The following is a 71257-nucleotide window of genomic DNA, read 5'->3' as shown; positions in this document are numbered from 1 at the left end:
AGAGGAGATGGCAGCTTTGATTACATATGTAGATGACGTGATTGTTACAAGAAATGACTAAGATGAGATTTCTAGCTTACAACAATACCTTGTATCTGAATTTGAGATGAAACAACTTGAAAACCTCAAATATATTTTGGGTATTGAAGTAGCTAGATCAAAATATGGTATTTTTCTATGTCAAAGAAAATATACTATTGACTTACTAACAGAAACTAGGCTGCTAGGGAGTAAACTAGCTAATACACCAATTGAACAAAATCATAAACTCTTTCAATGCTCAAATTCAACAAGTATAGACAGAGGAAGTTACCAAAGGCTGGTAGGAAAATTAATTTATTTGTGCCATACACGTCCAGATATCACCTATGCAGTGAATGTTGTTAGTCAATTTATGCATAACCCACGAAAGCTTCATATGGATGCTGTTGAGAGAATTTTGACATATTTGAAGTCCGCTCTTGGAAAAGGAATTTTGTTATCAAATCATGGAAACTTAAAGGTAGAAGGGTACACTAATGCAAATTGGGTAGGTTCAAAAGATGATAGAAGATCTACCTCTGGATACTTTACTTTTGTAGGAGGGAATCTTGTAACTTGGAGGAGTAAAAAACAACCTATAGTAACAAGTTCTAGTGCTGAAGTAGAATTCAGAGGCATGACATTAGGTGTATGTGAACTTTTGTGGATTAAAAATGTGCTATCAGATTTGGGCTTTAAACCAAATGAAGCTATGAGTTTGTACTATGACAATACTTCAGCTATAGCAATTGCTCACAATCTTGTGCAACATGATAGAACAAAGCATGTGAATATTGATAGACATTTCATCAAAGAAAAGCTGGAATAATTTCATTTCCTTTTGTAAGATCAGAATTGCAGTTGGTTGATGTTCTCACCAAAGGAGTGTCAAGAAGATTGTTTAATGAGTCTCTGTTCAAGTTGGGAATATGTGATATCCATCAACTTGAGTGGGAGTATTAAGATATGCCAAATATTCTATTAACGGATATTAGGAAATCAAATATCGTGTTAGTTATAATTTATATATTATTTAATTTGTGCAGATTTGTGCACCTGTCATTCCTTTAATAGATGAAGGATTATAGGATCCTTGTGTGTGTATATGGTACTCTACTCTTTGAAATAATACATCAGAATTATTCTTTAAATCTTTTAATAAGTGTTTTTATAGAATTGATAAGTGTTGAAAGTCTCACATCAACTAGAGATAAGGCCAAATTATAGTATATAAGTGGAGTGCAAACCTCATCTTACAAGCCGATTTTTTGGGGTTGAGTTAGGCTTAAAGTCCAATTCTTAACACTTAGTACCTCTATAATATTGTTACCATAATTTTCTAGATCAACAAAATATATATCCAACGGCTTTATCTTATTAACAGTACTCAATAATTTGTTTAAACACACTTCTTGATTGTTTCATATTTTTTCTTTCTTTATAATTTAAAGTTCTTAATGAAATTAAACACCATCATATTTAATGTATTATGCTTTATGATAATTTCAAATATCTTTCTTTTTGTTGATTTAAAAGTCATTATTATTGTAAGAAGGGTCAAACTAAAATACATCACTTTACTTTTAGCTTGCTTATGTTTCCATCCTATGACTTTTGATTTTAGATTATATAATAGAAATTTACAAAGTAAAAATATTTCATAATCCTCTTTTACAACCCAAATATCAAATGTCTCCTAACAAGAATTCATTTTGATTGCCATAGTTTTTGTCCATATCAATTTCATTGGAAAAGGATTATAAAATCAATATTGAAAAAAAAAGCGGGAAAATATAATATTTTAGAATCTTTTAAGTTGAAGGCAAGATCTCATCAACAATATTTACATTTATCATTATAAAAGAAAAACAAAATCTAACAAACTAATAAATATAATTACTAATAATTCACATATTTATTTCTCAAGCAAAAGTAACACTAGGTAGACTTACCATTCAATTAACTTTTATTAATATAAGCAAATATTTAACAAATATAGAAATAATCCCACCGTAGTGATTTTCACCAGTAATCCTCTTTTTTATAAAATTTAAAAAAAAAAAGGTAAAATACAACTAAAAATATATAATATTCATTGAGAAAGACGAGATTGTCTATATTGAAAAGGCGTTTTTATTGGATTCACTTTGATCTATCCGATCATAATGTGACCCACAAGTGAATGTAAAAAAGGAAATGAAATTTGACAGTTTTCAATATAAGGTAAAATTCAACAAAGGAAGAAGCATGCAAGAAACCTCTTGTCTGCCACCATCTGTGACTGCTCTGGCTGTGTTTATGCTCTGATTGAAGCTAAGTTAAAATGGCAGAGGCAAAGGAATTGTCATAAAGAAGCATTTGAATTCAAGTTGTTGAAAACATGGTGAAACACAAGCCCACTTTCTCTACCCAAAAATAGGGTTAATACCTAAAGTAGGTGCCCTTCAAGTAGACGCCAATGTTCTGATAGACTCAACTCGAGCCCTTTATCTTGTCTCTTTGGTGCTCTTCTGCTGCTAGATTCTCCGCAAGAGTTTATTTATGTGGACCACATGCTTTATAAAAAGATGTACACGAACATAATTCATCATAGAGCACTAATTCAAATCGATCAGAGACTGGTACAAACTGCTACCAAATTAAGTAATGTGCTATTTACGTGTCGAATGCCCAGGCTCGCTTTGTGCAGATATTCATTTCGATTACTATCATTTTTTCCAGTTCCACCTTAACCTAACAGCAAAACAGATCGTTTTCCGCTGACACCCCAGAATGCCATCCCATCATATCCTTCTTAATATCAATCATTGAACCCACTTCTAACTTCTTTTTATTTTCTGCATAAAAGGTTCAAAGCATTTCCATGCATGATATATAGTTTATATAATAAGTAAATATTCATCATATATATATATGCCATGCATTTCTAATTTTATTAATATTATCTGTTTAGTGCCATAAACTTGGATTTAAAGTCAGAAACACAGTGTATGGTGATCACAGCTTCAGTATGATCTTGCAGTTCAACACTACCACTTGCTATCTTTCCACATCAGCCCTTTGTCTAGTTCTTCTCATCTTTCTCTAAATTCCTCCTATCTATCATTCGGGAGTTCACTTTTGGTAACATATTTGAATTCCACAGGCTGGCTTTCGTGCCCAAATACAGCATTTTTCTTACATATTAATGTTGTTTGAAGATCACTGATATATTGAGCTGTCTACAACGATCATACAAGTTGTAAGTAGTTGCAGAAAGCACAAAGCAGTTTTTTCTTTTAGCCAGCGAATTCTGAGCGATGATAATTTTATATTTTACAGAGTAAATTACATTTCTTAACATTTTAGAAAGAGTTTGATTAAATTTGATATACTAAGTCAACTTATTAGATTCATCCTACGTATGATATTTGAAGTAATTGTTATAAAGGGCAATAATATTACATATATAGTAATTTATTATTAAAAGATGATGAATTTTTTTAATACATGTATAAACGTTTATGAGAATAATGCTTGTAAGAGAGGAAATTGTATTTGAACAGTCAAAATTAAAATGATTACTTGGTAAAAAGTCTTATAATTTTAATTTAAGAAAAAATAAGAAAAAATATATTACTAATTTAATTTATTTTTCGTCATATTTGTTTATATATTTATATTTTGTTTTTATATTTATATTTCATTTTTATATTATTTTAAACAGCTATATGTATAAATTGTACTCTCTCCTTATAATTGAATAAGATATACAATTTTCATCCTTTCTTTTTTCATAACATGATATTAGAAGAAAATTAATTCTTGATCACGTTCTTCCACAACCAATTCTGTTACTACCAAGATTTTCATCTTTTACCTTTCGTTCTTGGCTTTCCTACAATTTATTCTCCTTTTGTGGCTCTTCTATTACTCTCACATCGTTATGTTTCATGTTTTGACTTTGTTTTCTAGGGTTTTTAATGAGAAACAATTGGGTGATTTAATCACTCATAGCCCTGGATTGATTTTTGAGGAGTTTTCGGAGATTCGGGTTGTGAAATTTTTTCCAATTTGAGGTTGTGAAATTCAATGACTTCTGCAATTGTTCCTTCTTCTAATAATTCTCAGGCACAATCACATTCTTCAACTTTCGGACTTTCTCAAGAGCAAATTAATGGTCTATTAGCACTTCTTCCTCAATCTAATCCCACAGTCACACATTTTATCGGTATAGTGAGTTCTCATAATGTTTCCACTTATTCTCAAGATCAAGGTAATATCTATTCCCAATGGATTCTAGACACAGGTGCTACTGATCATATATCCAGTTCTTTGTCTCATTTTATTTCTTATCATAGAATTCACCAATTACAGTATCACTACCCAACAAGAACTCTTCATTTGCTCATTTTTCTGGCACAGTTTCTCTTAGCTCATACCTTTACATAATGTCTTGTTTGTTCCTAATTTTTCAGTCAATCTTATTTCGGTCACAAAGTTAACTAAATCTCTCTATCTTGTAAAATTACCTTTTTTGAATTTTCATGTGAAATACAGGACAAGTCAACTCTGCAAATAATTAGGAAAGCTAAAGAAAGAGATGACTTGTATATCATGATAGTTCCTGCATCCACATCCCTTGGTTCACCAGCTTCTATTACTCTTGAGAATTCTACTTCTTGTTCTACTATAAGACATAATTCTATAGATATTTGGCACTCTAGACTAGGACATCCTTCTTCTTCTTGTTATATCAAATTACGCAACATGTATGTCACTTTACCTGATACAAAATACACTCATTGTGATACTTGTCACTATTCTAAGCAAAGAAAATTGTCTTTTCAATTAAGTACTACTGTTTCAAAAGCTCCTTTTGATTTCATTCATGTTGATATTTGGGGGCCCTATTGTACTTCTTCTGTTGATGGTTTTAAATATTTCTTAACTATAGTGGATGATATGTCTAAATACACATGGATTAAATTGATGGCAAGTAAATCAGATACAAGATCACAACTTATTGGCTTTGTTTCTTATATAAAAACACAATTTGGCATTGATGTAAAAGTTGTTAGATCAGATAATGGTAATGATTTTGCAATGACAGATTTTTATAGACAAAAAGGGATACTACATCAATTATCTTGTGTTGAAACACCTCAATAAAATGGAGTCGTTGAGAGAAAACATCAACACATTCTCAATGTTGCTAGATCTTTAATATTTCAATCCCATTTGCCCATAATTTTCTGGTCTTTTGTTGTTCATTATTCTGTGCAACTCAATAATATTTTACCTTCCAAAGTTTTGGCATATTTTTCTCCATCTCAATTGTTACACAATGTTAAACCTGACATTACCTACTTACGAGTTTTTGGCTCACTTTGCTATGCTTCAACTCTTGAAGCTCATAGAACAAAATTTCAACCGCGTGCAAGAAAATGTGTTTTACTTGGGTTTAAAAAAAGGAGTAAAAGGCTACCTTTTGTAAGATTTAAACTCTAGGAAAATTTTTCTATTAAGGAATGTAGTATTTTATGAAAACATATTTCTTTTTCTTACTAGTGAGAAGCACTCACCTATTGATACACAAAATTCCTTGGATTTTATCACCAAAATTTTTTCATCTCCATCATCTCTTTTCTCAGAAGTTACTGATCTACCCTCTTTACCACCTACATCTCCTCCTTTTATTGTTCCTGACCCTGTTATTTTTTTCTCAATCTGTTTCTGTTGAACCTACTACTGCTACCCCACAAAGGAAATTAACCAGGCCAAAACATAAATCATCTTATCTGTAGGACTATCATTGCAACATGTTATCTACTTCTTCCACCACTCAGTCATCTATAGGTACCTTATATCCTATCTCTTCATATCTCTCATATGATGCATTATCATCTCTTCATAAATCATATGTTCTTAATCTTTCCCAAGTTAGTGAACCTAAAACCTATAACCAAGCCATCAAACATGATTGTTGGAGAAATGCCATGGATCAAGAAATTGCAACTTTAGAAAATACCAAAATTTGGGTTTTGACTGATCTACCTCATGGAAAGCAACCTATCGGATGTAAATGGGTATACAAAATAAAGAGGCATGTTGATAGGAATATTGAACGATACAAGGCAAGGTTAGTAGCCAAAGGCTACACACAACAATAAGGCTTAGATTACTTTGAGACTTTTTCACCTGTTGTCAAACTCACAACAGTAAGATTGGTTCTGGCTTTAGCAGCTTCCAAAAATTGGTATTTACATCAACTGGATGTAAATAATTCCCTTTTACATGGGGATGTAGATGAAGAAGTATACATGTCTCTTCCTATTGGCTACAAAATTGAAAAACCAAGGCAAGTTTACAAATTGTTGAAGTCTTTATATGGACTCAAACAGGCCTCTAGACAATGGAACTACAAGTTGACAACTACTTTACTCACTTTGGGCTACATACAATCAAAATCAGATTATTCACTTTTTGTCAAAAGTGATTATGCTCATATTACCATCTTACTTGTTTATGTAGATGATATAGTCTTGGCAGGTGATGACATCCAGGAAATCCAAACTGTGAAGACTCTATTGAATGCAAAGTTCAAGATAAAGACCTAGGCCAACTCAAGTATTTTCTGGGCTCAGTAATTGCAAGATCTCAACAGGGCATTAATTTGTCACAAAGGAAGTATGCTTTAGAGTTACTAGAAGATGCAGGATTGTTGGGATGTCAACCTGTTTCTACTCCCATACAGCCAGGCACAAAATTTGCCAAGACAAAAGGGAAACTTTATTCAGATGTGCATGCCTATAGAAGACTTCTTGGCAGCTTACTATAGCTAACCAACACAAGACCATATTTATGTTTCGTTGTTAGTACTCTCAGTCAATTTCTTTCCAATCCTTTGGAAGATCACTAAGCAGCAGCAATAAGGATCCTGAGATATATCAAGAATAATCCAAGACAAGGATTATTCTTTCCCTCCAACACATAACATGCTCTCAAGGCTTTTAGTAATTCTGATTAGGCTGTTTGCCCTGACACTAGAAGGTCTATGACTGGTTTTAATGTGTTTTATAGCGCATCATTAATCAGCTGGAAATCCAAGAAGCAAGGTACTATATCTAGATCATCAACCGAAGAAGAATATAGAGTCTTAGCTTCCACAACATGTGAAATTCAATGGCTTATGTATTTGCTCAATGATTTGAAACAGCCTCTACGTACCATAACCAATTCCTCTGTTTTGTGACAATCAATTTGCTGTACAAATTGCACAGAATCCAGCCATGCATAAAAGAACAAAGCATATTGAAATTGATTGTCATCTCATAAAAGATAAAGTTCAAGCTGGTGTAATTAAACTCCTATCCATTTCAATCTTTGTTGTCCAAGCTGAGCATTAAGGATATATATGTTGCAGTTTGAGGGGATATTGGATTTAATTTATTTTTCGCTCATATTTGTTCATATATTTATATTATGTTTTTATATTTATATTCCATTTTATATTATTTTAAACAGCTATATATATAAATTGTACTTTCTCCTCGTAATTGAATAAGATATACGATTTTCATCCTTTCTTTTTTCATAACATTAATTGTGAAAATTCGTTGATAATATTTAAAATATATTGATAAATTAAAATTATATGTTGATAATATAAAATTTATTAATAAAATTTGTATTTATAATTTTTTTTGTAAATTTTTTGATTTATCAATAATTATTGATGGAGAATTTCATCACTAAAATTTATCAATAAACCGTACGATGTGATTCATCTTCTTTCTATTTCCTACTTCCCATTCTTTCGTTATTTTTCTATTTTTATTTTTATTTTTCATAAATTTAAATTCACAGTCTCAATCAACAAATGTATAATGAAATCAAATCACGTTCTCAATTCTTCTTTATTATTATTATCATTTTCTTCTCAATTACAACTGTAACATCCCAATAAATAGTAATTACCATTAATTAGAACTAATCACATTTACAGAAATTGCAGTGCAGTTTTAATTACAACAGCTGAAAATCCTGAACGTACAAAGCTACACAGCGTTCAGAATTCTAACCACAAAATATCAAGTTCTGGACGAACGGTCTTACAAAATAAATAACCGAACGTCCCAAAATATAATACGGAGACACTAATAGCTACTACAGAACGAGCGCTCTACTGCTCAGCTTTAACCTCGACCTCGACCAGATTGGCGTCCTCCAAATTTTCTTCTTCTAGCATCTCTTCAAGTGGCGCCTCTCCTTCTGCTCACATCCACACGGATGATCATTGCATTGACAAGACGGACGTACATAACCAGTAGACAACACAAGGAATTGCAAGGGTAAGCTTAGGTAATTTAATTCATACAATCAACATATTTTAACATACACAATCAATCATACAGTTCATACAACAATAGGTATATATCCAAGCATATAATAACTCATTCAAACTCTCATAATTAACGACTGTCCGGACTGTATGAAGTCATGTATCTACAGGCGTTCTTGCACCCGGGTGGTGTGGTAACTGGGAAACACTCAACAGCTGCCACCCGAGGTTAACCCTATCAGTCCAAAGTACTCAGTAGGACTAGGGCCTCCTGCCATTCCCACTCATGACCTACTCCCCTCTACATGAGGACGAGCACTCACGGAATATCAGGATGAACAGCCATCAGCAGCTTTACCATGGTCATACTACATAACTTAACACATTCAGATCATATAGACGTTCCTCCTTGGAACGTTCGTTCAAATTTCACTTTCAATATTTCACTTAAAATAACGTTCACCCATCTTAACCATTCCTATTATTCACATTTTCATTCTATGTTCCACTTCCATAAAATAACGAACGTTCATCCTTTAATAAATAAGGACGAACGTATTTCAGTACACTGCATCCTCGTTTCTGAACAAAAGAAACGAACCATTATCCACTGACGAACGTTCGACATTTAAATAATTTGAATGAACTGATTTTAAAAGATCTGAATCATACTTAGAAAAATTTGAGTACAAGGACTTTAGGTTGAATCAAAAGGATAAATATTTTACAAAATAACTTAGATAAATAATCAGAGTATGACCAATTCAGAAGACAACACTTCCAGTCAATGACCGAACGTCAATTAATAATTTGGACGAACGCCAGTTACGTTCGCTCAGAATTCAATGATAAGGACGAGCGTTCAGTTATAAAACCGAACACTGCTTTGGACGAACGCTAGGTAAATGACCGAGCACTAAATAGAACGAACACTCATTTAGAACGAACGTTCGGTATTAGACCGAACGCTAACTAGGACGAACGCTCAATCTAAGACCGAGAGCTCATTTGGACGAACGCTCAGTATAAGACTAAGCGCTACCTATGACGAACGCTGGAATATAAAACCGAGCGTTACTAAATACACTTCAATTTATTTCAATCGTTGGACACGCTAGGCTGAGCCGAACGCTCAAACCTAACCCTTCACTCAAAGGACGCTCGCTCTTCATCAGGATCCTTTCCGAATGAAAGAATTCTTATTCTAAGTCCTTTTCAAGGGAAACCGAACGGTATAAGACCGTTCGATGACGAGCGTACATTATCAAGCAGAGAATATGATATTTTCCAGATTTTTCATTTTACAATAACTTTACAGTTTTCATACGATTCATAACTTATAATTTCTCTCCACCATAAATCTCATACATTACAAAATTCATATTATCATCCCAAACCATACAGAAATTTAATCATATTCCAAATCATACGTTTCATTCTCAGCATACAGTTCAAACAATATTCATCATATACATCCAGTGCAACCATGCTCGTTCATGCATACTTAAACATCAAATATTTCATGCATTTCAGACATCCAGTACACTTCATTGCTTTCATACACATCAAACAAGTATTAAATTAAATTACTAAAGCTTCCCTTACCTGGTTCAGTAGTGCACTTCCAAATGCTTAAGGTTTCTCTCGTGCTCTCACGGCTTTCTATCCAGAAATTCACTCAACAACTTCCACTTAAGCTAATACACCAAAATCATAAACAGATCAGACCTCTAACCCACACATGCAACCAGAATTTTGGTTCGCATGAACTAAATAGACGAGGTGCAGAGACGAGAACTTACCAGTTCAGATCTTGGTTTTGTTCGGTTCAGCGTGATGCTCACAGTGCAGGGAACGTTTCTACGGTATCTGAAATGGGATCGGAGGGGATGACGGTGAGTTATCTTAGAGAGAAGATGAAGACGGTTTAGAGAGAGGGCAGAGAATTTGAAAGCAGAAACTCTGGGAAGAAGATGAAGCATGCAGAAGGGAGAGGAAGAGTTTTCCAGAAAAGTTAATTTTGTTCCTTCCCACATCTGCACGATCGTGCATCTCCCCTGCCGACACCTGTATCCCCATTACTGATTCCCATTCTATTTCGGTGACACTTGGCATTGTGACAGAGGGAGTGCATGTGCGTTATTAATGCACTGCAGAGGGGTTTTCCCCTCATAAATATTGATTTGACAAGGTGTTTATCATGATAAATTTTCCAGGGTTCTACAACAACACACTCGGTACACATAACAAACCACTGCACAAACATAGAGAAAAAGAAGAAATTGTAGTATTATTATTACTGTGTTATGTAGTAATGGACCTACTTGTCTTTTAAACAATATATTATCAGTCTATTATAAAGTATTAATAGCTATTTTTATTTAAATGAAACTTTACAAATTTTGTATTCTATAAAAACTTATTTAGTCCACATTTCCCTCTTCGATATAACTAATAACAGAATGACCATAAATGTATCTAAAATAATTATTATAACAATTGGAAATCTTACAGTTCATAACAGTATATTATTAAATGATATAGTAAAGGGCGAATTCTATTCTGGTAATCTTCTTTTTCAATACTTCACACATAAAAGTTAGTGTTTTTTTTTTATGGTTTGGTGAAATTATCATTACTCAAAATCTGCTATCATTACATCAATCAGTGTCACACTCCAGAGACCAAAAGGTTTGGGCCTTTTTAAGGGGGAGAATCCTTAACATGCCCAGAAGGAAAAAAAAAAGACAGAGTATACACAAGCATATTTTATTTCTTCTTGTATAATATTTTTGTTTTGTTTCCTACATCATTCAATACTTGTGTAGATTTTTACTTATAAATCATTCTTTCACAAAGTAAAATATATATTGTGTGACTATTTTAATTATAGAAATTATGACATAGAACTTTATTGACTTTAGAAGGTGATAATATATTGTTGTGATCGTTTTAAATATTTAATTTATTTCCAATGAGCAATTTCGCAAAACTCAACAACAATTGAACGATATTGAAAATATTTTTTTGACTGTATGGGGCCGATCGATCCATACTTACCGTTCGGTCAACCCATATCACTAACTGAACGGTTAATATATAATAAAATATTTTTCTAGTTAGCAGAGTATAAACATCTTTATTAAATCGACCGATATTAATTAAAAGTTCATAAAAAATTTATAAATACAAATATAAGATAAAGAGGTAGGTGATTACATTTATTGAACATTTAAGACTTAATTATTACAATCGATCCGTAATATAAAACTGACTTGAGCCTTAGAATATCTTTAATAGATATTCACCGCTCGGATTTGGATAACGAAGGGAGGACGACGAAAGATAAAAGGACGTTAAAAGGATTGAGTAGAAATAATTAGAATTAAATTGTGAAAGTTTATATCTCGACCTCACATATTGAAACATTTTGGCGTCCACCATGGGGTCTAAGAGCTGCATTAGAAACTCAATGGTGACCACAAGAAACATGGGAGACCAATAGGACCCGATGGAAATAATGAGGGAAATGCAAGCACAAATACAAGCTCAATTAATGGAGATGTAGAGGAAGCATAAGGCTGAAATTGCTACGCTCCGAGTGGAAAACACGGCAACCCGAGGAGAACAATCTGCTCAACATTTGGTCTTTGTGATTCCTACCCCTTCAAAAGATGGTGACCACGGAGGTGCACCGAGCGTAGCAAGATAGGGAACCGGCGTAGTAGGTTCTGCGTCCAGCCATGCTAACCCGGATGATGGAAAAGGGAAAGCAGTAAACAGTGTCGCAGCTCAGGCGTTCGTACCCATCCGAACTATCCATGTTGGGGCTTTGTTTCCCTTTATAGCTGCTATCATGGAGGCTCCCATGCCTGAGAAGGCTCCTCCTACGTTTGAGAAATATGATGGAACCACTGATCCGGACGATCATCTTCGATCGTTCGTTAACGCGATGACATTTTATTCATCTAGCGACCCTGTGATGTGTAGGGCGTTTTCATTGTCGCTTAAGGGAGAAGCATTGGCGTGGTACAACACCCTCCCTCCCAACACAGTGGATTGTTTCGCTACAAATAGAAACTCTCTTCGGCAAGCAATACGCATCTAGTTGTACCTAAGAGCTGACACATGTTGTGTTGATTAACACGAAGCAGGAGAAAGAGGAAACGTTGAAAGCCTTTATGAGGCATTATAACGAAACGACTCGGCAGGTCAGAGATGTCAACCATACTTTCATCATTAACAACCTGTCGTCGGTGCTGAGGACGGGACCGTTCGCCGACAACCTCTGTACTAGAGCACTGAAAACCATGGATGAACTCCAAGAGAAAGTCGTTGAGTTCATTTGCTCGAGGATATGCGTATCTCCCGCAAGAAGCTACAGGAGGAGGCGTCCACCCTAAGAGATAAGAAGGAAGGTAAGAAATCGTTTAGAAATAATGAGCAGGGGGCAAGACTCTGCCCTAGAGAGCCACCCCAAGCGCCCAAGTTTAACCAATGAACAACCCTTAACGCTCCTAGAGCAAGAATCTTGGAGGAGGCCTTGAGCATGGAGCTCCCCCCCCCCCCTACCAAAAAGAAGCCTACCCCGAGAAATGCGGACTGGAAGAAGCACTGCCAGTACCACCAAAACTTAGGACATACCACCGAGGAGTGCGCCGCTCTCAAGGATAATATCGCGAAGCGTATCTGAGTGGGGCACCTTAGAGATATGTGAAGGAGGAAGGGGTAGCAAGGAGTCCACCGAGGAGGAGATCGCCTTGGCGAAGCCCCAAACGACCTCGCCATGACAACGAGCGTCGGTATCAAGGGAGGAGGAGAAGCAGAAGTCGTAGCAGAAGTCGAGACTAGCCACTCAGGGGTCATTTTAATACCATCTCGGAGGTTTCGCTGGAGGCGGAGCTTCATCTTCAGCCCGAAAGAGGCATTTGAGAGAGTTGAAAAGCGACCACCTAGTGGATAGGAAGATCAGGGCGTTGCCTCCTATCACTTTCACATACGATGACTTTCACGCACCCGACCCAAACCAGGACAACCCGATGGTAATCACGGTCGATATCTCCCCGTATAGTGTCAGTAAAGTCCTTGTCAATCAAGGCAGCTCCGTCAACATTTTATATTGGAAGATCTTCTTGAAGATGGATTTGTCTAAAGACCTTATTGCCCCTTTTAACGAACAAATCGTAGGCTTCACAGGCGAGAGGATCGATACCAAGGGATACGTTGATCTAAGAACATGCTTAGGTACCGACCGTGACAAAAAGGAATTGAGGGTAAGGTTCCTCTAAGTGGAGGCCAATACATCATCAATGTACTGGTGGGTCAACCATGCCTCAACGCCTTTGGAGCCATACTCTCAACACACCACCTCACGGTGAAGTTTCCGTCCGACAAGGGAACTATCTATACCGTACGGGACGATCATAAGGCGGCCCGAGAATGTTACATAGTCAGATTAAAGGTCGAGCCCTTCATCCCTCGTTGAAGAGTCAAACACTCTAAGGTAGCAATGGCCGATTTCGATCCAAGATTATTGTGCTCATATATCATCTAAAACTAAATTTTCTAAAAGAGAAAAACCTTAGCAATATCACATATTGCTTTATATTGTTTATATCCTCTCTTTGAGAGTTGTTAATCTATATTTGCTCTTAACCTTGGTTATGTTGTTCATTTTAAAGAGAATTAAAATATATGGTGTTTAGCTCAATTGGGTTAAACAATCTAGACGAGTAGTCTAAGATTGGACCAGAAATTATCAAAATACTTGTATACTAAGAGTGGTTAAACTCAGACTAGTCGTGTTAGTTAGGTAAACCAAGAGTAGTGATAATACCCGTTGTAAACCTAGAGAGGTAAAACTCGTGTAATCTTCTTAAACATTAGTGGAACCTCTTAAAAGTTCTTAAGGGAGAACTCAACATAGCTTAAGTTGAGCAAACCATTATAAAGCATGTGCTTTATTGTTTTACTCTTTTAAACGTTTTCTTAAAGCTCTTTTTACACACTATCGTCTAAATCATTTACGAAAAGTTTTAAAAAATCATTTCACCCTCTCTCTCTAGTATTTTCCTATGTTTTCAAAGAAAACTGTACTATATGAAGTATACCAATCAAAATTGATTGTCATTAAGCAGGTACTAATAGGTCAGATTGTCTTACGCTCTACAAATATACGACATTAATGATTAATTATTGGGTTTGATTACCTAACATATATTGCACTAATGGTTAATCAATGGACGTGGCTCTCACAAGTCTTATAAGTAGACAATTGATGTCCAGGTACAATGATCATTTTCTATCCTAATAAAATATAGACCTCTTTATGAAACATATCTGACTTGAGCGTCGGAGTGTCTTCTGCAGGTCAACCACTCATTGGAGTGGATCGCGTTCTCGAGGAGGATTGAAGATCAAAAGAGAGCAGAGCAAGGAAGGACGACTGACCCTCGGACCAATTCAACCGAAACATTTTGGCACCCACCGTGGGGCCGAGCGGCATCCCCATGAAGCCACGAAGAACCAGACGCGCGCTCGGTCTCGACATCGTTATTTCGGATCAACATCAGATTTTGCAACAAGAATAAAAAATTCCGGAATAATTCCTAAAGACATGTCTTTTTGTTTTAAGAACTTTCAGGAACGTTCAACCCTACATCCAACCTTGACAGGTTCTAGTTTTCATTATAATTTACAAATTATAATATAATTGTTTAACTCATATTGTAAAAATATACTGCACAGTAAGGTACAAAGCTGCATTGAACCTTGTCAGGTTCCTACCGACTCTTAATTTTAAATTATAAAATATTATGCACAGGATGGTTTAGAGCTGCGTTCAACTTTGTCAAGTTCTACCGACTCTTAATTTTAAATTATAAAATATTATGTACAGGATGGTTCAGAGTTGCGTTCAACCTTCTCAAGTTCTACCAACTCTTAATTTTAAATTATAAAATATTATGCACAGGATGGTTCAGAGGTGCATTCAACCTTGTCAGGTTCTAATGACTCTTCATTTTAAATTATAAAATATTATGCACAGCATGGTTCAGAGTTGCACTCAACCTTGTCAAGTTCTACCAACTCTTAATTTTAAATTATAAAATATTATGCAAAGGATTCAGAGCTGCGTTCAACTTTGTAAGGTTTTAACTACTCTTAATTTTAAATTATAAAAATTATAAAATATTATGCACAGGATGGTTCAAAGCTGTGTTGAACCTTGTCAGGTTCTACCAACTCTTAGTTTTAAATTATAAAATATTATGCATAGTATGGTTCAGAGTTGCGTTCAACCTTGTTAGGTTCTACCGACTCTTAATTTTAAATTATAAAATATTATGTTCAAGAAGGTTCAGACCTCAACTTGGTCAGGTTATAATAACCGCTCGGGGGAAGTTAGAAAAATGACTTCAGAAATCTCTGCTCAACGCCTGCCTCAAGCCGTTCGAGGGGAAGTCAAAAAAATGGCTTCAGAAATTCTCGCTCAACGCAGGAAGTCAAAAAAAGGACTCCTGCCTCAAGCCGCTCGGGGGGAAGTCAGAAAAATGGCTTCAGAAATCCCCGCTCAACGCAGGAAGTCAGAAAAATGACTCTTGCCTCAGGACCGCTCGGGGGGAAGTCAAAAAAATGGCTTCAGAAATCCCTGCTGAACGCAGGAAGTCAGAAAAATGACTTCTGCCTCAAGCCGCTCAGGGGAAGTCAGAAAACTGGCTTCAGAAATACCCGCTCAACGTAGGAAGTCAGAAAAATGACTCCTGCCTCAAGCCGCTCGGGGGAAGTCAGAAAAATGGTTTCAGAAATCCCCACTCAACGCAGGAAGTCAGAAAAATGACTCCTGCCCCAAGTTGCGCAGGGAAGTCAGAAAAATAGCTTCAGAAATCCCCGCTCAACGCAGGAAGTTCGATAAAGAACTCTTATCAGTCAACTACTCAACAGGTTCAGCTTTGTCAGGTTCCAATGTCTTTTCATTATAAAAATAAATATTGAAGCGTTTACTTTATTTAAAAGCATATTTTTTGGAGTGAAAATCTCTTGTAGAGGAAAAAATTTCAAAGAGAACTCTTAGCATTTTATGTTCAGTCTAAGGAACCGATCCAAAGAGAACTCTTAGAGTTCGCCGCTCAGTACATAGAGCAATGAAGACTTAAAGCATCAAAGATAGACTCCTTAAATACAACGTGAGCGACCTCTTTTAAAGCTCATAATAATCCCTACGCACCTCTTTTAGTAAAGAGCTTGCTCGGATTTAGGGGGCTTATGTACTATATGAAGTATACCGATCAAAATTGATTATCATTAAGCAGGTACTAATAGGTCAGATTCCCTTACGCTCTACAAATATACGACATTAATGATTAATTATTGGGTTTGATTACCTAAAACATATTGCACTAATGGTTAATCAATGGACGTGGCTCTCATAAGCCTTATAAGTAGACAACTGATCTCCAGATACAATGATCCTTTTCTATCCTAATAAAATATAGACCTCTTTATGAAACATATCTGACTTGAGTGTCGGAGTGTCTTCTGTAGGTCAACCACTCATTGGAGTGGATCGCATTCTCGAGGAGGATTGAAGATCAAAAAAGAGCAGAGTAAGGAAGGATGACCGACCCTAGGACCAATTCAACCAAAACAAAAACAATGGAGTCCATGAAGAAGCCTCCATGTTGCATAGCTTCATGCAAAACTTCATCTGGTCTTATATGTTTCACTAGTGAATTTGTGACAATGTGACCCGCAAGCTCAGCACACTCCTTGTTCTAGTTTCCCCTCAAGTTCAACTAAATTGTACTTGAATCCCTCTACTGTTGATCCAGTGGACAGGTTCGATGTTTGTACATGGGAAGTCAAGTTCCTGAATTCGTCCTTGCGGACAAGGTTATTTTAACGGGGAGGGTAAATTATAGTTAAAAGCAATTGCATTAAAGGGACACGTTAATGGACATAACTATTCGAAAAAGCAATTGCATGCGTAAAATGCCCGCACCTTTACGGGAATCATACATTATTGTAAGTAGAAATTTTCCCTCCGCTTGTGTATTCCTTATTTGTTTCCTTATTGTCAACACTTGTCTTTTGTTCGTTAGAAATTTTCTCCCATGAATCACTTCACTGAAATGACAAAATATAACTTGAATATTGTGTGGTTGGTTTGGTTTTCGGAACCATTACAACATCTCACATAAACCTTGTCAGAGGGAATTGTTAAGAAAAAAACATTGGATAAACAAATAAAACAGTTTTTAATATCGACCAGTCAGAACTAGTTACATGAATAATAAGCTTGTTAACATTTTCAATGATTATCTTAAACGTCACATTTGACTGGCTTTCATGATCCTTACCTACCTCCACAGGTTGAAGGTTGACTCCAAATGGGTGTTGGGATAAAAAAATGAAGAAAAATTAAACATGGTTCGGGAGAATAGTCTCAAAACGTTTTGAAATGGTTTGATCGGATTAGAGAGGTTACAATGTATCCAATGGAAACCAAATAAAAAAAACCTAGATGTAAATCATATTGAAGAAGCCTTGTTAAAGCATGCTTACAACAACAATGAAGGTGATTTGTAATTACTATACATCAAACATTTAACTTTAGGTAGACCAAGGTCAGAAAGAAAAATACTGTTAAAAAGTTAGAAGCAAAGGATAACGGTTGTTTGATTGCTAAGCAGTAGTAGCATTCTTCTTCGCTGCGCGCACGCGACAAGCTGTCAAACCGGCAACCGCCATAGCAGCCCCAACTGTAAATTCAAGGTACTAAGTTATTTAAAAGGTTTAAAATGGATATTATGGAAGTTTGTAGTATATGCGTTAATCGGTCGAGTGTAGACAAAATAAACGCACCCAAGGCAAAAATCAGAGAGCGATGAAACTGGTGGTGTTGCTTCTTTCTTCGCGAAATCTCAGTTTCTGGAATGCTCAAATGAGGGTTTTCTGCTGCATTAATAATTTTGTTATACACATTACTCGAATCACCTAGTTTCATACTGACGTGAACAGGTGCCTTTATTCCCAATTCCTGGGTAACCTATACAGGAAGATAAAAATGTAATAAAATACGCAACTCATAGTTATAACATTACAGATAATCATCATGTATGCAACTATATTGTAATGATGAGCTGAAAACGCGTTACCTTAAATGAATCTAGTACTGCCCTTGGCAATGGAGATAAATCATCCTTAGCAGCGATAACCAGGCAAGGGGTTCTATAACCAGTTAGTTCTCCATTTTTAACGACCTTATCAAGCAAATCTCTGGATTTCTTCCATGAATACTCATCTGAGCTGTAAAACAGGAACACACTTTAAATATTGACAGGGAACGAAATGCAGGAAATAGTTGTACTATAAAAAAGCAACGAACATTGAGACAGTCATTCCACTTCGACTAGGGAAATTTATTCCATCCATGGACTCAACAATAATGTTCATCAGGTAGAACCACAAAAGCTGATACTGTACATGTTTGTTTGATTATTTACGAGAAAACACTTTCTTTGAAAGATGAAAAAGAAGAATAAAATACAAATACTTCTCCAAAAATAAGTTAATACACCAGGTTATATTTTGCAGTGTTAAGATGAAGAGAATATAGCCTCACCTTAATGGTACGTTTGGTTGAAGAATAAAAACGGGATTGTTTGGTAGGATAGAGAAAAAAAAATTGAGTGAATTAAAAAGTGAGTACGTCCCACTTGTACTTGTCATCTATTTTTTCTCATTCAATATATCTCTCTTCTCTTTACAAGACTCTTGCAGCATTATAAAATAATGCATGCAATTAACCACAACCTCCACTCCCAAAATAAGCAAATTTCATCAGCATAGGTAATTAACCAGCTATTAGGGAAACACAACACGCAATCAACCACTTTTAGTGAATCATAGTGCAACACGCATTGCTTTAGTTTCAACGAGAAAAACAAAAATCTAGCTAAAGTGTATAGATAATGCAAAACAGCCGGTTAACTAACAAATTATTACCACTTAAAATCATCTTGCACCCCACCTGTCATACACAAAAACAGCTACATCGCATGCAGCCAAAAAATCCTGATTTGATAAAAGTTCCGGTAATCTATCCTCAGGTATCTCACGCAATATGAGAATTTTCCGGGTTACCTGTATAGCAATCGTCAGGATTATGAGTATATAGAATGCATCTTGTTCCAATTTAACTTCCACAACAATGTCTACCATGCTTCCTAATATAGTAATCAGCAATAGAGTATACTGAGACATGAGAGAAAGACAATTATGTTTGACAATATCATGAAAATGGTAACCTGGTTTTCACATCATAAAACAATACCATCCTCACCCCTTTTAGTTCAATGACATTTGCCGCATACTGCTCAACTGTTGTTGGAATATAATTATTTGAGAAAGGCCTGTGAAAATGATACTGTTAATTGTTGCTTTGGAGGGAGAAAACAATAAAAAGTATGAGTATATCAAATTTCACATGCTGATTTGGATTAAAAGAAAAGGAAACATAAACAAGACATTGATTATGAAGATTGGTTCAGTGGCCTACCTTCCCAGTAACGAGTACAGCAAAGCAGATTTCCCAGCCTGTTTAGAACCAAAAACATAGCATTGGAACACATTTCTTTCTGTAGTTTGCTTCTTGCGATTTAATGATCTTTTACGAGTGACATGGAGTGCTGCAGCAGGATTACCCTTATATCCAATGTAAATCAAATTAGCCAAGCTAAGTTTTGGATCAAGTAATGTCATGAGGGCCCACTGCACCATACGATTTAAAAGATACATCAACAAAAAAATATATACTCAGCTTCTAACTGAAATACAAAATATAAATGAAGGAACCAAGTCACATGGCTAGAGAAACAACCACCCAGCTCATCCCATCCAAAAGATGAACCAAAGAGAATAAACGCATATATCAAGAGAAAAAGAGAGGATGAATTACATATCTCTATGAATAACTTTGAAAATGTTACTCTCATTCCCGCCTTTAGCATTTTTCTAATCTAACTGTAAGAGTGAGTAACTCATCTTTACCCATTAAAGAATGAGAATGAGAATCCGGAGTAACTATTTTAGTGTTACTCATAAATTAACTCGATCCCTCCTTGGACACACATACATAAGAGAGGTATTATTAACCCCGCAAGGAAACCACAAAACAATAGTTTCTAGGGAACTCCAGAAACAACAAAATAGAATCCAGATTATCTGAAAACCAAAATTTTCAAAACTGGATGATAATAACATTAAGTAACTTCCTTTAATGTATCTTTCCAAGCAATCAAATGAATTAAATACCTCAAAATTGCTTTTCTGAATCTTCATCTATAGTGATAGACATGTCAATAAGGGGTTGTGTTTCAAGTGTGAAAAACATAACAATCTCATTCACCAAGGCCTGAAAAATATTTGCACCTGCTCATTTGGGGAGGTGATTACTTCTATGAAGAATCATTAGTTGCCACTGAAGATAAAGAGGACAAAGAAGAACATGTTATGGTGCGTCAAGTTTTGGATCATAGGGAAATATGAGCATCAAGAAAGAGTCCATTTAGAGACCATTAAGTTCAAATGATTGCTGAAGTATTATCCCACATGTTATGCTGGTGGATGGCAGAGCCGTCACAATTTCATAGTTATAGAGTTAGTGGTTTCTTTGGGATGAAGATGGTTGACACAAACTTACGGTGTACTTTAGGAAATGGAAGTAGGTGCAAGGTAAGGGAGCTTTGCCCAGCTATTGAAGTAAAGGTGGGAAGATATAATATAGTTGTGGATACATATGATTTGGACTTAAGGGGGAATGGACACTATATTGGGTGTTGAGTGCTGGTGACCTTGGGAAAACTGAAATAAATTGGAATATGTTAGGATATAGGGTATTTGGATATAATGGGAAAGGGGATTAGGATAGAAGGCAAAGGAATTGTATAAATAGATTGATTGGATAGTTAGAAGGCAGTTTTTGAGTACATTGTTTGTTGACAGGCCTTAGACCTGTGAAGAGGGTTATGCCTCTGCATCTTTTAAACACACACTATTCTTTCTGTTAATAATACACTATTCATCATATATCTCTATGTTTTCTTGGTGTGAGAGACTGTGAGGGAGTTCTTGGTTGGGTTTCTTTTTCGGAAACCTATCAATTGGTCCGACCTGCCGGATACCCTAACGGTGAGGCGACGATTCGGGTGAGATGGAGGGAAGAGTGGTGGCGGTAGAAGGACAGTTGGAGGCGGTGGAAATTGCGATAGCAGAGACGAAGGCTGATACAGTATTTTTGCGGCATGAAACAGGAGCCCTAAGACAGAACTACGAAGCAATGCGCCAAGATATCCAAACGATCTTGAAGATGTTATGAGATCGCAACCGCGACCCACACGGCCAGCGCCAAGATGGAAGCCAGTCATCGGTGAATGATAACGAGGGCGGACCGGACTGGGAAAGAGGAAGACGAGGAGAAGGGAATCACGACGGACTGACAAACTGAAGGAAGCGGCTGGAGCTACCCGTATTTGAAGGAGGCGAACCATGGAACTGGATTAGTAGGGCGGAAAAATTCTTCGAAGTTCAGAGAGTGGCTGATGAAGAAAAATTACAATTGGCTTTCATTAGTATGGAGGGGTACGCAGGGAGTTGGTTTCAATTTTGGAGGGAGAAGACCAAGAACCATTCTTGGGATGGGTTGAAGAGAGCGTTGGGGATTAGATTCGACGGAGGAACACGAGGAACGGTTTATGAGAGATTATCGACCATCAAGCAAGCGGGGCCGGTAGAAGAATATATTCGGGAATTCGAAGTGTTGGTGGGGCAGACAACCAAGATTCCCGAGGAGCAGATTCTAAGATACTTCATGACAGGAATCCGAGAGGAGGTGGGCGACCATGTAAGGCCGCATGATCCGCAAGACCTGATGAAGGCCATGTGCGTTGCGCGTGATGTGGAAAAACTATGTTCGTATTCGAAAACTGGAGGGGGATTGACGTCCAAGAATCAGAGTTCTTGGGGGAGAACGACAGGGGCGGTCGCGCGAGTGGAATCAAATTGCGATATGCTGGGACGAGGAGGAATCGGGGAGAGTGTTGGGTCCGTAAAGAAAGAGGCGACTCAAGGAGGCGGTATCGCAAGAACCACCGGCGACGGGAGGGAAAGGAATACTCGCAACCTACCGTACTTGGAGTTCGTAAAGAGGAGAGAGGAGGGAAGATGCTTCTGGTGCGGTTGGCCTTTCAGCCCCGGCCATCGATGCCTAGAGAGGGGATTAAGAATGTTGATACTGGCCAAAGAAGAAGAGGAAAAAGAGAGCGAGGCTGAACCAGAACCCAAGCCTCCTGACTTGAATTGAAGGACATAGCCAATGGGTTCCCTTCATATGGTAGACCGATGAGGAAGAGGAGCCATGAGACCAAGCTTCCCAATTCCAACCTTTAGTGAGGACAAGGTTGTTCTGCAGCGGGGTGTAATGTTAGGATATAGGGTATTTGGATATAATGGGAAAGGGGATTAGGATAGAAGGCTGAGGAATTGTATAAATAGATTGATTGGATAGTTAGAAGGCAGATTTTGAGTACATTGTTTGTTGACAGGCCTTAGACCTGTGAAGAGGGTTATGCCTCTGCATCTTGTTAACACACACTATTCTTTCTGTTAATAATACACAATTCATCATATATCTCTCAGTTTTCTTGGTGTGAGAGGGAGTTCTTGGTTGGGTTTCTTGTTCGGAAACCTATCAGAATAGGAAGACAATGAACTACGAGTTGAATGGTCATTTGATTACAACAAGGGATATCAAGGCCAAGATAGAAATCACATTGCATCCTTGCGAGAAAAATTATACAAAATGTGGCTATAGAAATGAGAACTATAGATAGATCAGCTAGTCCTCCTTCTGAGAATAAGTATCTTGAGCAAATCTTAATCTACACTAACTAGTCCTTCAGAATTTAAAGGACACCATCACCTTTGTTAAGAAATGGACTTTAAACCTAACTCAACCCCACAAAACTGACTTGTAAGGTGAGGTTTGCACACACTTATATGTTATAAATTGATCTTATCTCTAGTCGATGTGAGACTTCCAACACACCCCCTCACGTCGAGGTATATACATCTCGAGCGTGAGACTAGACATTAGTGGGTGGTCCAATAGCGGTTCAATAACGGGTGGAACAACATGCCCAACAAACAACAAATATTGCTAGGATAGGCTCTAACATAGCTCTTATACCATCTTAAGAAGTGGACTTTAAACCTAACTCAATCCCAAAAAATTGGCTTGTAAGGTGAGGTTTGCACCCACTTATATAGTATAAATTGGCCTTATCTCTAGTCGATGTGGGATTTCCAACAACCTTGAAACCCAATGAGTGTTATGTTGTACATTCATGCTTACAACCACAAGGATGAGATTGATAATCAATTGGAGGAGTTGTTGGTTGAGGTGAAATCAAGCATAGGACCAGTCCAATGATTTTAATTCTAGAAGAAGGACAAAACTTGGAGGATGTGTGTGAATTATGTTTTTAAGCCATTATTGAGGAAGTATGTATTGGTATTGTTTGATGATAGTCTCATCTTATGCAATTAAATGCTCAAAGCTTTTGGTCCAACACCAGTTTGCTGTAAATAGAAAAAAAAAATATATTCCATGAGACAACCAAGACTACAAATATATTGGTCATATTGTTTCAGTGTAATGGGTGGAAATGGATCCTTTAAAGATTCAAGCTATCTTAGATTGCCCAGTCCCTCAAGAAGTCAAGGAAGTACGAGGGCTCCTAAGGCTCACTAGGTACTACAGGAAGTTCATCAAGGACCGTGGCAAGCAATTGACCAAATTCTCCAATACTTGAAGTCAAGTCTAGGAAAGGGACTATTATTCAAAAGGGAAGACACATTGCCTATGAGAATGTATACTTATCCTGACTATGCAGGTTCTATTACTGATAAAAAATCTACTTCTGGGTATTGTGTGTTTCTTGGAAATAGTCTAGTAACATGGAGAAGCAAAAAGCAAGATAGAGTATCTCGATCTAGTGCAGAAGCTGAATTTCGAACTCTTGCTCAAGGAATGTGTGAAGGACTCTGGATGAAAATCATATTGGATGATCTTAAAGTCAAGGTTGATAACCCTGTGCAACTACACTATGACAATAAGTCTACCATAAGCATAGCTCATAATCCAATACAACATGACAGGACCAAACACATTGAGACTGACAAACATTTCATCAAAGATAATCTAGACAGAGGTTATGAAATGAGGTTTTTCTCGAAAGGAAATAGATGAAAACAAAGAGGAATTACCATAAATGTGATCAGAAGCACCTGAGTCAATTACCCATGAATTTTGACCTTCCATGGATTGAGAAATGCAGGTTGTTGATGTATTGGGAGATTGAGATGGTTGTGTCACGTTGTTAGACTTTAACCTTAGATACTCTTGATATTCATCCTCGATGAACTTAGAAATGGGAGTTTCAGTGTTCTAAGTGAAAATTTCAGTCTTCAAAATATTGGCAGTTTTGGAAGGGAAACCATGTAAGGAGTAGCAATTTTGTTGAGTGTGACCCATCCTTTTACAGTATGTGCATTGAGGACGTCCCCGACCTCCTCATGCCACGTCCTCCTCTTCCCCGTGTGGCAACCACGACAGATGGTTCCACTAGTTCATGCGCTTCCTGAGTTTGAGATACCGGGACACGCAGAAGGCGAGTGGTCAATGTTTCTATGGAAGAGACTTCATGACTGGTCAGAAGTTGATCTCTGAGATGATCAAAATCGGGATGTAGGGCACGAAGGATCAACACCATGTAAAATTTGTCTAGTTTCTTTTCTATATCTTCTAATGGGTCCGCTTCCAAAAAAATCCTAAGTTCTTCAACAGTAGATTGGGCTTCAGCCCTGAAGGACACCATATCATGGTCTGCCATTTTAAGAGATGCAAGCTTGTAGGCAGTGTCATAAAGACGTTGAATATTGTTGGCATAGATGATTTGGGCTTTCTTCCAAAAGGAGTGACAAGTTTTGAAAGCCCTCAAAGATATAAGAAGTTTGGGTTCCAGTGATTGCCATAACAGGGCACACAACTGGAAATCTGCTTGTTTCACTTATCAGCTTTTTCAACAAGCACATGGCTTCCATCTCGCTCAAGGTGGTCATAATGCCCTTGGCCAAGGAACCACATTTCAACGACAGCAGACTATGATAGATAATTTTTTCCATTTAGCTTCTCGGAGATAATTGATGAACTTTCGAAGAAGGAAAGCATACTGCCAGATGCTATCATTGAAGAAGACGAATCGCACAAGCGAGGAACAAGAAAACCCTAAGGATTTAGACAGGAGGAACTATGACGGCGGCAGTCGGCGGTGGACGATGCTACGAGACAGAAACCAGAACGGGATCGACCCGCTCTGATACCAACTTAAGAATTAAACTGTAAAATAATTTTAGAGGGCTTGATTGATCTCTCTCATAATCTTCTATTTATAAGAATTGATACAAGAGTACATGATAAATAAGGTAACCCTAGACACAATATGATCATGATAAATAGGGTAACCCTTGACACAATATAATGATGATAAATAAGGTAAATATCCTAACAGATTCAATTGCAAAATACTTTGCAAGCTGATCCAACAAACAAACTAAATTATAATTGATGGAAAAGGGTTGTTCTCTCTAAAGGGAAGATGTTATTATCTAAAAGTTCATTGTTGATTCCTATAATATTACAATAGTTTCATTCCATCCCTATAGGAAGCCACTTTAACCCCACAAAAAAAAATACAAGAGGTTGGATAGAAACTTTTATTGGAATGGAATGAAAAAATAAATGTTACAGATTTTGTTCCTGGGTGCGATAATGTTAATGGCACAAATGCCAAACATTGTCCCCAACTAAGCTGTTACCACCTATTATAAAGAAAAATTGGGTAGAGATTTCAATGGTTCCATAGTCACATGGGTATGATGTTATGATGTTAGTAATTGATTAGTTGCCTAAATATGCCCATTTTATCACCCTTAAACCCCATTTACTGTCAAGACTAATATATAAGTTTTCCCAAAAAGTCATTCAAGGCCCTACCATTATGTCTGTGACATGCTTTTCTTATGCAGGTTTTGGAAGGAACTATTTTTCTCCCAAGGAATATTGTCGCGCAAGAGTATTTCCTACCACCGTCAAATGGACAGTTAAACAAAGATGATTAATTGATGCCTTAAAACTTACCTAGGTGTTTTCTCTTTACAAAGCAACCTAAACAAGGGCATTTTTGTTTGTTGTGGACCAAATTTTGGTATAATGCATCATACCATACAACAACCGGAAAAACCCCATTTGAAATTGTGTATGGTAGGCATCCACCAGCTATCATACAGTATTTGAATGGGAAAACCTTAGAGTCAGTGTGCATGTGTTTTAGTTGAGAGAGATGAGGCCTTGCGTAATTGAAGCATCATCCCTAAAGAGCTCAACAAAGAATGAAGAAACATGCAAATTCTCATTGCAGATAAGTGACATATGCCAATGGTAATTGAACGTACATTAAACTGATACCACATTGACAAACACTATAGAAAGCGATCAATTCATAATTGTCTCTATGCTTCTTGGTCCTTTCCATATTGTAGCCCACACATGGGAGGTAACATATGAGCTACAATTTTCAGAAGCAGTCAGGGATCATCAAGAATTCAATGTATCCTAGTTCAAGCAATATTATCATGGTAAAGCAATGGAAATCGCAATGCCATCTAAGATGGAGGTTGAAGACATGGATCTAGTTGTTCCAGAGGCAGTTCTAGCTTCTAGAGAAAGTAAATGCAATGGCAAGGTAATCACAGAAAGGGTCATCCTTTGGAAGACTAAACCAATTGAAGAAGCTACTTGATAAGAAGCAAAAAGGAACCAAAGAGAAGTTTTGTACCCTTTGCCTTGAGGACAAGGCAAGATTTAAAGTAAGTGGAATTGATTGGAACCCAAATCCAATTTCAAAAGCCCCTAAACCCCTTTAGGTGTATTGCTCATAGACCTAAGATTAGTGAGGCCCGTTACTTCAAAACAGTACATTGGTAAGGCCAGGGGCAAGTTAAAGAGAGACAAAAATTGTTGAGAGGGGATATCCAAATATTAACGGGATTGTCAAGTCTAGATGTTCTTTTGAGCTGGGAGCTACTGCTCTTTGTTATTTCCCTTTCTTCAATTAATCATACAGAAATATATAAAATACTGATGACAGTTGCTATCACAAAACCTATCTCAAGTCTCAACTTCACAATCTGTTCACTATATTAGCAAGGAAAAAAGCCTTTGTAGATCACAGCCATCAATAATGCTGACAATTAGAATCATGAATCACAAAAATCCTTTCAGAGATCCATCAATGGTAAAGGTTGAAGAAGAAAAGTATAAAGTAAGCACCTGAGACAAAAATCCATTTAGAGAGATATAGCCCGTATCAGATTTCTCTGCTGCATCCTTATATGGAGCATTGTTCCATGGACTGAAATTCATAAACAAATAAAAATTTCAGATGGTGAAACTTTTGTCAAGAACATATCACACTTGAACATGGATGAAAGGTTTAAAATTAATACTACTCTTATTGGTTTCAAGTAATATCAACTAAAAAGAGTAAGCATCATGTTTTTTATGTTCAGATTTCTCAAGTAAGTGAAACAATCCACTCCCCAAAGTCTGAGAGATTTTCAAGTCGTTATATCTACACTAGCATGAAAAACTACAACCATACTCATTATCAAGGTTTTAACAAGGTCAATGACTATGATTTTGACTGCAATGTTAAGGTTTTTAGAGTTATTGCAACCGTAATTTCCTACAACATCAAGGGTCGAGATAGAACAACAATTTTAAATCTCGCTTGCAATCAATATAAACAAGACACTAACAAACCCATAGGACTGATTCAAATGAAAGAAAATATAAGCTAAATCAGCCCCATGTAACAAGAGTCATGAATTAGACAAAAATAACTTACCAGCCCTAAGTTCTCATCGTTATTGCTTGAGCATTACCAACCAACGAGACATGGATAGTGACAATAACCTAAGAACTTAGTTGAATCCAAACATCACTTATTATTAGCACTATTTTCTAGGTGTTTACTCAACATATTTGAACGTTCCTTTCCTTCCAGAAAATTTAAGTCAATTCCAATATATTTCTCGTAGTTATGATGCCAGTTATGAAACATACATTTACAAAACCACATTGCAAAGTTGCATAAAACCCCCCAAAACAACACGTATAAAGCGCTAACACTAGCAAGTTCAAGAAGCGAGTATTCAATTGAGGCTGTCAATAATAGTTCAAGAAGCCCTTGTCTTGCTCCTACAACTCAAACTACCTAATCAATTAGGTAACTTCTCTTACCCACCAAACTAATAGTGCAATTACTATTATTTTGCTGGGGAAACTTAGTTTGTAAACTATTATTTTCTCAAGGGTCCTATTAATACGTTACTGAGTTTTGAACTTAAAAGCTATCTAAAGCACTCTTCTAGTCACTGAAGCAATATGTCACGTTAGAGGTAGTCAACAAGTTCTAGACTATTGATGAGAAAACAGAAGAATTGTTCTGATATTCAGTTCGGGAAAGGATACAAACACCACACTCAAGAAATATGAGAAGGTAAGTAAGTGATAAGTCATAGAATTGATCATCACAAGTTATCCCATAAAATATTTATAAAGAGAAAATTTAATTACCTTTGGAATTCATATATATCCTTTTATTACATTAAAAATACATCTTTTTACAGGCTAAATTATGTGCCCATGTAGACAACCATAATAAGACCCGCTAAATTCTACGTTAATTCCTAATCAGTAGTTCTTAATGTCCACTAGCAATCACTAGTGTTGCTTTTAATTTCTACTATATGCATCATTATTTTCCACCATGAGAACATGAATGCTTCACCTTCCAATGTGGTTTTTTTATCTTCCCATGTGACAATTCAGTCACTTGGTAGAAAAAGCATAATAAAAATTACAAAGAATACACAAAATTATATTGACCACCTTTTGATCATATCAACTACTTCATCAAGATAAGAAATTACAATTAAAATAAACATAAAATTAGGATGATACTACTTTTAAAGGACAAGTACCGGCAAAGGTCACCTTTCTGGAGCAGTATCAAATAGGTTATCAACTTCGGCAGGTCGTAGAGTTAGATCCTAGAAAAGTATCAGGTTTCGAAACCGAAAATTAGAAGAGTATATTGATGTTCTTCATGGAAAGCCACATAAAGTGGGTGTTTAATGCACATAGTAGTGGTCAAGAGAATCCAAAAGAGTTATACATACTTTATCTGTATCTAACAATTGAAAGATATCATTCAGAAACTCTACGGCTTCACATGTCAGCTCCACACTCTGCATGGTAATGTCTAAGAAAGTAAGTTCTACATATCTCTTGCAAGTTATACAGCAATCATAAAGAACACATTCACAAAAATGTTTGTCGTGACTTAATGCCCTAAAACAAGAGGATGTGCAGTGATTGGCTAGAAGAGAAACCATGTCTCACGTTTCTATAAATGATCATTTGATTGAACACATGCATCACTAAACTATACCATCAAATATTTGCATCCTTTTTCCAATTCATAAAAGAGAAAATAGGAATAATATTATAATATGTCAAGTACTAGCTGTAAACTATTACAGTCCAAACTGCCAGAGTCTGGAAAATGAATAACGACAGAACATATAAGAGGTAAATTTCAAGAAAAAATAAAATCAATATTCTCTGTAATCACCTATCCTAGTGATCTGAGTAGTTCACATCTGTCAGCTAACATTTCCTACTTGTTTGGTTTTGAGAAATTATCAACTTTGCTGAATTGGTAATTAATGGCAAATATTACTAGAACAAACAAGTACCACTTGTTAAAAAATGGACTTTAAGCCTAAATTTTACAAAACCGGCTTGTAAGGTAAGGTTTGCATCCACTTATATACTTTAAATTACCACCCTCACACTGAAGTATATACACTCGGACGTGAAACAAGACATTGATGGGTGGTTCAATAGCGACCCGATAGAGATTGGAAAAATATACCCAACAAACAACAAATCTCGCTAAAATAAGCTCTAAGAATGGCTCTCATACCATGTTAAGAAGTGAAGCCTAACTCAACCCCACAAAACCGGCTTGTAAGATGAGGTTTGCACCTCATTATATATTCTAAATTGGCTTTATCTTTAATCGATGTGGGACTTCGAACACCATTCATATATAACATTTTAGTTTTCCTCATTTAACAATTACACAAATTTTCTGTTAAGGTTAATACAAGTGTGGAGATTATAACAATTGAATGGTTAACCTGGTACTTTAACCTCTACAAATTAACTCAAACAAGAATATCGAAACGGAATTACACAAACAGCCAAAACCAAGAAAAAAAGAGAGTATGACCTGATCAGAAGCATGCATGGATGGAACTGGAAGGAAATCATCCCGAAGTTTTAAATTATTATCATATCCAAACTTTCTTAGAACGGCCCACAATGTCTCTGTTCGCCCTTTCTGTAGAAACATGTTATTGACATAAATAAAGCCTGGAAAGGTAAGACCAACAGAGTTGACTCCGTCAGGTACTTTCTGCTGCACAATCGATTTGACTTTTACTATTTCAGATGGCTGCAATGCTGCATTGAAGCATTTAACCTGTTGAAATATGAATTAGCAAAAGTAAAGGGCATACAACAAACTAAATATTCAAACTATAAAGGGCAAGGAGGGCCATTTATAAAAACCTGAAACTCATTTAGCTCTTCATCATTGAGAGCACCATCCATGTCTTGATCGCATAGAATAAATATTCTTCTTAAAGCCCTCACACATGGATCTGTCAAACCATGTCTTTTATAATCAAACAACGGATCTACTGGATGCAGTACTGCTTTTAGGGCAAAATAAAAAACTTCTGGGACCTAAAAATAATCAAATATAACGCACCTGAGTTTTACTAAATAGGGAGTTGAATATAATTCCAATATCACCATCAAGAAGTTGTCCTTATATGCCTAAAGCCAGATCTAGCACTATCACATCAATGCACGACTTTCTTAGGATTATTGTAATGAATCGCACTAAAGGAATACTCAGGAATGAGTGATCTTTAATAATAAAAAATATGATCCATTCATGCATTTTCTGATGCTGTTTTCTAACCATATACATACTAACTAACTAAACAATAGATAAGCATGACCAAGATTTTAAGACATGGTCTGCATAGGTTCCGAAGGTGTATGCAACTACAGTTGTGCCCACAGCAGCAGCATTTGTCCAAATTTCCAACAATATCAAGAAACACATAAAACCACGAAACCAAGTAACAATGATGCAGCAAAACATCACACCTGGTAAAGTGTAACAGCAGAGCATTCAACACAAGTGACAATTTCTGTGAACTGTTGCATGATATTTGTTGTGAGACTCTCTAAGCTCACTAGCTGATTTTCATTCCGAAGGTCAAGCTTACAGCCAACTACAATCACAGGTGCCTTCACCTGCCTCACAATAAACAATAGAAGGCAACTATTAGCTTCCCATTCACTTCAAACTCCATCTCTAAACAGAAAAATTGTCATTAACTAAAAGAAGCAAAACTAACCTCCAACTTCCGCAGTTCAGGGAGCCAGTAAGTACTCAAACGCTCAAAGCTCAACGGTTCGTCGCAAGCATAGGTTAAGACCACCGTGTCAGCTCGCTTCAATTCTTCACTGCGCTCGCCTTGCTTTTCGAAGCTAAAACAATACAAATCACACGTCGCGACGAAAGTGTTAATTCAAACGAGAAAACTCCCATATAAACTCTACATTAAGAAAATTGAATGGCATTCCTTTCAGTTGAATCTAGGGCTTATATCTGATTAACCAGTTATTTACAAAATTATTACTACTGTCAGTTTTCTTTTGTTTTGCTTGAATTGAATAGCGCGCGGAGAAGGAATGCGAGTGTGGCAGAGACCTGGAAGGTGTGTCAATGAGGGTAAGAGGAACGGAATCGGGGTAGAGATTATGAGGCAGGTGAGTAGGAGGGAGCACGGCCGGAACGGACTTGGGGAAAGATTCCGACGCCATTGCAGCAATGAGTGTGGATTTTCCGGTACCACAGTCGCCTACGATGGCGACTCTAACCACCCTGCGATCGACGGCGCTGAAGGGGCCCACCATTGCAGGAAAACAAGGAACAGACGAGAAAATTTGGAGAGGTGTTCGTATGGAAAGGCGGTGCGGAGAATTGCGGTGTGTTTTTGGACAATCCATGGAGTCACTTGAATTTATATATTCCTTGCCAGTTCCGAAACAACGAATTAAATTTGAGTAAATATGGAAGCATTGGGCAATAAATCCTTATTTTTAAGAATTTTACTATATGTCTCTTACAATAAGAGTACCCCTGGAGTAATAATTAAACATCCTAAGTTTGTTTATATATTATGTAGGTTATCTATTTAGTAAAAAAATGTCTGGATTTTTACTATGAAAACTCATTAGAGGTTGTAATCGCAGTTATACAAATAAAATCAATTCTTCACCCAATATTTTTTACTATAAATTACTTATATGATTTTATTATTTTAAAGAGTTTTTAAGAAAAAACATAGGAACTAAATTTATCGTTCGTTCATCATACTATGGAATTATAAAATTGGTTCGGTAGAAAAAAGTGAACTGAGAAAAAAATAGTTTAAAAATTAAATTGAAAGAAGATAAATATTGTTTCAAAAATTTAAATACTACTTCAATTTTTATTTTTCTTATACCATTTTAGTATTAAAATTATTATTTATTGTTTGGAATAATACAATTTTACTAATTTTTTTCACACATTAACATAATAAGAGCTACAACGGAGGAAGATGGTCTTATCTAAGGAAGTTTAAGATTGAGGTAGGAGATAAGGATGATCGGCACAGAATTCTTTAACAAGTGGAAATATAAAAAAAAGTATAGAATAATATAGAATCAATAATAATAAATTATAATTTAATTAATATTAAATAGTATTTTAGATTTTAATTCAGAAATTAATTATAATTTTTATTAATAATAAAATTTATTTTAAATATTTATGATTTTTCATTTCTAAAATGGTTTTTAATTTAATTAATATAATAATTAATTATTTTTGGAAAATAGAGTATTAGAGTTGATAAGTCTTTTAAAATAATAAAACTAAGTATTTTAAAGTTAAAATAATTCAATAATATAAATAGAAATTTTTAAACTTGTCTCATTATAAAAAACATTTGTCATCTCTCTAGAACTTTTCCTCTTAGTTCTTTTTTCATTCTCTCTACAATTTCTAACTCCTAGATCATCTGTTTGATTATCATAAGGTGTCTAAGCGATCATAGAGTGAATCCTTCATTTCCATTCGATCAATCTTCCTTATAAAGCAAGTAAGTTTCTTCTCATTTTTTCTCTAATTTTTTGTCAAGTCCACGCATAGAGATTTCTTTCGCATATGTCAAATTTGTTTTCTCTCCATCTCTTCGTTGATCATATGTTCTAAGGATTTTCTCTAATCATGTTTCTGTGGCTTGTAAGTTTTTCTAGAGTTCTTTAAGCTCGAAGCAATAGTAGTTAGTTGTGTAGAGTTGTGGTAGATTCCTATTAAGGTAAGGGAAGCCAGTGTTTATGCTTATATTATTGAATTTCAATTATGATTGATAAATTGTTAAGATGATATAATGTTTTAGTTGTAATTGAGATGATTGACTTATTGAATTGTGTTTTAATTAAGTGAAATCAATAGTGTGATGCTTGATGCTTTGTATGACTTTGCGTTTAGGTTGTAATAACCTTGTGAATGTGTGTTTTGTGAAATGGTTGTGTTACTTTTGGTTGAAATGTTAAATGGAAATGAATTAGTAAAATTATGGGTCATCTTGGTCAAAAGAGAGGTGTTGATAGAAAATTTTTAGAAGAAATGGTAAAAATGGAGAAATGGTGGTTAGGGATCCATGGTAGTGTCATTTGAGATATTTTTAGGTGGTGAGTAAAGATAAGAATGGTCTAGAAATGCATGGTGGACGTTAGATTGTGTTTTTCAATGACTTTTAAATGTATTTTGAGGTTTTGAGTAGTGAGTTTTAGAAGTAGAAGGTATGAGATAGAATTAAGGGTTTTGGGTTTACTTTTGAGTCAACTTGGACTTGCTTAAACCCCTAAATTGCTTAGTTATGAGCTAAAAGGTATAGAATAGAAATTTGGTCTCTAAAGTGAGGTTTTAGTTAATTTAAATCGAAATCCTATAGTGAAACATATTTAAATTTTGTTTAAGTTGAAGATTATACACTTAGACATGTTAATTGTATCTTAGAACATCAAATGAAAGTGGTTGAAGTTGATAGGAATGCCAAAGATAGGTTGGGATGGATTGGGGGTGCAAATTTTGCATAATTGGTATTTTGCATAATTATGTAGTGTCATTGGGCGAGTAGGTGCTTGCTGGGCGAGTATTGAGAGTGTTGAACAATGGGTTTTAGTGGCTAGGCGAGCCAACTTGTTGGGATGTTGGAGCTCACTAGTTGTGCTCTCGTTGGACGAGTGAAGACTGCTCGCTAGGTGAGTGAGTTTGAGTTCTTTTGGTTATTTAAAGTGACTTTCTCAATTCTATTTAGTTGTAAATGGTAGGATGGTTTATCTTATATTGTGTGATATGGTTGAAAAATATGATGGCATGTGAATGATGATTATAAGGATTTTAAGGAAAATTCATTTGGATGGTTATGTGTGTAAGTGTATGTATTGATATGGGATACTAGTAATTAGATGTTATTTTGACGCTCTCAATAACTTCTAGTCTCAAGAAGAGAAAAACAATTATGTGGCAGAGAGTAGTAGGAGGTCCATAGTCTATTGGTTAATTATTTGGCACAGAGACTTGAAATGATTAACCCGTGGTGATTCTTGTTGAGGAAGTTATTTTTGTTCCACCTAAAAGGCAAGGTCTCTATAGTTTTATATTAATACATGTATCCGGATGGTCACTCCAGAGTAATATGATGAAATGTGTATGAATATTCTTCATGTTTGATATTGAATTTGACGTTGTAAATTATATTATATGTGTTCTTTGATAAACTAGCTTACTCTTTTTTGTATGTTTGTTCGTTTCTTGGGTTGCAATGATCATCTTTACGATGTGAGCTGATGAAGAGTTGTCTATGAATAAGATGTTAAGCAATAAGGATGAAATAGAGGATCAATCCTAATTTCGTAGTTTGCTGATATTGTATATCTGTATGTAGTTTCTTTTGGTAATCTTCTAGTTACACTTTAACTTTCAAGTGTTATATTTTTACTTGAAGAAAAATCATCTCCTTAAAGAAAAATATAAGAAAAATAAATTTCAATAACAAAATTAAGTTTTTTTTAAAGATAACTTGGAAAACATTTTACTAATACAATTTCTAATCAAATAATTAATCCAAACTATATATTTACTTAAACATTATTATTTATTTGTTTTAAATCAACTCGATCTCTTACCTCTAAATATGCAAATTTATGTTTATATTAAATTCATAAATTATAATAAAAAAAACTATATAAATTTATTCTATTATCGTACATTATATTCGAAGTCTTATTCAATAAACTTCATAATTAACATGTATAATCTAATTATTAGATATATATATATATATATATATATATATATATATATATATATATATATATATATATATATATATATATATCAATTTAAAACATGTTAAATAATCATTTATTAAACAAATCTCAATAATATTTAAACTCAAACATATTTTTAACTAATCTCAATTCCTACATTTAAATAAATAAATAAAATCTAATGATTAATTCACCTTTCTATACAAATTTTACCTATATAATCATTTATCCCAATTAAATCTTAAAGGAAAATATGAATCTAGTAAAAATCTAAAAGCGTAAAGTAAAATATACGAACATAACTAAATTTTATTACCTAATAAAATAAGCCAACAAATTATTGTTTTAGTAAATACTCGAATATTTTTATTTTCGAGTCAGAGCTTCACTTATCATATTAAACTAGGAATAATATATCATTAAAAATGTACATAACAAATAACTTTTTTCAAATTAAATAAAAATGTACTAAAATTTATATTTTATACTGTTATCTGCTAATAATTTATCATAAAATTATTATCATAAAATTATTTCCTTAATTTTATGAAATTTTTTAGAAAAAAGTAATCATATATAAAGTAGTATTAATTAATTAATTTGTAGAATTTTTTGCATTAACAATTTATTAAATTATATTTTTTAAAAATATATTACACCGTGATTTGTTTTTTAAAAAAGAGCAGAGGGGCAATTCGTAAACCACATCCGTGAGCCATGTGTTGGTAAAAACTGAAATGGCAAATGAAAATAAAAATAGCCTAGGAAAATAGAAGCTCATTTCAATTTAGGGTTAAAGAGCACAAACCAACTCACTGATCATGATGCAGTGGAGTAAAAGGGGAATGTTGCTGCGTTTTCTCGCCGTCATTCGCCACTTTTCCACAGAGGCGGTGCCTGTTCGTGCCGCCGCAGCCGCCAGTTCTAGTGGTGGTGGAGATACCTTAGGGAGGAGGCTTCTGAGCCTTGTGTACCCTAAACGCAGTGCCGTTATCACCATCAATAAGTGGAAGGAAGAGGGTCACGCGCCACCACGCAAATACCAGCTCAATCGCATTGTTCGAGAGCTTCGTAGGGAAAAACGCTATAAACATGCCCTCGAGGTTGGTTCATCATCACTTGAACTCTGTAATATCGGTTAGTTGTAACCTATTAATATGTTGAATCCTGAATCATGAGGGACACACTACTAGCTTTCCTTTGGTTATTCTACTATAAATGTTTTATGCTGGGTTACTGAAAAAATATTGAATTTGTAATCATAATTTTAAGTTACACAAAGTAGTACGTGTTTGGATTCACGATTTTAGTTCGTGTGTCATCTTAGTTGAATGTTGACTTGCTTTGTTCAAAATTGATTGAGTTAAAACAACTTTGATAGTTTTTTAGTTGAGTTTCACTGTTCACTTATTAAAGAATTTTTTAAATACTGGTACGCTTAGTTGATTGGTTTAAAAATCTCTTAACTGAAAAATGAACGAATTATAATTTGTTTCATTTATTCAGTGTTGCAATTGTGTTTTTATTTTGGTATTAGACCCTACCAGGGGAAAAAGGTGTTCCAACAATATTTTGTTGAACCCCGCTTACTTGCAATTTCAAATGTCCCAGCCAAGCTGTCTAGGCTTGGGGGTTAATTGGAGTGATCTTTTACTGGCCTAGAATGTAAAACGGTTGATCCTTTTTGTTTGAATAGGTATGTGAATGGATGACCTTGCAGAAAGATATCAAGCTGGTGCCGGGTGACTATGCTGTCCACTTGGACTTGATAACTAAAGTTCGGGGTTTAAAGAGTGCAGAAAAATTCTTTGAGGATCTTCCTGATCGTATGAGGGGCCAGCAAACCTGCTCCTCACTTCTCCATTCCTATGTCCAAAATAATTTGGTTGACAAAGCTGAGGCCCTCATGTTGAAAATGTCAGAATGTGACTTTTTGAGATGTCCTCTTCCTTATAATCACATGTTATCCCTCTACATATCGAATGGGAAGCTAGAAAAAGTTCCTAAAATTATTCAGGAATTAAAGCTTAACACTTCCCCAGATGTTGTCACTTTCAATTTATGGTTAACTGCTTGTGCCTCGCAGAATGATGTAGAAACAGCAGAAAGAGTACTGCTTGAGTTAAAGAAGGCAAAAATAGATCCGGACTGGGTAACATACAGTACATTGACCAATTTGTACATAAAAAGTGCTTGCCTTGAGAAAGCAGGATCTACTGTGAAAGAGATGGAGAATAGAACCTCTAGGAAAACTCGAACTGCATTTTCCTCTCTCCTTAGCTTGCATACAAACATGGGGAATAAAGATGACGTTAAACGAATATGGCAGAAAATGAAATCCTCCTTTCGCAAAATGAATGATAATGAGTATATTTGCGTGATATCCTCTATGGTGAAACTTGGAGACATTGCTGGAGCTGAGGATCTTTATAGGGAATGGGAGTCTGTTTCTGGGACCAATGATGTCAGAGTTTCAAACATACTTCTTGCTTCATACATTAACCAAGACCAGATGGAATTGGCTGAAGGTTTTTGTAATCAAATAGTGCAAAAGGGTGTCATTCCTTGTTACACTACATGGGAGCTATTGACATGGGGGTATTTGAAAAGGAAGGATGTGGAAAAATTTCTCGATTATTTTAGTAAAGCTATTTCTAGTGTGAAAAAATGGAGTCTGGATCAAAGATTAGTACAGGAAGCATTTAAAATCATTGAGAAGCAAGCTCATACTGAAGGAGCAGATCAGTTGTTAGTTATCCTTAGGAATGCTGGTCATGTGAATACTGATATTTATAATCAATTTCTCAAAGTTTATGCAACAGCTGGTAAAATGCCTCTCATTGTCGCAGAGAGGATGAGAAAGGACAATGTGAAGTTCGACGAAGAGACTCAGAGACTATTGGATCTAACCAGTAAAATGTGTGTGAGTGATGTTTCAAGGAATTTGTCCTAAGTTAAGTATCAAATAAAAGGAGTTTTACAGAGTGTTTGGCTGGTGAGATAGTAAGGGACGTAGCTTAACGTGAGATCCATTTCATGTGCAGTGCATGGAAACCAGTTTTGTTAAAAGACATGAACCAAGGAAAACGGAACGGAATAGTTCCATTTCTGTTCATGCGCCAATGCCACTTCGAGATTTTGTAGTGTTAGTTGCATTTTTGATGCAAAACCCAACTTGGCAACTGGTATAAATTTTGACCGAGCCTTGATTTTGTAGGTAGAATCAGTAGATAACCCGGTTGAATACTTCAATCTATTCAAGCTATTATAATGTTTTGTGGACAACATATCATGTTTTTGCGTGATGATGCCCAACTTGTCACAATTTCGCCGCCCAACAAGTTACAGAGCACCCTGATATTGATCCTTCTTCCATTCCAATGAGGAAACATTTGAAATTCATTGAAGTTGTTAAGTCTGCCAACATTCTGAAAGTTGCTGTTGTTTTCATTGATTCTCCAACGTGCTGTGGATTACCTATATTTCTCAATTAAAATATTCAGCAAAAGTTATTTCAGTTTATTTTTGTGTAGTAAATGTTTTCGTTATTGATTTGGCGGTGTTGCAAATTTGTCATTACTTGTTGAGTGATGTGTACGTACCCAAGAATCTCAACCTTATTGATTCAGTCCACCCCAACCATGTATCAACTTTTCTAATGATCTAGAAGTCCTTAATGGAATTAATTAACTGCTTCACGGTAATCCCTATAACAGTATCATTACCATCAGTACCACTTGTTTAGTTATGTTGAGATTGAATACACGTGTTGCCAACAATTTATTGTCTCTTTTTATGATTGAATCCACGTGTAATAATCAATTCATTATCTCGTACCCGACGTTATCTGCATTTAGACGATTTTGTTTTTCTTATTACTTTCTTATTCACTGAGGTGACATCCTACTTTGTGCAAGAATAAGATTTTGTATTTTTTATTTTTATTTTGACGCTGGTGTTAAGGGAAAGGAAGAAGGCACACCGTTGTGTTTGAAATTGAGATTGCGCTAGGTTTTCTTCTTTGTTAATCGAACACTGTTTATAACTCTTGCTTGTCCTGGTATAGGATGAAAACCTAGGTTCTCCTTCGTTCTCCAACCATTATTTGACCTGTCTATTATTACCATTATTTAGAATTTATCATTTTAGAAACATATTTTTTACATTCATTTTATACTATTTTTTATTTTTATTTCGTAAAATAATTTTTTTTATGATCATTATTTTTATAATATATGTTACATAAATAAAAATGTATGTCATCTTACATTACTCTTTATTTTAATACATTTTTCTCTTTATTTTAATGTTTTTTGCGATTCTGGTTATTAGGTTTACTTGGTGGGAGTGATTTTTTTTTTCATATGTACATCTCTCAATTTTCATATGCCTTTTTAATATCTGATAAAAAAATATTTTTTTCACTTTCCTGCTTGTTTCATTCTAAATTATTTTATATTTTAAAGTAAAAGTATTATTTTATTAGTGGGAATAAATGGATGATTTCTTAATGCGGAGATTGCATTTGTGTGGACCGATTTTTCTTTTCTTTTGTTTGTGAAATTCCATAATTGAGAACTGGAAACATCATATAAAATTGTAGCATGTTCTTGATTGAACTGTGGCTAGGTGGAGGATTGGAAGGATGTTGATAGTAATTGCCTTATGCTTTCAAAATTGATTTTGATGAACTAACTGAATAATTTTATTTAATTCATGAAGAAAGAAAAGGTTTAATCTGGTTAATGATGTTTTGAATTATTATTTTGCGCTAGGAGATAGTGTTAAAATATCCCTTGGAATTGTAGGTAATATTATAATACTATGAAGAACAAGTAATTGGATGATCTATCAAGTGCAGAGTTGGAACTCGCTCAATCAAAGTCACTAGAGGTGGTGGCTTTGCTGTGGGTGGATGAGGACAACTTTGAATTAATGTCTTTAGATATGACTATGGTGTGTTAGTTCTAAAATTTCTTGAGTTGTGAGATGATAATTCTAAATATGATAGGAAGAGCATGCCTAAGTAAAGCTTGTAAGTATCTATTAATTTTTTTTAATCATTTATTACGTTATGTTATGACTTATTATTTTCTTTTTCAGGAAGACCTACAATAAATTAGGGAAAAAAAAATATGATTGGGTACTCGATGGAGATAATATTTAGAGGGAATTAATGTTTCAATACTTTGATTTATATATTTGAACATAATCGTGTACATTGTATAAGATGTAATTTACAGTTGTAAATAACATTGTATATGAATTGGAGTTAATGACAAACAAATGACATTGTTATTTGAGAAATGAAAATTGATGACCCTAAACATCTATCTCAATTAGTATTTTTTTTAAGGTTTAATCCTTTTCGACATCCCTATTTGTGCAGGAATGTCTCATATAGGTTCTCGTTTTCTAAAGTGTGTCAAAATGGTCCTTAATTTTGAAAATTTAAATCAATTGAGACCTTCCCGTTAAGTTGGCTGGACGGCGTTAAAGAAATTGATGCGTGGATTGCTAAGACGACCAAATGGTACTGACGTGACATAGTACTGTTGTTGACCTAGCTTATTGGTGAGTTTTTATATTTAAAAAAGTAAAATTTTTAAATCAAAACGCAACGTTTTGATTCTGAACAGAATAATTGATAGTTACGTTAGTTTTATTTAATTTCAATGTTGGGGAATTTGGGATAATTGGGAGAATAGGGTTTTGTCGAGGGTTGGCTTTTGTGGTTCGAATTTGGGGGACAATAGGCTATATCGGTGTTATTTGGTATAGTTGGTGACTAAATAGGTATCATTTCTAGATTTGCGAGTGATCTATCGGTGCTATTTCGGTAGTAGGAGGAAGGTGTTGGCGGTGAAGCACGTGGAAGGCAGTGGCGAAAGTGTTCGAAGTGAACCACATGTTCAGGTTAGTAAATGTGCTTTTGATTGAATTTTTTGATGATTTTGTCCTTTATGGTTGTCCTACATTGTTGCATGTTGTACTGCGTAGTGTTTCGTTTTCGATTGCAATGTGGTCCCCCATTATTAAAGTGTTGTTTGATTGTCTTTTTCAGTGGGTTGTGGTTTGTATATATTGTTAATGCTTTTTGTTGTGGTCGGTTGCAATGTGGTTCCCCATTGTTAAAGTGTTTTCTTACTTTATAGGTTAAAATATAATTGTTGTGTTGTACGTAATGGAAGAAAATTTTGAAGTTGTTTTCCACCATGGTGGAAAGTTCATAAATGAAGGAAAACTTAAGTATGAGGGGGAGAGTACAAGTTTTTCCTTTGACCCAGACATGTGGAGCTATTTCCTTGTAGTCAGTGTAGTAAAAGGTCTAGGTTATGATGGGTTTAAGGAGTTGTTGTACTGCGTAGGTGGTGGTTCTGTTTTGGAAAATAGGTTGGAACCTTTGTTGGATGACATAGGAGCCATGCACATGATTACCTTAGCCAGGCTTAATGGTGAGGTTCATCTATTTGTTGTTCACAATGTCTCTGAACCTGAGGTGATACATATGTTAGAATATATTCCTCAAAATACAGATGAAGTAGAAGTTGAACCTATAGGTATGGTTAAGGGTGAAGGTGAAGAGCAAGGTAGGGGTATGGTTGAGGGTCAATGTGAAGAGCAAGGTGGGGGTATGACTGAAAGTGTTGTTGTTTTAGAAGAAAGAGTTGAGGCTGATGATGTTGTTGAAGGATAATTTCAAACAGAGGTTGGTGGGGGTGAATGTGAACAGGATAGTGAAAGACAATTTGAGGTGGTTGTCAATGAAGGTGAGAGAGGTCAGTGTGATGGAATCACTGAAACTGTTGTTGTTTCAGAAGAAAGACTTGAGGCTGATGATGTTGTTGAAGGTCAAATTCAAACAGAGGTTGATGGGGGTGAATGTGAACAGGATAGTGAAAGACAATTTGAGGTGGCTGTCAATGAAGGTGAGAGAGGTCAATGTGATGGAATCACTGAAACTGTTGTTGTTTCAGAAGAAAGACTTGAGGCTGATGATGTTGTTGAAGGTCAAATTCAAACAGAGGTTGGTGGGGGTGAATGTGAACAGGATACTGAAAGACAATTTGAGGTGGCTGTCAATGAAAGTGTTGTTGTTTCAGAAGAAAGACTTCAGGATGATGATGTTGTTGAAGGAGAAATTGAAACACACGTTGGTGTGGGTGAGGTTGAAGAGGATGCTTGTGATGTTCGTAGCTGGACCAGTAGTGGTCATGATGATGGCAATGATGAGGTGGATTATGACTGTATGGAAGGTCTGGTTGATGTTAATGTTGAGTGTGATTTAGAAGAGGAGGTAGGAGATAGAGTGGCAGATTGGTTTGGTAATGTCCAAGTTGATGTGCAATCTAATGATAGTGATGTGGATGATGGAATGAATAGTGATCATCATAGAGGTTTGTCCGATGATGAATGGAAATTTGATGAATTAGACAGTGGAGCAGAAAGTGAAGCACAAGATGATGAAGAGGAGGGTTATGGGAACTTTGTAACCTTCAGCATGCCTAAGACAATGGTAGATTATAAATGGGATGTGGGAACTTATTTTGCTGAGAAGGAAGACTTTGTGGATGTCATCAAAACATATGCAATAGAAAATGGCAGAAATATTAAATATATTAAAAATGATAAGAAGAGAATGAGGCTAAAATGTATGGGTGCTAAAGGAGAGTGCCCTTGGATGGCATATTGTGCTTATATGGAAGCCATTCATACGTGGCAATTAAGGACTATTGTTGACAACCACAGATGTAGTAGAGAGCACAAAGTAAGATTACTTAATGCAAAATGGCTCAATAAGAGGTTGGAAAAAACTGTTAGAGAAAATCCCCAAGTAAAGGGAAAGGAAATTCGTGAGAAGATAAATAGAAAATGGAATGTAGGTGTATCTAGATGTATGGCTTATAGGGCAAAGGCCATTGCTTCAGACCATGTTGATGGGTCTTTCAAAGACCAATATAGAAGGATTTATGATTATGCGAATGAGGTTTTAGCTCGTAATCCAGGATCCACAGTAAAAGTCAAAGTTGAAGAGAATGTGGATGGAGCCGTTTTTATGAGGTTTTATACATGTCTAAAGGCCTACAAGGATAGTTTTGTGTCCTGTAGGCCAATTATTGGGTTGGATGGTGCTTTTCTGAAAGGGAAATATGGTGGTGAAATGTTAACTGCTGTTGGTAGAGACGCAAATGATCAAATGCTACCTCTTGCGTATGCTGTGGTGGAAGTAAAGAACAAGGATACTTGGAGATGGTTCCTTGAACTTCTGGTTGAAGATCTCGGTGGGGAGGAAGTAAGTTCATCATTTACGTTCATGTCAGACCAGCAAAAGGTAATGCACATGAGCTATTCCCTGATTATGTTAATTAACTTTCATATTGAAATCATATCTCTAACAACACTGTCATAATTTCATTGAACAGGGACTACTACAAGCTGTACAAGAAGTGGTGCCTGGAGTTGATCAACGTTTCTGTGTTAGGCACTTATACGCTAATTTTAGAAAGAAATTCCCTAGAAAACAACTAAAGCGTTTGATGTGGAAGACAACTACAGCAACCCATCTACAAGCATGAGAAGCAGAAATGAGAAATATTAAACAGCTTAACGATGACGCTTTCAAATACTTGTTAAAAATCCCTCCCAGGTTTGTATTTAAATTTCTATTGTTAAAAATGTGCCAACTTTTCACAATAACATTGATGAACATATATATGTTTTAGGTACTGGTCAAGATCAAGATTTAGCAGCAAGCCTCAGTGTGATACTTTGGTTAACAACATGTCTGAGGCTTTCAATAGTGTAATGGTGCATACAAGGTCTAAGCCAATCGTAACCATGTTGGAGGAAATCCGCCTTTACTTGATGAAGAGATGGGCAACTAACAGGACAAAAAGTCAATCACTTTCTAGGAACATTTGTCCAAAAATCAAGACTAGACTAAAGAAAGAGTCTCAGTTAACTAAATATTGGATACCGTGGTAAGAATGAGGTTTGTTCAATTATGATTTCTTTTAAAATAATTGGTTTATGATTATAATGTGTTTCTTGTTTTGATTTTACAGCTGGTCAGCCAACAAGATTTTTGAAGTTCGCCATGTGTCCCAAGTTGGTGACAAATTTGTAGTCAATTTAGATGAAAATTTGTGTACATGCAGGAAGTGGGAAATCACTGGCATACCATGTTGCCACTCCTTAGCTGCTATGAAATTCCTAAATCTTGATGCAGAGGAATTCATTCCATGTTGCTTTAGGAAGTCAACATATGAAGAAACATACTCTTCAATTGTCTATCCAATAAATGGTAACAATCTGTGGGAGATTACCACTTATGATGATGTCCTCCCTCCACCAAAAAGAACATTGCCTGGGAGACCAAAGAAGAAGCGAAGGTTGGAGCAATGGGAGTTGGTGAAGGATGACAAAAGAATGAGGAAGGGTGGTTTAAAGAAAAGATGTGGCATTTGTAAGGAACTCGGCCACAACAGGACTTCTTGCACCAAAGCAAAACAAACAATTGATTTGAACTCTCAACAAACACAACAAAGTAACCCATCAACTCAACCAATCATGCCATCATCAAATGAGGAAGAAGCTGCAGTTTAAGGGGATAAATGAACAAATTCAATGTCTTTTTTATACCTTTTTGTAATGTCTGTCATTTGAACAACAGTTTTGTAATCTTTTTCTATTAGACAGCAGTTTGGTCATCTTTTTCTATTAGACAACAGCTTGGTGATCTTTTTGTATTAGACAACAGTTTGGTAATCTGTTTGTATTAGACAACAGCTTGGTGATCTTTTTGTATTACACAGCAGTATGGTAATCATCAGACAATGTCATTATGCTTTTATCAGTCTGTAATTTGATGTTTTATATTGGTTTCTTCACCTCTGCTTATCAATGAAATCAGTCTGTTTCTTCACCTCTGCATATCAATGAAATGACTCTATATTTTGATGTTTTATATTTGTTGTACACTTTTGTCCAGATATATGCCTTATTATTGGGTGATGCAAAATTCTTTAAAAAGTGACCCTGAGCAATGCAAAATTTTTTAGACTCATAAAAACACCTCAGATGTGCATGACGCAGGTGTATGATAGCAATATATAGACTCATAAAAACATAACAACTTCAACATAATAACATTATTTACTCATCACATTCCATAACAAAAATAGAATTTTTCACTAATAACAAGTCTGACTTTCATTGACATGGAAGAAAGGTACAACACGGTTACAACCCATCAGCCCATTCTCATCAACATTGATACGCAAATTGTGTTTATTACACATAAAAGAAAAACCAAAAATATCAACACCTTTATCCACTTTTCAACAACCAACAAAGATTTCTCAAACTTAACTAAAATTTTCCTATTACTATCCATTTCTTCACTGTGCACCGAACTTTCTTTGTTTCCTTCACACTTCAAGCATTTGCCCCTTTCCTCTTCCACAACATCATTGAACCATTTGAAGTAGTTGCAACCACCCTCTTCAGCACCACTCTGTATAAACAACAATCTCTTCTCAAAAACACTTCCACATAATACAAACGTCAAATAAATCATACCTTATACTTCGAGCATCCCCAAAATTGCTTGCCACGATTCTTCAAAGTTTTAGCAGTTCTCACCGCACATCTGAGTCCACAGTGGCAAATCGGTAAACACACATTACGGTTCTCCTTCCGCCACACATTGCATGTCGACGAACAACAAGAATGCTCCTTCGCATCGTCTCCGAACAACTACGTTCTTAAACCCACCCAACTGCGTCGAACCAAAATTCCCCTCTTGCAACAATCTCAACAACCTCCAACACGAACCTCGCTCGTCGCTCTCGTCAACCAATTTGGGGATTTCTTCAATTTAGGGATTCCCTTCATTTAAAACCTTCAATTATTCTGTTCAGAATCAAAACGTTGCGTTTTGATTTAAAAATTTTACTTTTTTAAATATAAAAACTCACCAATAAGCCAGGTCAACAACAGTACTGTGCCACGTCAGTACCATTTGGTCGTCTCAGCAACCCACGCATCAATTTCTTTAACGCCGTCCAGCCAACTTAACGGGAAGGTCTCAATTGATTTAAATTTTCAAAATTAAGGACCATTTTGACACACTTTAGAAAACGAGGACCTATATGAGACATTCCTGCACAAATAGGGATGTCGAAAAGGATTAAACCTTTTTTTAATGAAAAAAAGTCTAAAACAAATTTAACGTTGATGTGTAGTTGACATTTAGTTTGAACATCTTGTTAGTTTATTTACATTAAAATGTTTGACCAAACTACATTAACTGATGAGTAAATATGTGATTTGCAATCATTTTAACAGTTGAAGTTATTAACAAAGCATCCTGGAGTAATAAATATCTATCACAAACAATAATATTTGTGTAAAAAGTTTAAAACAAGTTTGATGTTAGTATTGACATAGTTGACATTTAGCTTAAACACCAATTAGGGTTGGTTTATTTATATAAAATATTTACCAAACTGAAGTAATTGACCAACTTATATGTCATTTGGAGTCACCTTGAGTAACCTCGAGTTAAAAATTATGTTATTCTAGGTTATAGTTTTTGTACAAACTCGTTATCCATTAAGGTGAATCTCGTGTTACAGATTTTGCACACAAATGTATCTAGTGTAGGTAACATGGTGGTGGAAACACCAATGACTTCCTCATAGGGTTCACCATAAATCTGTATAGCAATCTCATAATCATTCGTCTTCACTAGTACAATATTTGCTTTTAAACTCGCACAATATGCCTCATTTTACACCAAACCGTTGCCTATAACAACGCGGTGGCAGATCAGTAATTAAGGCGACCTTATAGGCCTCAAATGCATGCATAATCGAAGCATAAAGGAGTTACCACCTCGGCTGCATGCAGAACCAGTGCCTCAAAACCCCTTACCCGCTAGACTTTTGGGTTGACAACTTTATGAAAAGGTAATACTACCTCGGTTTCATGAAGAATCGAGGCATAAAACCTCTGCCACACCTCCATCACTAAACCCTAAACCATCACTGAATCCACCAGACTTTTGGACTGACAAAAGGTGATACTACCTCGGTTTCCCGCAGAACCGAGGCATAAAGCCTCTGCCACCTCTGCACCATATGACTTTTTGAAGACTTTTTGAAGCTTCTATTCATTTTGTCCAAGTGCTATGACCTCGGTTTCTTTAGGCCCGGTGTCAAAAGCGTGTTTGGCTTCGGTTGCGTTTCTGACTGAGGCATATATGGTGTTATTGCTTCAGGTGTTTTAGACAACCGAGGTAGTATCGTTTATTAAGTTCAAAAAATTTCAGCTCATTTCATTCCTTCTCACGCTGCTTCTTCTTCTTTCTCTTCGCATGATATAACCTTCTTCTTTGTTGCTTCTTCGTTGGTTCTTCACGTTGCTGGTTCGTCTTTGCCGCCACCACTGTTGTTCTCCCCAAGGGTTGCCTCCAACATCGTCGTTGCCGCGAGCCGCCTCCGTCGTCGCTGCTTCGGTGATTTATTCACTTTTTGGTGTTGTCGTTGCTGTCGTCGCGTTCTCACCTTTGCAGTCATTGCTGCCGTCGCCCCCACTGTCATCGTCGTTGGTGTTGCCCATCACGGTAAGTTTTTTAAACCCTTTTATCTTGTCTTTGATATTTGAGTTGGTATATTGGTTGAAACTATTGTAGTGTCTCTATTCTCTGCATTTTGCTTCATATTTTATTTTGTGTGTGATTGTAAAGTCTTGAAGCTGGGTTCCTGTTTCTGAACTCAAGCAGGTGATAGTGGCGTGTCTCTGCTCTCTACGTTTTGAGTTTTATTTAAATTCTTAAGTGATATAAAGGTTAAAAAATAAATTTTGATATAGTGATAAAATAAAAATTTAGAAATTAAATTGAGTATTAGAAGGAAGGTTGTCAACGTGGCGATAGTAGAAAGGTGGAGAGGGGCGGTGCATGGTTGTAGCTTTGTGATGACGTTAAAACAAGTGTTGAAAGGAAGAGGATTGCAAAATGAAAAGCAATGACTAGACCAGAGATCAACGACAACTATTCAAGCAATGACTAAACTTCTTTATGCTCTTAGCTTGATAAATAATTTTCATTGACTATAAACAAGTTGACATAGTCCAATGAAATATATAATCCAAAAGCTTGTTCTTATTGCACAATTTTACAAGGGAAATTAATCCACTAACAGTAGCATAATCATATACATATTACAATCATTATATGTAAACAATAAGGACCATAAATATTTTTTTTAATAGCATCCCAGAAAGAGATGTATACTTGAATGCTTAATGATCAATTTGCAGAACACTGCTCTCTCACCTAACATCTTAGATTTAGAAAGTTTGGTAACCTTGTGAAAATTTATCCAATATATAAATTTAAATTGATAATCATTCATGGTGTCTTTTACCAAATTTCAAACATTATAAGTGAACTTAGATCTTACTTTCTTTAATAATGTAAGACCTGTTACTTTAGATTTAAATCCTACGAAAAATACTAAAACATAAAAAATACAAAGATAGAGATAATACTAAGAGTTCTTTTTATAGATCCTACTATCGATTTAGGAGTAATATATACAACACCCATGGCGGACTCAATGATTCAAAACACAGTCCTTAGAATTTTTCAAAAAAACACCAGTTAAAAAATTTACTAAACCAGTCAACTTTTCTTTCACATATTTATCCTTGTCAAAAATTAAAAATAAAAATATCAAATATATGACTATATTACAAAAACACAATAGATTGATATATTTATTTATGTTTTATTGGGACAATTTATGTAAAGGAAATTTATTTTATTTTTATGGTTTCTAAAAAATTATGTTGGAAGTCCCACATCGACTAGAGAAAAAATCAATTTATAGTTTATAAGTGGGTGCAAACCTCACCCTACAAGTTGGTTTTGTGGGGTTGAGTTAGGCTTAAAGGCTTAAAGTTGGATTAGATATTGTTTGTTTGAATATATTGCATGTTGTATATGTAATTATTTGTTTGCTTGAATATATATTGTTGTTAACAATTAGCCTTAGTTTCCCGTTTGAGATTCAATACAAAAATTATTTACTATCTACAGATTTTTTGAACAAACGTACTTTTTACAACATTTCTATTATATATATTACATAGATCTTTCAAATGATTTTGAAGTTTTGTTATGTGACAGGACTCCTTGGTTGAGTAGAGCTCCCAAGGTCAATTCACACAAGAAGGTCGTCAGGATATTCTTGCCACAGCTATTGGACGACCTGAGCACCCAGAACGAGTGCGTGGTGCTGGGACTGGCATAGGCATACGATAGTTCTTTGGATCTTCCTCGCGCCCATATTCATACGAAAAGATGAAGGAGGACATAAGAAAAGAGATGATGCAGGAGATCACAAAGAAGGTTCGAGCAGAGTTGTATGATGAAGTTGCTGAAATGGTTGCGTGCCAGTTTCAGCAGCGTTATGAGGATTATGGCAATCGTCCTCCGCCATCTCCTGTAGCGGAGCATGTGCCCCCTACAGGTAAACTTAATGATTTTTGTTTATTAATTTACTTTTTGTATAACCTAACATTTAATTTGACAGGTAGAAGCAGTAAAGGAAGTTGCTCAGCTGCCGGTGCCCTAGGGGGCAACATGGATGACACTCGTCCATGTAAGTTATATATTCTCTCTGATACCGGGACCGTGCTAGTGGCTCGTGGTACAGTTTATGAGACAGCCACTGTAGTGCATGGTGTACAGCTTGCAGAAGATGAGATCAAGGTCACGGTGGATGAAGTTGTCATACCAGATGTCGTTCTTCCTGTGCCTACAGATGAGTTCTTCACCGTGGAAGAGGCATTTAAGTCCTTTGTCGCATGGCCTAGACATTTGGTTGGTGATGTATCTGATCCCCCGGTAAACACTCGTACTATATACTTTTCAATTTTAATATTTACTTCTAATTGACGTTATAACATTTCCATTTTTTCATGTAACAACAGATAGGTCAAGAGGGAAGTCCTACACCGAAGAAGACTCATTTATCTGAGGACGACCCTCTTGGTGCGTTAGACGAGCTTTCTAAAATCATTTCAGATGCGCCGATGAATGTACACTGGGATTCTACTACATTTGGAAGAGAAGCTCAAATCCCATTGTACTTGCATCATCAAGATGTTAGGGAGCTTGCGTCGGGGAGAGAAGAAATTAATATTACACTCATTCAACTGTGGATGATGTAAGTTTTTGAGAACTTTTTTATATAATTATTTTTTATCAAGTTACTTATATCAAATTATTTCTTCATTTTAGGTATATGTTTGATGTTAGTAACAAGAAGGGGTTCAACGATGTATATGAGTTCATTGACCCCTCTGTGACTCATGAAAGAAATAAATTTGATGATATCCAAACATACATCACCACCTGCTTTGGAATGGGGAAGGATATATACTTTCTCCCTTATATACATGAGTAAGTGAAGTTTCTTAACTTTAAAGTTTCATTTATTAATTTTGGTATATAACAATGAAGTTATTACCAATTTCAGGTGTCATTGGCAGCTACTTGTGATCTCCATACCGGAGAACACTGCTGTCTGGTTTTGTTCATTGCACAAGTCTCCTCCCAGCCCTCTTAGACATGTAGTAGATTGGTAAGAACCTCAATGTTTCAACTTTCTTTGTTATATAAATGTATGCTAAAGCAATTTTTTTAATAGTTCCCTTGCAACATATATGATGTTATCTGGGAGATCTACTGCTACAACTAAAAAGCTTGCATGGGTTGCCCTTAAGGTTTGGTATTTTAGTCCATACTTTGTTACATTTGGTTCCATTCAAATGGTGTTACTTAACATTTTATAATTATGATGATATATTGTAGTATAATAGACAAATATGGTCATATGAATGTGGTTACTACATCATGTTTTGGATGATGACCATTATTCGTGCACATTACACCAGTGGATGAGAAACAGTAATATTTAGGCTTGAATTTTATTTTCTCTATAGTTTAGATTTCATATACACTAATTGAAATAATTGTGTTTTATGCAGAGATTCAATAGGACTGCTCCAATTCCAGAGAAGTCACTTCAACTCGTGAGGAAAGCACTGACTAAATATGTAATTCAATTATATAATAGTATGTAGTAGATATTAAGATATAATAAGTTCTAAGTTTATGTTTCTAAGTTGTTTTATGCTTTTCTACATTATTATTAGTTTAACTTTGTACATTGCATTGATTTATGCTTCAAAGTTGATTTATGATTACATTTGATTGATTTATGATTCCATCGAATGTATTTATGTTTTAATATAATTTTCATTCAAAATATACGTTTCTGGATTATTCTGAACTATTCTGGCTGTAAATATATATGCGGGTCTGTTTCTGTAGTTGGTAATGTAGCAGAAACAAACCTCATTTTAAAAAAAAACAGGGAAATATGCTTCGGTTGAGGTCATAACTGAGGTAGAAAAGCCCCATATGACCTTGGTTAAGGTCACACCCGATGCAGAAAGGCTGGCGGATGAAAAAAAAACAAAAATGGGCTCTACTACCTCGATTAAGGTTACAACCGAGGCAATAGAGGGGGACATACTGCCTCGGTTCAAGGAACCGAGGCATAAAGTCCTATGAAAAGAAAATAAAAAAAAATCAAAACATCTACTGCTTCGGTTAAGGCTGAACCGAGGCAAAATCCTCCCATTTTATGCCTCGGTTTGCACCCGAGACAAAAAGTCTACTACTTTTTGCCTCGCTTGGATATGCCTCGGTTCTGGAACCGCTGCCTATGGACAAAAATAACCGTTGTCGTTTCTCCTGACTGCACTAGTGCTTGTTCATTTGGATTAAGTTGTACTGCAAAATAAGTACAAAAATACTTTGTTCAAACTATCGTGAAACTCATTATCCATTAAGGTGACTCCCACGTTATAGTTTTAGAAAAAACAATGTGTGTTGTGTGGGTAACATGGTGGAGGAAGCACAAATGACATTCTCATAGGGTCTACCATAAATCTGTATAACCATACCACAGTCAATAGTCTTAGTTGTTCACTTAGTTTAAGTTGTACTAAACAAGAAATCTCCAAATACTTTGTTCAAACTATTATGATACTCACTATCCATTAAGGTGACTCCAACGTCACTCTTTTTGCACATAAAATATGTCCTATGTAAGTAACATGACAGAGGAAACACAAATAACTTTCTCATAAAATCAACCATAAAATTGTATAGCAATACCACAACCATTAGTCTTAATTATTCACTTGTTTTAAGTCGTCTTGCAAAAGAAGTACCAAAATACTTTGTTAAGTCGTCTTCACTTGGTTTAAGTCATACTACAAAAGAAGTACCCAAATACTTTGTTCAAACTATTGGACAACTCATTATCCATTAAGGTGAATCCCACGTTACAGTTTTTGCAAACAAATGTGTCTTGTGTTGGTAAAATGGTGGACGAAGCACAAATGACTTCCTCATAGGGTTCACCATAAATTTGTATGCAAATATCACAATCACTAGTCCTAGTTCTTCACTTGGTTTAAGTTGTATTGCAAAAGGAGTACCCAAATACTTTGTTCGAACTATCAAACAACTCATTATTCATTAAGTTGAATTCTGCGTTACAATTTTTGCACACAAATGTGTCTTGTGTTGGTAAAATGGTGGAGGAAGCACAAATGACTTCTTCGTAGGGTTCACTCTAAATGTGCATAATAATACCACATTCATTGGTCATAGTTCTTCATTTAGTTTAAGTCGCACTATAAAAAAAGTACTCAAATACTTTGTTTAAATAATCAGGTAACTCACTATCCATTAAGATGAATTTCGTGTTATAATTTTTGCACACAAATATGTCTTCTATGGTTAAAATGATGAAGGAAGCACAAATGATTTCTTCATAGGGTCCACCATAAATATGCATAGTAAAAATATCACAATAATTCTCTTAGTTGCTCACTTGGTTTAAGTCATACTGTAAATGAAATAAACAAATACTTTGTTCAAACTATAAAACGACTCACTATCCATTAAGATGAATTTTGCTTTATAGTTTTCCACACAAATGTGTCTTGTGTTGGTAAACTGGTGTATGAAGCACAAATGACTTCCTCATTGGGTCCACCATAAATTTGTATGTCAATATCACAGTCATTGGTCTTAGTTCTTCACTTGGTTTAAGTCATACTACAAAAGTATCCAAATGCTTTGTTCAAACTATCACACAAGTCACTATCCATTAAGGTGACCGATCTCAAGTTAGAGTTTTTGCACATATATGTCCTATGTGGGTGAAATGGTGTAGGAAGCATAAATGACTTCCTCACAAGATCTACCATAAATTTGTATAGCAATATCACAATCATTTGTCTTTGTTGTTCACATAATTTAATTCGTACTACATAAGTAACATTCTATGTTCTTCAAACTTAGTATCCATTAAGTGACACACTGACTCATAATTTTATCACCTTCTTAAAATTATCAAATATAAAAAAAATTTAGTTAATCATTAAGTTGACATAATAAATAGAATTTTTTTATATTATTTATTTTATATCTTATTCCTATAATTTATTTAAAAGTACTAATTTTAATTACATAATAAATTTTAACAAAAAAATGTTATATTATATATATATATATATATATATATATATATATATATATATATATATATATATATATAAAGAGGGAGTTCATATTTGTGCACAACACTGTAAAAAAATTATAAAAAATTGAATTAAAATTATTGTAATATAATATTTTAAATACATAATTAAATCAAATATAAATCTTCATAAATTAAATAACAATTTTATTTATTATAAAAGAAATTTTCATATATTTTATTTCATATGAAAATAAAAAAAATAACTTAGAATTAAAGTATTAGAATAATTAAAGTGATATATTTTTTATACTATTAGTAGAGAAACAATTTACTCATATATGACTTAATATTGATTTATGATAAAAGAAAAGTCTTAAAATGGACCATCACTTCACGCAATAATTTCAAAATGTTGGAAGAATTTGGTATAGTGGTTTAGAAAGTTAGTTGAGAACCTTGACATAGAGACTAAAAACTCATACACATACTTTATTCTACCTTTTTCTTACTCAAACCATTCATCATTGTATATTTGTACTTTTTTTTTTATTATTAAAGTCAAACTGGGAATATTAGCTGCATCTCTAAGGTTGATCACCAAAATAACAAACTAAAGACCAAAAACACATTTGAAAAGAGAAGGAGAACTGCAACAACTAGATATACATGGAGAGGTTTACCCAACCCAACCCACATCCACGTATAGCCAAAGACACCAACCTTGAATTCCAATGTTCTCATAAAATGACCCTAATCTCCCTTCTTATTCTCAATGCAAACGTGGACAGCACGTGACCAACACGTGAACACACGCGCAACTAAGCAACTAAACAACTTGTCGTTTTTAAAGTTGGGTGGTTGCAGACAACTGCATGCAGAAAGCACGCGTGGTTTGAGGAGCGTAGTGAGTGTGTACGTAGAAAACTGCAGATACTCACCCACTAACGCCACGTAGGTCATGTAGTTTGTTGCATTGTAAGACAGAAGTTGAAGCTTTAAAAGCCTGTGATGTCTCAACAGTTTCAGAATAAGGCAGCAAAACTGAACTGTATTAGAAAATAAACTGCTATAACAAAGGTTTTTTCTCTTTCTCTCTGTCCATGACTGCTATGCATGATGATGGTGAAGTGGGTTTTGAAGAAGGAATGCTCTGGTTACCCTCTCATGTTCTGGACGAGGCATGCGGCACCAAGGTTATATCTTTTTTTCTGTTCTTCATCATTTTTCTTCTTTTCTTCCTTTAGTGTACGAATTCAACTACTGAGGTTGACATTTGCTAAGTGTCTTGCTTTCTACTTTTTGATTTGATTTATAGTTTATAATGTAATTCTAGTAATTGCGAAGTAAGTTAATGTGCTTCGATTTATTTTCAGGAATGTAGGAGGAACCCATACCAGAAGGTCCAAAACCATCAGCAAATGCATCAACTTGGTCCTCAGAAATCACCTGGAGAACAAAAAGGGCAGGTAAATGCTTTACTTAATTGCATCCATTGAATCCATCTTTGTTTATGATTGCTGGGGTCCACGAGACAGAGTCGGTAACACACGATACCAGGCACATTAGAATGTAGGTCTAAAGATTGATTAAATTGTAGCATGGTACTTTAAAAGAAGTGTAATAGGTACATGTGTTCCACTTGTCGCACAAGTGACATCTGATTAATCAAACAATACCCTTATATTCAGGGAATTTGACCCACTATATATGATATAAAGATTTGGCAGTTAGCATTATAGACTCCTTTTGCATTTTAATTTCTTTTTCAAAATTACTTGGATTTCTTTAACAAAAGTTGAAACCGAAAGGATGAACATAAAGGTTAGGCAAACCTACACAAGCAGTAACTTTAATTTGTGGCTTACCAGAAAAGTTCTGGAGCATATATGAAACAAAAACATTAAATTAGTACATGTCATGTCAAAATGCACGTGTATTGAATTGGGAAGGTGTGTGACTGTGACTAAAAAATCAGCAAGAAAAACTACTTTAAGCTGATTTTAGAATTGCATCACCAAAAACAGATAGGGTGAAACATTAAAGAGAAATAAGATTTGGTATCTATTCATATATGAATAATTTGGTCCTACACTTTCATTGGATGTACTTCACTACTGTGTATCTACAACATTCCTTCAATGTACTTCAGTACTGTGTATTTACAATTTTATTTTTGTACACCTAATAGTTTCTTTCCTCTGTTTTCTTACTGAAATGTCCTCTCTAGTATACAAAATCTACTTCAAGATCTCTGTATACTAGGCCAAAAATTGCCAATGGTGGACCAGGAATGCGAGTTATTTTCTTGGGATCCACGCAAAGATCCTGTGGCACTGGCGTATTCTTACCACAAAGAGCAGGCACAAACTTCGAACCAAGCCACAGGCCAGGTTTGAGAACATGGATTTCCTTGCAGTATTATCAAGTAGTATGAATATTCCAACAAAATATGTTTTGACAGCATATGTATGCATATGTCTAGAATTTTAACATGAAACAACATGGTCAAAGTCAATGTTACAGAATTGGACTATGAATGTTAGTGTATGAATGTTTCCACTTGCCTAATTTAGATTTATTCATACTCCTAATTGTTTTACAGCTTGTGCTCCTGTCATTCTTCCAGCACGAGTTGTTCAAGCTCTAAATCTTAATGTGCATGCATTAGGTGTGCAGGTTTCACCACCGCAAGGTCTTGAATCCAACTTTTTAATTCATTGATTTAATTTTCATGCATTCATTCAATATTTTTATTCAATTACTAGTATTAATTATATATATTGTACAGAAACTACACTTATACTTTTTTGTTCAGACGTTATATTGTTGAGAGAAAAGTTAATTAACCCTGGCCTTTCGTCTGGTTGCAGTTCAGAGATATAACCCTTTAATATGCAGAGAGGCATGCAACAAGAACTCACTAGAAAAGAGAAGTGACCAGAAAGATACCTCCAACCAATGTAGTTTCATTTCTCAGAAACGAAGTTCTTCTCCAGAGATATTTCTCCCAAAGGAATGGACTTATTAGCTGACTTTTCATTTGCAAAAAGAACAGTTGAATTTGAGAAGCAAACAAATGGGAGCTAGCAAAAGATTGTACATATAAAATAATAACAAAATGCATGAAAATCATGCATTATGCAGAACGTGGAATGGTTTAAAACTTTAATTTTTGTTGCTGGTTGCACTGTTAGATTTGTTGATCGATCATGTGTTGATTTTAAATAATAGCATCCCAAGTCTCAAAGGGTGATGTTTGTAATTTCATTCTTCAGTATTAATATAAGTTTAAGTCTTAGCATTATATTTAATGGATTAATGGACGTGAATAGTATTAAAATGTTTATATTGATTTCAGAAGTATTTTGTTTCCTTTTTCACCCTTTTTTAAGGGTATCTGACGTTGAACTTTAAAGAGTACATTAGAATCAAATCAAGGATTGAGGGTAGTAAGAGCAAAGTCACTGAATCGACGCAGGGAAAGGTGGATACTACATAATTTAAGACAATTCAGTATAATTATCACATAATACTTCCACTAGTTTTATATATATGACATGAATAATAATATAAGCCTTATCTTGAAGATTATGTGTAGGAAAATAATGAGATGCATATAGAAATAATATGTTGTTTAGGAGTGTCTTAATTAATAAAGAAGAAATATTTAGAACAACTTCACTGAAAATTTTGGACATGATTAGAAATAAATTAGAAAAAAAAATTTAATGAATTTGCCTATAAATATACAAAAGTGAAAGGTTGGATTGACTTTTGTTTGTCAAAGGCTTAGGTAGAAGCAATATAGACCTATCTCTTTTTGAGAGGTCTCTCTATGTTTTGTTTTTGTGACATTCCATGTATATTTTTATGGTTCTTCTCACTTCTTAAATTTTGAAACACAGTTACATGGTTAAAGATGCTGTAGATGTATCCTAAATTCTTTTGAAATCGTTTGGTTTGTTTTCTATGTAATATATAGTGTTTCGATTGAAGGGGTCTGAGGTTGATCGTCTCCTCTTCTAGCCTCTCCTGCTCAATGATCTTACCTTCAATTTACAAATCCGATCGCTCATCAACAAGTCCTTCTCCAGGTCGGCGGTTGACTTGTAGAAAATACTTTGACCCTTAAGTAAGAAATATTGCTTAAGTGTGCTTTTGTGTCAAATTGGAAAAAGTCCCCTTATTTGGACATTAATCTCGTATTTATAGGCTTCATAATTATTCAGCCCACTCATTATCCATTAATACCATATATTTTTAGGCAATATAACCTGTCAATCACTTATAAATATGATATATTCGTCCTTGATATGATCATTAAACGTATTAATTGACCATTAATGATATCTACCTTACCTGGTTTGCGCTTGTCTGGTCGGTTGACTGTTTTGGTAATGTAACCGACCAGTTGTCAGACAAACTAATCAAGAAAGGTAAATATCATTAATGGCCAATTAATACGTTTAATGACCATATTAAATGCGAATATACACTATTTATGAGTGATTGATAGGTAATATTGCAGAAGAATATGGTATTAATAGACAATTAGCAGGTATATTAGCAAATATTATTGGATTTATTGCAATATCAAATATGAATTAGTGAGCTTCATGCCATAAGCTCTATAAAGATAGGGTTAAGGTCCAGGTAAAGGGATCCTTTTCTATCCTAATAAAATATAGACCTCTTTATTAAACATATCTGACTTGAGCGTCGGAGTGTCTTCTGCAGGTCAATGACTCATCAAAGTGGATTGCATTCTCAGAGAGGATTGAAGATCAAAAGAGAACAGAGCAAGAAGAACGACCGACCCTTGGACCAATTCAACCGAAACATTTTGGCGCCCACCGTGGGGCCGAGCGACATCCCCACGAAACCACGAGGAACCAGACGTGTATACATGCGCTCGACCTCGACATTGCTACTTCGGATCAATACCAGGTTTTGCAACAAGAGTACAAAATTCCATAATAATTTCTAAAGGCATGTCTTTTGTTTTGAGAACTTTCAGGAACGTTCAACCCTACATCCAACCTTGTCAGGAAGGTTCATGTCTTACGTTCAACCTTGTCAGGAACTTTCAGGTCGTGACTTTGCCGGGCGGTAAACTAAAAAACAGATGAGCACGTGGACTTCTCTAAAAATTGATATTTACATATCATTAAATTTGGGACATGAATCTTGAATTAGTGACATAGCTAACTTAAATGTCAATGTTTCTGTCCAACATTTATTCTTAGCTGCAGCCGCTGAAAGAAATGGTGTATACAATTATCTTTCATCAGCTAATCCCTAACCTTCATAGCCATGTGATCGGTCCATCAACGGGACAATTAAGATAACCGATGGAAAGCCACCGTCCCCAGGAGCTATAGTCGCAGTCCAAGTCGTCATCGTGAACGATCGGTCCGTGGATTTATAAACTGAGGAGAAGCATCCAAAACTTTATTAATGTCATGCTTAAATTCAATTTCATTTGATTTAGATTCTTGTTCTTGTCTTATTCTTTCATTATGGAATAAATTAAGCCTAGCAATTCATGCTCAGTCACTGATTGGTAACTTTGTTAAAGTTCATATTCAACGACAAAGTCTATCAGGAAGAGTTTGAAGACAAAGACCGAGCGGTAAATCCCACTCGGCCGAGAGGTAAACTCCTCTCATTGAAATTAAAGACCAAGAGGTAAAGCTCTCTTGGCCGAGAGGTAAGTCCCTCTTGGCCGAGAGGTAAATTCCTCTTGTCAAGTTTGAAGACAAAGACCGAGCGGTAAATCCCACTCGGCCGAGAGGTAAACTCCTCTCGTTGAAATTAAAGACCAAGAGGTAAATCCCTCTTGGCCGAGAGGTAAATCCCTTTCGTCAAGATTGAAGACAAAGATCGAGCGATAAATCCCACTCGGCCGAGAGGTAAAATCCTCTCGTTGAAATTAAAGACCAAGAGGTAAATCCCTCTCGTCAATATTAAAGACAAAGACCGAGTGGTAAATCTCACTCGGCCGAGAGGTAAACTCCTCTCATTGAAATTAAAGACCAAGAGGTAAAGCTCTCTTGGCCGAGAGGTAAGTCCCTCTTGGCCGAGAGGTAAATCCCTCTTGTCAAGTTTGAAGACAAAGATCGAGCGGTAAATCCCACTCGGCTGAGAGGTAAACTCCTCTCGTTGGAATTAAAGACCAAGAGGTAAATCCCTCTTGGCCGAGAGGTAAATCCCTTTCGTCAAGATTGAAGACAAAGATCGAGCGATAAATCCCACTCGGCCGAGAGGTAAAATCCTCTCGTTGAAATTAAAGACCAAGAGGTAAATCCCTCTCGTCAATATTCAAGACAAAGACCGAGTGGTAAATCTCACTCGGCCGAGAGGTAAACTCCTCTCGTTGAAATTAAAGACCAAGAGGTAAATCCCTCTTGGCCGTGAGGTAAATCCCTCTCGTCAAGATTGAAGACAAAGACCGAGCGGTAAATCCCACTCGGCCGAGAGGTAAACTCCTCTCGTTGCAATTAAAGACCAAGAGGTAAATCCCTCTTGGCCGTGAGGTAAATCCCTCTCGTCAAGATTGAAGACAAAGACCGAGTGGTAAATCCCACTCGGCCGAGAGGTAAACTCCTCTCGTTGAAATTAAAGACCAAGAGGTAAATCCCTCTTGGCCGAGAGGTAAATCCATCTCGTCAAAGCTGAAGTCAAAGATCGAGAGAAAAATCCCTCTCAACCGAGCGGTGAAGAGTGTTCGTGAACTCTCACTATCGTCCACAAAACCCAGGGAACGCTCTCCGAGAGCTCATGGTCCTAAACCGAGCGGTCACAAGTATTTGGTGATTCAGTCTCAAACCACAGCACACCGCCCGGTGATTCAAAAGGGTAATCATTCTTTCCCGCCACTTTAAATTCGTCCGGCGTATTTAAACCCCTTCGCACCTGCAAACAGATGCTCGGGCCTTGGGGGGCTTAATGTACTATACCTGACAACCGATTGGCTGTCAAACATCATTAATGGTCAATTAATACATTTAATGGCCATATTAAATGCGAATATACGCTGTTTATGAGTGATTGATAGGTCATATTGCAGAAGAATATGATATTAATAGATAATTAGCAGGTATATTAGCAAGTATTATTGGATTTATTGCAATATCAAATATGAATTAATGAGTTTGATTGTCATAAGCTAGGTAAAGGGATTCTTTTCTATCCTAATAAAATATAAACCTCTTTATGAAAGATATCTGACTTGAGCGTCGGAGTGTCTTCTACAGATCAACAACTCATCAAAGTGGATTACATTCTCGAAGATGATTGAAGATCAAAAGAAAGCAGAACAAGAAGAACGACCGACCCTCAAACCAATTCTATCGAAACAGATGACGAACCTTTCCTTCGCGCATCGGTCACTAGGGTATAATATTTATTGTTGTTGGTCTTTTAATTTTGATGCGCACCCTGTATGATCTTGGTCAAAATCAAACAAAAAGAAAAAAAAAACAAATAGAAGATAAGTTCAACTAATAAAGAACAGCAAAAGTAACAAAAACAACGTCTCAATCTCTTCCTACATTTGTCTCTACTCAATTCCAAGAAATTATTAGTTTGTATGAAGTAGATATTTCTATATAAAGCCACAATAATTCAGGTAGTTTCTTCATTTGCTTACTTTATAATTTTGGTGTTGCTTAATATAGTTTTTTGTTGGATTATTTTAGATAGAATGATATTTGTTGGATATTTTGGACACCATATTTATCTTTTATATTATGCGGTTCTTTTTAAGTGTACATTATATTTTGCTTGTAAATGAATTGATGTATTCTAAGTACATTCAAATTTATAATTTTTCTTCTGATAAAAAAAATGTATAATTGGTTATATCATATACGTAATTGGTAACGTAAATGTGCTAAAACACATAATTAATTTTGTTCAAGCACACATTATGTCTATAAACTTAATTGATTATATATATGTATGGTCGACTATCAATTATCACTCCACACAATTTATTATGTTAGTATCTTGTGTTCTCATCTATATATATATATATATATATTTATATGTCAAGTACACACGTCAATGTGATAAAGAAGAAGTGAAAAACAGAATGAATTAACCAGAACAAAGGCTCGAAGATAAAATATAAGTACTTCTCACGAGTACTAAAGAATGAAGTTATTTTTCACAAGCGCATAACTATAAGGTAATGCTTCCATGTTTTGGCTGGTAAAGATAGTGAGAAGGAATAAATTTATGTGATAAAAGTTTTGAAACTAAAGCTAAATTCAATGAAAAACATAACAAACATAATTATAAGGTATGTGGATCCCACAACTTCTTTTTTTATCTCAATCCAAAGAAACACTAAATATATATAATAAATTTCATTCTCATTTAAGATATATATTTTTACCATGTCCTATATTAAAAAATATGAATTTATATTCTTTGTTTGGTTTTTAGTGATATTTTTTGTGTTTTTAAAATACATTCATTTTAATGTTTTCAAATATGTTAAAAACTTTTTAGTATTATTATTAGTATATTTTGAAGGTCCAACAACATAATCAACACCGAAAAATCAACAAAAATGAACTTAAAAAAAATACATTTTATCACATCAAATATAAAATAGTCATTATCAATTCAATTAATTGAGTTGATATGTTAGAAATGTTAAAAGATTAAACAAAAAACAGTTTCTACAGAGTTAGATTTCAGACTTTGTATAAAAGCTTGTAATCTCTACTTTTACAAAAAATAAAACAATTTACTGAAGTTTATACTGTCATACCTCTGTGTGCATTTCTCCTGCTCCATAAGTGTGTGTTGATCTCCCGGTGAACGGTGTGTGTGTGTCTGGTGATCGGAGGTGGAACCCTAGCAGAGCCTCTGCCCTCAGTCTCTCTCTAAGATTCTCGATCTCTCTCATCTGACTGATCTTCTCTCTCTGGGTCATGTGTTTTTTCTCTTTAAACATCAGAAATATCCTAGAAGGGGGTTTTACGGTTCTGCCCCTGTCTTTACTTTCTATTATGGTATCAAGAGCTTAGGCTGTTGTTCTGGTGGGTGTATGAAGTGGGTGCTGTGTTGATAGCTGAAGGTGTGTGTACCCAGAAGTAAAAAAGAAGGGTTCTTTGACTACGTGTAGATCAAAGATTCAGGAAGATAGTTGCAAGAAAGGATGGCCGGAGTTGGAGGAGTTCATGGAACACTACCTATGTTTGATGGCAAGCAATTTGCTGACTGGCAGATCAAGATGTGGCCTGTGTTTGGTTTTCAAGATGTGTTGGAAGTCATTGAAGAGGGAGTGCCTGTGTTGAGTGAAAATGCAACCAAGAAAAGAAGAAAGAACACAAATTACTAGAGAAACTGGACAGTAAAGCCAGATTCTTAATGTATCAGTGTGTAAGTCAAAAGATTTTCAACAAAATTTCTAGTGCAGCTACTGCAAAGGAGATTTGGGGCATCTTGGTGAAAACCTACGGTGATGGAGATAGAAATGCAAATGTGAAACTACAAGCTCTAAGGAGGCAGTTTGAAACTCTGATCATGGAGGAGAGTGAGACCGTGGCTGAGTATTTTGATAAAATGCAAGAGTTAGTAAACAAAATGAGGGATTGTGGTGACAAGATGAATATATTGTGGACAAAATTCTGAGGACCCTAACCCCCAGATTTGACTATGTGGTGGCTGCCATTGAAGAAAATCGAAGAAAGGAGGATATTGACAGTGAAGAATTGCTGCATTCATTGGAAGCTCATGAGTTACGCCTCAATGAACGCAGACAGTATCAGGAACAGGCCCCGCAGACCAGAACTCAGTGGAAAGGGAAAAAGGGTTTCAAGAAGGGAGAAAAAGGAGGCAAGAAAGGAAAAGATTTTCTGGACCAACAAGGAGAAGAGTCCACTGAATCTAGAAAAGAAAATAAATCAAAGAATGCTGATGGAGAATGGAGGTTTGATAAGGGAAAGGTGAAATGCTATAATTGCCAGAAACTGGGTCATTATGCAAAGGAGTGCTGGAAAGGTGAAAGGGCTAAAAATAAACCAAATAAGAGGGCGAATCTGGCCCAGGAGGAAGAGTATGATTTTGAAGCAGTGATTCTAATGGCACATGTTGATTGAAAACAATCAGAAAACACTGTTTGGTACCTTGATTCTGGATGTTCCACTCACATGATAGGGAGAAAGGATTGGTTTGTGAGAATGCAGGGAGTGGAGAATGGAAAAATCAGGTTTGCTGATAATAGCAGTTTAGAGGCAGAGGGTTCAGGCAGAGTGGTTTTAAGAGGTGTAGATGGCAGAGAGGTCATCATAGAAGAGGTACTGTATGTACCTGGGTTGAAGACTAATTTGCTTAGTCTTGGACAACTTTTACAGAAAAATACAAGATGAAAATGGAGGACAATTGCCTCAGCATCTGCAATCAGAATGGGAAGGTTGTTGTGCAGGCACAGCTGTCACAAAATAGAACATTCAAGGTTGTGATGGAAGCAATAAATCATCACTATTTTACTGCAACTAAGAGTGAAGAAGAATGGTTGTGGCATCTCAGGTATGGGCATTTGAATTTCCAGGATCTATCAATGCTAAGTCAGAAGAAAATGGTGATTGACTTACCAAAGGTAGATATTCCAGGGACTGTTTGCAAAGAATGTGTTCAATGCAAGCAGACCCGTGGCAGGTTTCAGAGGTATTTACCCTAGAAATCTGCAGAGAAGTTGGGAGTGGTATATTCAGATGTGTGTGGTCCTATGCAGGTAGAAACACCTGGAGGCAGCAGGTATTTTCTATTGTTCATAGATGATTGGACCAGAAAGAGTTGGGTCTACCTATTGAAGAGGAAAAGAGAGGTACTGCAACAATTCCAGAAGTTTAAAAATATGGTTGAAAAACAGAGTGAAAAGAAGGTGAAAGTTTTGAGAACAGATGGAGGAGGAGAGTATATCTCCACTGATTTCAGAGAATACTGTGAAAGGGAGGGAATCATTCATGAAGTTACTCCTCACTACACCCCTCAACATAATGGGGCAACAGAGAGGAAAAACAGAACTGTTCTAAACATGGTCAGGTGTATGTTGAAGAGCAAGAGTCTACCAAATTTCCTATGGGGTGAAGCTGTGGTGACAGCTATTTATGTGTTGAATTTATCTCCAACAAAGAGACTAAATGGTGTCCCACCAGAGGAAGCTTGGACTGGAGTAAAGCCAGATGTTAAGCATCTGAAGATTTTTGGTTTTCTATGTTACAAACATGTTCCAGAACAGCTGAGAAAGAAGTTGGATGACAGAGGAGTTCCATTGATCCTAATAGGTTACCATGTTACAGGTGGGTACAAATTGTATGACCCTGTAACAGGTGCAGCTTCAATCAGCAAAGATGTGAAGATTGATGAAGCTGGAGAGTGGTAGTGGGAGTCAGGAGAGAAAGGAGGACCAGCCATTGAGTTGGAAACTGAACCTGCAGCAGATTCAGAGACATGCAGGAGGGAGGAGAATGTTAGGAGATCTTCTAGAGTCACCCAGATACCAACATATTTGAGAGACTATGAACTGGCCTATGATACAACTATCTCATCTGAAGGGAATTTTGTTCATTTTGCTTTGATAGTTGAAGCTGAACCAGTTGATTTTGAGCAGGCAGTGAAGGATGAGAGGTGGTACAAGGCTATGAAGGAAGAAATTGGTTCAATTGAGAAGAACCAGACCTGGGAATTGACAGAATTGCCTCCTAACAAGAAACCCATAGCACTGAAATGGATTTACAAGTCTAAAATAAATCCACAAGGTGTAGTGATTAGATACAAGGCCAGATTGGTGGCCAAAGGGTTTTTGCAGCAGGCTGGAATTGATTATGGAGAGGTGTTTGCACCTGTGGCCAGAATGGAGATAGTGAGGCTGATTGTCTCAGTTGCTGTGCAGAACAACTGGGTTTTACATCAATTAGATGTAAAGTCTACTTTTCTAAATGGAGATCTAGAAGAGGAAGTTTATGTTGTCCAACCTCAAGGTTTTGAAGTCAAGAGACATCCTGACAAGGTGTATAGGTTGAAGAAGGCTCTCTATGGACTCAAACAGGCTCCAAGGGCCTGGAATAAAAGGACAAATGGTTTTATGAGGAGCATTGGGTTTGAGAAGTGTAGTTCTGAGCATGGAGTATATGTTCAGTGTTATCAGCAGAATGGGAGAGAAGAAAAGCTGATAGTATGCCTATATGTGGATGATCTACTAGTTACAGGAAGTAGTGTTGAGAGAATTGCTGAGTTCAAAGTCCAGATGCTACAGGAGTTTGAAATGAGTGATCTGGGTTAGCTTGGTTACTTTCTTGGGATTGAATTCACCAAGACTGAGGAGGGAATGTTGGTACATCAGTCTAGATATGCATTGGACATGTTAAACAAATTTAACACGCTTCATTGCAATTCTGCTAATACTCCAGCAGAAGTTGGTATAAAACTTGAGAAATATCCTAAGGAGGAAGCTGTTGATCCTACTGAGTATAGAAGAATGGTTGGAAGCTTAAGGTACTTGTGTAATACAAGACCTGATATCAGCTATAGTGTGGGTTTAGTCAGTAGATTCATGCAGAATCCCAGAACCTCTCATTTGATTGCTATCAAAAGAATCTTGAGGTATCTAAAAGGTACCATCAAGTATGGAATTTTATTGCCCAGAGATGGATCAAGAGGAGAACTGCGAGTCATGGCTTACTCAGACTCAGATTGGTGTGGAGACAAGGGTGACAGAAAGAGTACAGCTGGATACGTATTTTTTCTGGAAGGAGCACCAATTTCTTGGAGCTCTACGAAGGAACCAGTTGTAGCTCTGTCTTCATGTGAGGCAGAGTACATTGCTGCATGTGAAGCCACCTGTCAAGCAGCTTGGCTTGACTCATTGATGAAGGAACTAAGGATAGGAGTAGAAGGGAAGGTCAGACTGCTTGTTCACAACAAGTCAGCCATCGATCTGACTAAGCATCCTACATCACATGGTAGGAGCAAACACATCGAGACAAATTTTCACTCAATCAGGGAGCAGGTTAGCAAAGGTAAGCTCGAAGTGGTATACTGCAAGTCCAAAGATCAGATTGCAGATATACTCACTAAAGCATTAAAAGGAGAACATTTTCTATCACTTAGAAAGCAGATCGGAGTAGGAAAGTTGGAGGTTGGAGCAGATCCAAAAGGAGAGGTCACGAAAACCTAGGGTTTTCGTCTCAGGGGGAAGATCAGCTCAGTTTTCACTGTTCTAATCGGTGGAAAAGTTCTTCAAAGGAAAAGGAGTTTTACCGATTATTAATCGGTGAAAATGACGGAGGTTTGCCGGAGATGGTGTTTTTCACCGATCATTCGGTGAAAAGAGGGTTTTTTTTTCTTCAAATCGTATTCTTTTACTGTTTTTGTTTAGGAGGAGTGTTAAAAAGATTAAACAAAAAACAGTTTCTATAGAGTTAGATTTCAGACTTTGTATAAAAGCTTGTAATCTCTACTTTTACAAAAAATAAAAACAATTTACTGAAGTTTATACTGTCATACCTCTGTGTGCATTTCTCCTGCTCCATAAGTGTGTGTTGATCTCCCGGTGAACGGTGTGTGTGTGTCTGGTGATCGAAGGTGGAACCCTAGCAGAGCCTCTGCCCTCAATCTCTCTCTAAGATTCTCGATCTCTCTCATCTGACTGATCTTCTCTCTCTGGGTCACGTGTTTTTTCTCTTTAAACATCAGAAATATCCTAGAAGGGGGTTTTATGGTTCTGCCCCTGTCTTTACTTTCTATTAAGAAATACGACCAAAATATATATAAATAGAAAGAAACTTTACGAGAAAGTTAAATTATTCTTTAAAGCAATCTCACGACCTAGCTATACACAAGACATAGTGGTATATGGATGTTCATAACAGGTACAAGAAAGTTAAATTTTTTGTTTTTTGAATCCCATTTTAAATGTACTAAGGTTGTATGTGTTCTATATGTGCAGATGAGAATGGTTCTCCAAAATGAAATTCAAAACACAGTGGCATATGGATGTTCATAACAGGTACACATTGATATTTTAGAAAAAAAATTGAATCTTCATTTTGCACAAAACAGTGACTACTATTAGTGTTGTCACTATTAACTTTTTGACAAGTGTACCAATTTATTACAAGTGGTAAATGAAAGTTTCAAGTATCGTTTTTCAAAGAATTTATGTTTGTTTATCTAATTATGCTAAATCACCGATTACAGTTTGGATACAAAACATTGTTAGCATCATACTGAATGAAAACAGGTTACAAAAAAAAAACTTCTAAAATTGGTAAAGTGATTGAATTAAAACTTCATTAGGATTAGATTTCATGAATCAAATTATGCAAATACACTACACAAATTATCTCCATTCCATTCAAACATTCATATCATAAGTGTTGATAGGGGAGCATTAGATTCCACATATATTGATTTTTGATGATAAATGGTTAATAATGACTAGAAAAGGTTTTAATCATCATAGCATAACAAAATGGCATAACAACTGTTTAAATCATTAACATGTTTGTGCTAGATGTATCAATCTTGATAAACAAGCCTAAACAGATTAAGAATCTAGTTTTCTCGTAGTATTAACCGATTATATTAGTAATATAATCTATTAGATTAAACCATAACACTTAGAATGCAAAACAGGGTAAAATATTATGTTATAATCGATTACATTAGTTACATAATCGATTAATATAGAGAGAAAAATATAATTTGTTATACAGATAACATAATCTGTTAGGAAAGGAAAATGGAAGTGAAACAAGGTTTAGTGTCAAAATAATTTATTATATAAGTTACATAATCGATTAAAACAGAAAGAAAGGTCTAATCAATTATACCATTAACAGTTGAAAGAAACAATTATAAGCATAAATGTCAAAATAATTGATTATATAAGTATCATAATTGATTAGAACAGAAAAGAAAGCATAATATATTACACTATTAACATAATCGATTAAACTGCGACATGATTTGGTTTTTCTATATAAACCATACTTGAGACCTGATTCTTTAAAAACATTTTCATTCTCTAATGTTATTGTTTTCAGATTTGAGTGGTGTGAGGATAACAATTAAGAGCATCACTGTATTCTTGTACTCAAATCTTGATTAGTGGATTGCCCCCCAACTATGGTTGTTGAGGGAAGACTATATGTAGGCTTGAGAAGAGCTGAACCAGTAAAAATCTTTGTGTTTTGATCTTTCTTTCATCTTTCTCTACTTGGTTGATTCAAACATTTTTTATAATTGATTTCAAGATTTAAAGATCTTCAAAGATTTGAAAAAGCTTTCAAAATCCAATTCACTCCCTTTCTTGGCTTGATATATAAGGGCTAGTTTTCTAATAATTGGAACCAAAGCTTGGGTTATCAAAATTTAATCGATTAAACATATCCAAATTTCCAATATATCTCAAACCTTTGAAGAAAGTGCATCCACAAATAGGCCACCTTTATTTCCAGGTGAAAACTATCCTTTTTGAAAAATTAGAATGTAGATTTTTTTTTGGAATTAGTTGACAAAGGTATGTGGGATGTTGTGATAAATGGTCCCTATGAACCAACCAAGATTGAGAATGGGAAGACCAAACCCAAATGTCGGAACAATCGGTACCGTTATAGAGTCGCGCAGCGGAATGAAATATAGGTAGTGGAAAGCATGTTCGGTCAAACTCGTATTAAGATGGTCCGTTTTAGAAAATCAATTTTCTTAGAGAAAATTTATCAAACAGTTGATGAACATAAAATGTAAAGAGTGTAGGGAGTAGAAAAATTCAACACAAAATTTTTATACTGGTTCAATTTAAAAGAATCTACGTCCAGTTGTTAATCACTATAAAAAATGATTAACGTTTTTCACTAAAGATTAGTTTCAAAGATTTACAATGGAGTGAATAAGATAGAAAGATAAAACCTTCCTTCGACGAACGAATCGGAAGGGAGCTTCCTTCGAACAACGAACCAGAAGCAGAAATCTACATTTTCCTTCGACCAACGAACCGAACAGTGCGAATAAAAATCTTCCTTCGACACACGAACCGGAAGATGACAACCTTACCAACTCGAAGAGAAATGCTCCGACCTTTGACCCACAAAGCGCGAACTTCTCCTATTCACGAGACCAGGCAAAGCACTTGAACTAGCTTTTTGGAACTTTCTCAGACAAACTATATTCTCAAAAAGCTCAGAGTTAACCCACTAAGGGTTTTGGAACAACTATATAAAGGCAACTGGTCTGAGTTTGAAAAGACAGATTACAACTGCCACTGATAATCGATTACAACTACCACTGATAATCGATTGTTAGTGATTTAAAATCCCATACAAGAGTAGAAGATCTCCGAACATTGAGCATGGCTAGTGGCACGAGGTCATAGATGCCATACAATCAAGTAGTGGATCATCCTTTCCTCAACCTTGAATCCACCAACTAGCAGTTACCGACGGTTGATTTGTTGTTTAGGATGTCGCAAAAAGGATTGAAAGGCAAGGAGATGATTGAAGTCTGGGACGCCCAGATGGACTTTGACAGCATCATCCC

General features: G+C 35.6%; 7 protein-coding genes across 9 annotated transcripts; 6 read left to right on the top strand and 1 right to left on the bottom strand.

The window, feature by feature from the left end:
- Positions 1 to 17842: 17842 nt before the first annotated feature.
- Positions 17843 to 32828, bottom strand: LOC124827193 (mitochondrial Rho GTPase 2-like). Of its 2 annotated transcripts, XM_088097637.1 has the most exons (14): positions 32386 to 32817; positions 32030 to 32162; positions 31776 to 31925; positions 31167 to 31343; positions 30826 to 31077; positions 29708 to 29776; positions 29523 to 29578; positions 27795 to 27876; positions 19905 to 20116; positions 19689 to 19758; positions 19377 to 19489; positions 18502 to 18652; positions 18209 to 18392; positions 17843 to 18105 (listed from the first exon to the last, which is right to left on the bottom strand). In XM_088097637.1, exons 1-14 carry the CDS (start codon positions 32682 to 32684, stop codon positions 18029 to 18031), a joined length of 2025 nt encoding a protein of 674 aa, XP_087953763.1. In that variant the 5' UTR covers positions 32685 to 32817; the 3' UTR covers positions 17843 to 18028. The 2 variants fall into 2 exon arrangements, with proteins under 2 accessions (XP_087953763.1, XP_087953764.1); XM_088097638.1 differs by lacking the exons at positions 17843 to 18105; positions 18209 to 18392 and having other exon boundaries at positions 18516 to 18652; positions 19352 to 19489; positions 32386 to 32828.
- Positions 32829 to 36782: 3954 nt separating this feature from the next.
- LOC124827183 (Pentatricopeptide repeat (PPR) superfamily protein) lies at positions 36783 to 39614 on the top strand. Its single transcript, XM_047300188.2, has 2 exons — positions 36783 to 37165; positions 37759 to 39614. Exons 1-2 carry the CDS (start codon positions 36884 to 36886, stop codon positions 39013 to 39015), a joined length of 1539 nt encoding a protein of 512 aa, XP_047156144.1. The 5' UTR covers positions 36783 to 36883; the 3' UTR covers positions 39016 to 39614.
- A 3697-nt stretch (positions 39615 to 43311) lies between these two features.
- Positions 43312 to 44638, top strand: LOC148194363 (uncharacterized). The gene is made up of 2 exons (XM_088097204.1): positions 43312 to 44394; positions 44486 to 44638. The coding sequence occupies exons 1-2, from the start codon at positions 43312 to 43314 to the stop codon at positions 44636 to 44638; spliced, it is 1236 nt and encodes a 411-aa protein (XP_087953330.1).
- Positions 44639 to 44867: 229 nt separating this feature from the next.
- LOC148194362 (uncharacterized) lies at positions 44868 to 45668 on the top strand. The gene is made up of 2 exons (XM_088096303.1): positions 44868 to 45043; positions 45128 to 45668. The coding sequence occupies exons 1-2, from the start codon at positions 44868 to 44870 to the stop codon at positions 45666 to 45668; spliced, it is 717 nt and encodes a 238-aa protein (XP_087952429.1).
- Positions 45669 to 50457: 4789 nt separating this feature from the next.
- LOC148194361 (uncharacterized) lies at positions 50458 to 51030 on the top strand. The gene is made up of 2 exons (XM_088097203.1): positions 50458 to 50602; positions 50666 to 51030. The coding sequence occupies exons 1-2, from the start codon at positions 50458 to 50460 to the stop codon at positions 51028 to 51030; spliced, it is 510 nt and encodes a 169-aa protein (XP_087953329.1).
- A 4687-nt stretch (positions 51031 to 55717) lies between these two features.
- LOC124827920 (uncharacterized) lies at positions 55718 to 58011 on the top strand. Of its 2 annotated transcripts, XM_047301107.2 has the most exons (5): positions 55718 to 55893; positions 56074 to 56166; positions 56928 to 57090; positions 57303 to 57392; positions 57571 to 58011. In XM_047301107.2, exons 1-5 carry the CDS (start codon positions 55801 to 55803, stop codon positions 57726 to 57728), a joined length of 597 nt encoding a protein of 198 aa, XP_047157063.1. In that variant the 5' UTR covers positions 55718 to 55800; the 3' UTR covers positions 57729 to 58011. The 2 variants fall into 2 exon arrangements, with proteins under 2 accessions (XP_047157063.1, XP_087953654.1); XM_088097528.1 differs by lacking the exon at positions 57303 to 57392.
- A 5861-nt stretch (positions 58012 to 63872) lies between these two features.
- LOC148194360 (uncharacterized) lies at positions 63873 to 64815 on the top strand. The gene is made up of 3 exons (XM_088097202.1): positions 63873 to 64004; positions 64094 to 64287; positions 64365 to 64815. The coding sequence occupies exons 1-3, from the start codon at positions 63873 to 63875 to the stop codon at positions 64813 to 64815; spliced, it is 777 nt and encodes a 258-aa protein (XP_087953328.1).
- The last annotated feature ends 6442 nt before the right edge of the window (positions 64816 to 71257 follow it).

Source organism: Vigna umbellata, chromosome 8, assembly GCF_029865625.1.
Source record: "Vigna umbellata cultivar VRB3 chromosome 8, Vumbellata_1.0, whole genome shotgun sequence".
NCBI lineage: Eukaryota > Viridiplantae > Streptophyta > Magnoliopsida > Fabales > Fabaceae > Vigna > Vigna umbellata.
The sequence above is the reverse complement of the archived record's forward strand: the minus strand, read 5'-3'. Positions and strand labels throughout refer to the sequence as shown.

What these genes read in the sequence shown, in the direction of transcription:
- LOC124827183 (XM_047300188.2), top strand. Translation starts at nt 36,884, where the DNA reads ATGATGCAGTGGAGTAAAAGGGGAATGTTGCTGCGTTTTCTCGCCGTC. An exon ending in GCTATAAACATGCCCTCGAG is followed by an intron (nt 37,166 to 37,758) that starts GTTGGTTCATCA and finishes TTGTTTGAATAG; the next exon opens with GTATGTGAATGGATGACCTT.
- LOC148194362 (XM_088096303.1), top strand. Translation starts at nt 44,868, where the DNA reads ATGGTGCATACAAGGTCTAAGCCAATCGTAACCATGTTGGAGGAAATC. An exon ending in ACTAAATATTGGATACCGTG is followed by an intron (nt 45,044 to 45,127) that starts GTAAGAATGAGG and finishes TTGATTTTACAG; the next exon opens with CTGGTCAGCCAACAAGATTT.
- LOC124827193 (XM_088097637.1), bottom strand. Translation starts at nt 32,684, where the DNA reads ATGGATTGTCCAAAAACACACCGCAATTCTCCGCACCGCCTTTCCATA. An exon ending in CTCATTGACACACCTTCCAG is followed by an intron (nt 32,163 to 32,385) that starts GTCTCTGCCACA and finishes GTATTGTTTTAG; the next exon opens with CTTCGAAAAGCAAGGCGAGC. An exon ending in CTGCTGTTACACTTTACCAG is followed by an intron (nt 31,344 to 31,775) that starts GTGTGATGTTTT and finishes GATTATTTTTAG; the next exon opens with GTCCCAGAAGTTTTTTATTT.
- LOC148194363 (XM_088097204.1), top strand. Translation starts at nt 43,312, where the DNA reads ATGGAAGGTCTGGTTGATGTTAATGTTGAGTGTGATTTAGAAGAGGAG. An exon ending in TCATGTCAGACCAGCAAAAG is followed by an intron (nt 44,395 to 44,485) that starts GTAATGCACATG and finishes TTCATTGAACAG; the next exon opens with GGACTACTACAAGCTGTACA.
- LOC148194360 (XM_088097202.1), top strand. Translation starts at nt 63,873, where the DNA reads ATGGCCGGAGTTGGAGGAGTTCATGGAACACTACCTATGTTTGATGGC. An exon ending in TCATTGAAGAGGGAGTGCCT is followed by an intron (nt 64,005 to 64,093) that starts GTGTTGAGTGAA and finishes TTAATGTATCAG; the next exon opens with TGTGTAAGTCAAAAGATTTT. An exon ending in TATTTTGATAAAATGCAAGA is followed by an intron (nt 64,288 to 64,364) that starts GTTAGTAAACAA and finishes CCTAACCCCCAG; the next exon opens with ATTTGACTATGTGGTGGCTG.
- LOC124827920 (XM_047301107.2), top strand. Translation starts at nt 55,801, where the DNA reads ATGACTGCTATGCATGATGATGGTGAAGTGGGTTTTGAAGAAGGAATG. An exon ending in CTGGAGAACAAAAAGGGCAG is followed by an intron (nt 56,167 to 56,927) that starts GTAAATGCTTTA and finishes TGTCCTCTCTAG; the next exon opens with TATACAAAATCTACTTCAAG. An exon ending in CGAACCAAGCCACAGGCCAG is followed by an intron (nt 57,091 to 57,302) that starts GTTTGAGAACAT and finishes ATTGTTTTACAG; the next exon opens with CTTGTGCTCCTGTCATTCTT.
- LOC148194361 (XM_088097203.1), top strand. Translation starts at nt 50,458, where the DNA reads ATGATGCAGGAGATCACAAAGAAGGTTCGAGCAGAGTTGTATGATGAA. An exon ending in GGAGCATGTGCCCCCTACAG is followed by an intron (nt 50,603 to 50,665) that starts GTAAACTTAATG and finishes TTAATTTGACAG; the next exon opens with GTAGAAGCAGTAAAGGAAGT.